Below are 68,826 nucleotides of genomic sequence, written 5' to 3' on the forward strand. Positions count from 1 at the left end.
GAACCTGGCTTTCCTGGCTAAGGGACCGGTAGCAAGAGGCTGGCCGGAGCACAGCTCACTGACGCCCTTGAGGGGCTCTGGGCAGCTGGGCTTCGGGTACAGGGGCCAGAACTCAAAGGGCCCTCAAGGCCTTGGGATTTGATCTGCTACTTGTGGGGAACCATTGAAGGGTTTTGAGCACGGGGCTATCACTTCTGATCAACGGCTTAGAAAAGACCACTCTGAAAAGACCAGGCACGGTGGCTCACGCCTGTAATCCCAGCACTTTGGGAGGCCAAGGCGGGTGGATCACCTGAGGTCAGGAGTTTGAGGCCAGCCTGGCCAACATAGCGAAACCTCGTCTCTACTAAAAATACAAAATTAGCCGGGCGTGGTGGCAGGCACCTGTAATCCCAGCTACTAGGGAGGGTGAGGCAGGAGAATCACTTGAACCCAGGAGGCAGAGTTTGCAGTGAGCCAAAATCATGCCACTGCTCTCCAGGCTGGGAGACAGAGCAAGACTCCATCTCAAAAACAAAACAAACACACAAAAAGACCATTCTGGCCCCAGCAGAGTGCAGTTGGTGAAGGGGAGAGCCCTGGGTGGCAGCTGGTGTTAATAATTAACACCAGGGAGCTGGGCCTGGACCAAGTCAGCCAGAGGGAAGGTTGAGAGGAGGAGAGAGCTGAGGCATGGGCAGGTTTTGGATGTGGGACGGGAAGTCAGGGAGGAGCTGTCCTGCACTAGTGGCAGCTACCTGGCCGGATTCTCTCCGGCAGACCTAGGACCTGACTCCAAGAGCCAGAGAAGCCCCTGAGAGTGTCCTCTCCAGCCCTTGGGAGGAAGCCATCACAGAAATGCCCCACACCCTGTCCACCCACCATACCTCGGTGCCCCTCCCAACAGCCAGGGAGCGGTGGTTAGAGGAGGAGCCAGGGCTCAGGAGGCAGGTGGCACCCAGGCCCCCACCCATGTCCCCCTGATCTTCCAGCCCTTGCCTGGCCCTCTCCTTCCCCATCACTTCATCGGTTCCAGGAGCTAAGATTTGACCTCTCCTCATTTTCCTCTCTCCTAGAGAGCCCTCCAGATTCCTGTGGTCTCTTTCCCAGCCTCATGCCAGAGGACAAAGAGTTCTCCTCATTGTGTGGGTGGAGAAACTGAGGCCCCAAGTAGGCCTGGCTGTGCCCCAGTGCACGAGAGTGTCTTTCCTGGAGGCCAGGAGAGGAAGTGGCGTCTCACCCCTGGGCCAGCACCCTCTCCCCTCTGGCCTTGATTGAGCACTGCGGAGAAGCCAGTTGCAAGTCCTTGCTGAGAGGGTGACAGGCCCAGGGCACAGGGGCTCCCAGAGCTTCCACGACTATGGTCAGAGGATGGATGGCAAAGCTAATTCTCCATCCAGATCAGCCCACACTCCTGCCAGCTCAGGGCCAACCTGTGTCCCCCCGCCTGCTGTGTCCCATGTTTTCTTGGTGACAAATGGCAGCTTCCCTTCCTAGAGTGCAGGAATTTTACTGGGGACACCAGCATGGTAAACTGAGGGGCCAGTTGGCATCTTGGCCTATATGGCTGCTTGGTGGGACTCACCGTCTCTACCCCGGATTGGGGTCCCCTGGACCACAGCTGAGGCCACCAGCTGGGACAAGGCCAAGCCCCCATTCCAGATGCTCCACAGCTTGCACCCAGGAGGCCCAGACCCAGGGCTGGCACCATCCTGTCCCCAGATGTCTGGGGCATCTTGGGGCAGGTTCCCAAGCATCCTCTGACTTGGAGTAACCTCCCACCACCAGTACCCACACAAACACACACAGCCAGGCCAGGCAGGTTTTGCACCAGGGGACCTTCTGCAGGTGTTTCCTCTCCATCAGGATGGGGCCCGCTGGATCCCTCCCATTGGTGTGGTGGAAACTAGAGCTGCATTGGCGGCTGAGCCCTTGTTCTCTGCTGTCCCCGCCACCTCTGAAATGGGATCTGCTATACTTAGGACACGTCTCAGTTGCTCTCGTGTAGCACTGAAACCAGACACTTTAATGTCTGTCCCTCAGCCAAACCAGGGGCCAAACAGGAGGGCAGAGGCCATATCCTGTGCATTACTGTCCCCAGCACTGTCCCTGGTATGTAATGGTGGCAATAATGACAACCTGCATCTCTAGGCATTTGTCAGGTAGACAGGGGTGCAGGCTCTGGAGCCAGGCCCTTATGTTCAAACTCCAGCTCTCCTGCCTACTAGCTGTGTGACCTCAGGCAAGTGCTTTAACCTATTTCCTCTTCTCAGTTGGGATTGTGATAGTACCAGCCTCACAGGATTATTGTGAGAATCAAATGAATGAATGCGTATGAAGCTCTTAGCCCAGTTCCGGGTCTAAGGTTCCAGGTGTCTGCACCCATCCTCCTCATGATTAATTATGTGTTTACTGTGAGCTCGGCACCAAGCCAAATGCTTTAAATAAGTTACTTAATCCAGACAACTCCATTTCCCAGAGAGGGAAACCCAAGGTTCAGAGAGGTTGAGTAACTTGCCCAAGGTCCCACCAGCTAGTTAGTTACCTTGAAGACCAGGCCCCAAGCCCAGGCAGGCCGAATTACGCTCCTAGCCCCTGCCCCGCCCAGGCGGCAGGTGTCTGTCTGGTGAGCAGCGCCAGGGGAATGAAAACAAACAACACAGGTTGGCCCGGGTCTTGGAAACTGCTCTAAAGAATCACTTGTGTTTTGTTTGAAGGCTCAACCACAGGAATTATCTCTTGGAGTCTCCGCATAGGTTCAGTGTTGCTGACCTCCAGCAGGTGAGAGTGTTCTGCGTCCCCCGCCCAGACCTCCAGAAAGACTTCGTTCCCGGAGAAGTCAGCAAGGAAGATGGGAGGGGGTGTCTGTAGTTTACTGAAGACAGCAGTCTGCAGCTTTTCTGCAGCTCTGGGTGGGTTGCCCTGCTGCCCTAGCTTCCTGGGCAGGGACGGATACCCCCAGCACCCTGGAATAAGCAAGCACTCCAGCAACCCCAGGATCACAGGAAGAGAGTTTGGAATATTCCTTTCCCCAGGGGGAGGGTTCAATGGAGTCGGGTCTCATCTATGAGTCCCATTAGCCCTGAGTGACCTCAGTGCCCACAGGCTGGACGCTGGCACTGCTCAGCCTGACTCAGGGAGGTTTTCTTTTCTTGCCCACGTGGAAACTAGGGGTAGAAGTTCTCCAGGCAGGGTGCCATGGCGCCTCAGTGCAGGTGCTTGGAAGGCCTGGGGCCTCAGTTTACCAGCCCCCCACAGATCGCAGACAGGGTGTATGAAGGATTCCTACTTGCCCTCCGCAGATTGCAGATGGGGTATATGAAGGATTCCTCAAGGCCCTGATCGAATTTGCCTCCCAGCATGTCTACCACTGCGACCTGTGCACCCAGCGCGGCTTCATCTGCCAGATCTGCCAGCACCACGACATCATCTTCCCCTTTGAGTTTGACACCACAGTCAGGTATGTGGCACACCCAGCCAGCCGTCTCCCAGCCCCACCCTTCCCCACACCCACAGCCTGGCCCAAGCACTCAGGGCAGCAGTCCTCGCTTTATGGGCAGGAGCATGTTGAACATCGGCTTTGTGCCGTGCCAAGGGACGGTGCAGTTGTTTGGGACAGCCCATGCCCTGGGCAGTCATGGCCAGCTCCGGTCCAGCTCAAGAGACAAGACAAGCTTTCCCAGGACTCCTCTGCCTCTGCAGAACCATCTGTCTTCCCAGAGGTGGCTGCCGGCTCTCTGAGTGGAGCCTGCTGAAGCCACAGTGTATGCATGGGTTGAAGAGGATTGTATGAGTTACTGCCCTGCACTGTTGGCATGAGACCAGGCACAAAGTGGGCACCTGCTGGGTGGTACCTGCCACTGCCACTGCATCTGTTGCTGAAATGATCACTCTTGTTCCCAGTTATTGCTCATTATCAGCAACCTCTCAATGGAAAAATTTGTCCAGACTTCCTGCAACCCATGTGGGAGTGGAAAACTGAACTGGGAACATTAGTTCTTTTTCTGTCGGTGTCCACTGGCCGGGATTCAGCCCTGAATGGGCCTGGGGCTGAGTTTTTAAAATTATACCATCTTGGCCGGGCGTGGTGGCTCATGCCTGTAATCCGAGCACTTTGGGAGGCCAAGGCAGGTGGATCCCTTGAGGTCAGGAGTTCGAGACCAGCCTGGCCAACATGGTGAAACCTCGTCTCCACTAAAAACACAAAAGTAAGCCAGGTGTGGTGGTGGACACCTGTAATCCCAGCTACTTGGGAGGCTGAGGCAGGGGAATCACTTGAATCTGGGAGGCAGAGGTTGCAGTGAGCCGATTTCATGCCACTGTACTCTAGCCTGGGCAACAGAGGGAGGCTCTGTCTTAAAAATAAGTAAATGTTTTTAAATACAATAAATCCTTAATGAATTTCAAGCAGGATTTATTAAAAACTGCAATAGTACAGAGAAAATCAGTGTGCATTGTGTGACATATCGGTAAGCACTGTTTCGAGAATCTCCTGTTCCGGAATGGAGAGGCACAGTGTGCGTGCATGGGTTACACAGTACGTCACAGCCGTATCGTGGGTTCTGGTCAAAAGTGCTGGCCAGCGTGGCCACAGGGCAATCTCCAGCCCAGCTGGCACCAGCAGGCGTGCTGCTCTCTCCCCAGGTGTGCCGAGTGCAAGACCGTCTTCCACCAGAGCCGCCAGGCTGTGGTGAAGAAGGGCTGCCCCCGCTGTGCCCGCCGGCGCAAGTACCAGGAACAGAATGTTTTCGCCTGATGCCCATCTGCTGACCCCGCTCTGAAGGCCGAGGGTGAGTGCAGCTCAGCCATCCCAGCTGGGTTTGCCATCAGCCCAGGATACTCACCGTATCACAGCGGTGTCCCCTTTTCAGGAAGACCCTCAATGTGACCAGAGCACCGGCCTCCCAGAGAAAGCCCAGGAAGTCCCTCTGATGTCCCCTGGCCCCCTCACCACCCCTCTGCTGCAGGAGGCGTGGCCACCACCAGATGCTCCCTGTCTCTGGGCAGACAGGGTCTTTTACTCACCAGGCCCTGGCTCACCAGCGTCCCGGCACCTCCGTTAGGGCTGCCCAAACACTGTGGAAAGGAGGCTTGGGAAGCATTTTCAATTCCACATTCCTGATTAAAATGTCTTGTTTTATAAGGTGGGTTTTTCCCATTCATATTTCAACAGAAAGTATGTTTTTATTCTTACCCTACGTGAGTCACCCATGAAATCCGGACATTCTCACCCCCAGCGGATGCACGGGAGTCATTCAGGCCTAGCCTAGAGGCAGTGGGTGGCTGGCGGGCAGGCCACTGCTGGGACAGGGCCCACCCGGTGCCTTTCCTTGCCTTCATTGCCAGTGCCAAACCCCCCTCAGCAGGGGAGGGCCAGTCCTGGTGACCCCACTTCGTCTGTCTCCTCTTTACTCCCCACTCTCGCCAGCTGAGCCCACCCCTTTCTCAGCGTCAGAGCCCCTAGCTCTTCTCTAGCCCGGGGCCTTGGCCCCATTAGGAGAAGGAGAAGCGACTGGAAAGCAGCACTGTCAGCACTTTGAGCCCTCCTCGGTTTAGGGAGGGTCACTGTCTTGCCCACCCCCGATCCTCACTCCTCTATAGACTGGGGCGCTGCTGCAGATGCTCCAGGCCCACCTTGGTGGGTGTCCGGGGTCACACTCTGCCTGACTGACCCCTGCCAGGGCACAGATAGGCAGGACCCCAGAGATGGCAGGCAGCCTGGCCCTGCACTATGGAGAAGTGACCCGGTCCTTCCCCCTAAGCTGTGCGGGGCTTGCAGGGGAGCTGCCCTGTGGATGCAGCCACGGCCTCACAAAGCCATGAATTCCCACAGCATCACTGAACTTGCCCAGCCAGGACACTGGAGACTGAAGAACTTCCCTGGAGCAGGACTGCCTTTGAAGGGGCCTTGGGGCTGGGGTGGGAGCCTGGAATTGTTTTCAAAGCGATGTTCAGACCCTCCAGGCTTTGGGGAAATGTGGGTTTGCTGGTCTCTCTGTCGCCATCCTCCACCTCTCCTGGACCCAGCAGGCTCTCAGTCCTAGCTGTCTTACCTGCGCTCAGCTTGGAGTCTGAGGCCTCAGGTGGAGATCCCCCTGTCACTGTCAGAGATGAGTCCACCCTCACCCCTCCCTGGGGGCGATCGGCTGCTGAGCCACCCACCCAGCCTTGGAGCTGGATGCCTGTGCAGCAGAACAGAAGCGGCAGTGGCAGGCAAGTGGAGGCTGTGCACAGCTTTTTCGGGTCATGGCACACACCCGTGCCCAGATGCCAATGCCTCCTAAGCCGGGAGCTGGGTTATGCACCTGCCATGGCCCACATTAACTCTCCATCACAAGCCTGGCCTCGTCAGAGCCCTCATTGCCCCATCCCTGAGTGGGCAGGAGACTGGCCTGGGGAGGGCTTGGGTCTGTGAGGATTCTTCCCGAAGGTGCCCTCGGAAACAGACTAATTCTCAGGGAAATCAGATTGCGGTAAAATGACATGGAAATAAACAACATTCAGATCTGAGATTTCCTGTCCTTGAAGTCCCCTTTCAGATTACAAGTTGGCATCCTCTGCCCATCTAGCTGCCGCAGCTTCCCCCAAGGACAGCAGATGATAGGCCCAGAGAAGATAAGAGAAACTGGGGAAGGGAGGCCCAGTGGAGGGCCACGGCACGTGACCTGGTTCTGCCCTGCCAATGGGTTCAGCCCTTCTCCATCCTCAGCAAAGTGCCTCTGAGGGCACTTGTTTCCCCTTCTCCCCAACTTTTTTTCTTTTTTTTTTTTTTCTACACACTGCTTTAAATGTGTCCCAGTGATTCTGGTATGTCCCAACTTTTTTGTTTGTTTTGAGATGGAGTTACTCTGTTGCCCAGGCTGGCGTGCAGTGACGTGATCTCAACTCACTGCAACCTCCACCTCCTGGGTTCAAGCAATTCTCTTGCCTCAGCCTCACGAGTAGCTGTGACTTCCCCTTCTCTTCTGCCTAAAGGAGGAGGGGTGGTTTGGAGATTTCAATCCAACCCCCAAGAGCTCATCACATAAGTGTCATAATAGCTGATATAGGTGGGCGCGGTGGCTCATGCCTGTAATCCCAGCATTTTGGGAGGCCAAGGCAGTCAGATCATTTGAGGTCAGGAGTTCAAGACCAGCCTGGCCAACATAGTGAAACCTCATCTGTACAAAAATACAAAAATTAGCTGGGCATGATGGCAGGGGCCTGTAATCCCAGCTACTCAGGAAGCTGAAGCAGGAGAATCACTTAAACCAGAGACGGAGGTTCCAGTGAGCCGAGATTGTGCCACTGCACTCCAGCCTGGGTGACAGAGCCAGACTCCGTCTCAAAAAAAAAAAATAGCTGCGCTGGGCATGTGGTAAACTCTGCTTAGTGGACCTCATTTAATTCTCCCAATAATCCAGTGAAGTGAGTGTTACTATTGATAGCTGCAGAGATAAGGCAGAACTCCCAAGGCCTACCAGCTGCCAAGCAGCAGAGTGGGGCATCATACCAGCCTGACCCCACCAAAGACCATGGCCACTGCCAGTGCTGCCTGGCTGTGCTGCAGGTGGGGAGGGACGTAAAAGGTAGGGAGGGAGAGAAGATTTCTTCAGTCACTATTTTCTAAGCATGTTGGGCACCAAAGACGGATGCTGAGCAAAGACCAATGCCGAATTCTGCTGTGTGCCTACCCTGGAGGGTCCCGAGGTGCCACCAAGCCTCAGACACACTGAGATTATCAGAGGAAGTGGGGACTCACAGGTGGCTACGCCTAGCAGGGGCAAAGATACAGAGGTAAGGGAGTTCCAGAACTAGCGTGGCCAGATTCAGCTTCCCACCCAACCCTGGGCCCCCAGGAGGTGGTATCAAGAGGGGCCATGGCCTGGGTTGCGGGCCCCTCTTCCTCCCAGAACACTAGCCTGAATCAGCCAGCTCCTGGCACACACAGCCAGGTCCACAGGCACACCTGTTCTTTGGGGCCCCTGAGGGCAAGGGGTCTGCTGGGGCTGGGGCTGGGGCTTGTGATGTCTGGAGTGAGTGCAGGGTCACATCAGGGCGAGGCAGCTTGTCCAGAGAGGCAGAAAATTCCCAAACAGAAGACCCCCAAGGCAGACGGCCCTGGGGCTAGCCTCCTGGCCTCTAGGAGGTGGTTCTGAGTTTACCCTGTGGACAGATTGGAGGCTGACCCTCCTTCTGAGGATCAAGAGGGAGTTGGGGATGGTGGGAGGGTAACCTGGCCAAGAGAAGCTGCTCGGGGGAGGCTCCCTCCATCCTCAGTCCCACCATCTGAGCCCCGCGTCCTCTTCCTCCCTGGAGACAGCCAGGTGTGGCCAAGGATCCCGGGAAGTGCAGAGGAGGGGGTGGCGTCTTCGCTCTTCAGGCGCTGGCCTGGCCCAGTGGGGACAGGAAGCTAGGACGCCGGGGATTGTCTCTCACAACTGCAGCCCAGACCCAGTCTGGGAGGAAGTCCTGCCAGGCGCTCTCCACCGGTGCCTTCCTGGTTATATTGCTGAATAGGAAACCGGGCAGCGCAGGAACCGCGCGGTGGAGTAGGGAGCGCTGGACACTGAGCCCACGCGCACCCACTGGGACAAGTGGAGGCGAGGGACGCCCCGAAGTGCCCGGGCAGGCAGTGGGCCGCCGAGCGGGGGTTGAGGTGGGAGGTGGGGTGGGTGTGGGGCAAGGGGCAGGATGGGGAGGAAAGTGTGCGGCAGGTGGCGGGTCCGCACCAAGGAGCTTCTCGCGCCTGCTCCTCTTGTCTCGGGCGGTGCTAGGGCGGTGCTAGGGCGGTGCTAGGGCGGTGCTAGGGCGGTGCTAGGGCGGTGCTAGGGCGGTGCTAGGGCGGTGCTAGGGCGGGAGCTGCGCAGGCCTCATCCCACGGGGAGGAGAAGGTAGCCGAAGGGCTGCCCTCCATCTGGAGGCGGGAGGGGAGCAGGCCCAGGCCCCCAGTGCCGACCTAGGCGTTGACGCCGCTGTAGCTTGCGTCGCCTGGGCGGTGGACGCAGGGGACCTCCTGGCGACGGGTGCGATCTCGTGCTCCAGAGATCCTCCCGGCCCCCACCAATCCCTCCCCTTCTCTGTGTTCCCCCAGGTTGGCGAAGGAGCTGTAACTAGGTCCCCTTCTTATCCAGTCCGAGACACTGCGCTCCGTTGGGCGTCTCTGCGCTGGGAATCCCGCGCAGAGTTTTTCCAGGCCCGGCCGGGCTACACCGGGAAAGGCCCCGGTGGGGGAGGTGGACTTGGAGCGGCGGGTCTGCAATCCGGTTGGAAGGGCTCGCAGTGGGTGATTCAGGATGCGAATAACCTCCCCGCGAACAGGAACGCCCACACGAGACAACCAGCCCCAACTCGGCATTCCCAGAGCCGCGCGCGGGAGGGACGCAGGGACTCCGGGACAGCAAATCCCCAGGGGAGAAGGGGAGAAGGGAAGGGGGGACACGGGGCAGGGGCAGCCCCACCTTTCTTGGGCTCCGCTAGCAACCAGCCAGCACCCCTTCAGACGCAGCCTTTCTGGCTCCCGGCCCCGGCCTTCTGCTCCGGGCCTCGTCCCAATGCCCAGCAAGGTCCCCAGCAGAGGCATTCAGGCTCCTCCTCGCCTCGCCCGGACACAGCTGCTTTGGGTATCGGTGACAGCACTCCTGAGCGTCCCTGTCCCTATTTGCTGCCATTGCCAGCTCCGATTCCGCGCAGCCTCTCCGGCCTGGCCCCTGGAAGCCCCGCCCAGGGCGATGGTAGGGGCCTAACCTGCCGGCTCCGCCCACCGGGCCCTGGGGCTCCCTGAGACCCGCCCAGCCGACGTGAGTGTGCTGTGGGGTCCAGGGAGAAGCGGCGCCGGGGGCAGCGTCCACCTTGGGGTTTGTTGGCTCAGGGCAGCTCGATGACCCCGCCTCCGGGGCCCAGTGTGCATAGTGACTCAGTGTACACCCTTTCCTCGTCAAGGAACCCTTGACAAAGTGGCTAAGGAGCCCTACGGGGGCCCCGGTTGGACCCTGCTTCTTCGGTCCCTCAGCCTCGGCCAGCGACGGTCTCCTGGCCCCTGGTCCGGGTCACCTTAGGAGGCAGGAGGAGGTGTGGTCAGTGTGGGAGTCTGGAGGGGCCATGCACTTCCGGAGAAGACCACCGACTCATGGCTTTGGTGGAGGGACGCAGGCAGATTTAGTTAGGCTCTCCCCCATCCCTGACACACCGGAGCCGGGGCGGGAGAGGGGCTTGTGACCACTCTGGAGAGCTCTGGGGGCCCCTGCTCTGGGACTCCGCACGGATAGTCACTATCTCAGAGCGCATTCTCCAGGGGCCACTCTCGTGGAGGCACTGTAGGGGTCCCAGGGCAGGTGGGCAGTCTTTCTTGGGGGTGGCGTGAGAGCCGGAGAGCAGGGGGCGGGGCGGGCCAGGCTAGGGGTCACGTCTGCGCTGAAGCAGCTGCGGAAGGAGAGAGAAACCGAGAGAACCGGTTCCCCCGCCTTGACAGCGGAGGCCCCCACACCAAGGCCCTCGGACTAAGCGGGGCAGGGACAGCCTCCAAATAGAGCTGTTCACCGGGGCGCCTGCAGAGCCCGCATCCCAACCCCGACCCAGGGGCCGGGGCGCAGGCTCGCGGAGGGAGGCGGTGCTACGATACCCTCTGCGGATTCTCTGCGGGCGGGAGGCGTCCAGGTGGGACAGGGCCCGGGGAACGGCAGGAAATGGGCTGCTTTTCCCACTTGACTGACGGGCAAACTAAGGCTCAGTCAACTATTAAGCAAGAGTGGTGTCGACCTTAGAGCAGGCAATCACCCCTCGTTTTAAAGCCAAGGTTTCCCTCGCAGTCGATTTGGACCAAGACTACCCACAATCTCCCCAACGCAGGACTAAAGCGAGGCTCAAATCTTAGAATCAGCCCCACGGAATGAAGGGGTTGTCCTAATTCCAGCACTGCGTGTAAGAATGGAAGCCTCAGATGTGATTTTATGCAAGTCCTCATTTTAGAAATGGGAAAACTGAGGCCCGAAGACGAATGGCAAGTGCAGCATCGGTACTCGAACCCATGCCTGTCCCTGAGTGCGGGGCTATTCGGGCTCGGTGGTCTTGACTTCCGCGGCCCTCCTCCTTGTTGCCTTTAGGAGAACGTCTACGAGGCCATCTAGGAGGTGCGCGGCCCGCCGCGGGAGGAGAGCATGAAGCAGGTACGACCCCGGGCGCGGAGGCGGGGAGGCTCACTGGGGACCGCGCCCGCAGGGAGCCTGGGCTCGAGGAGACCTGCTCCGCTCAGCGTTGGGCACGACGCCCACCTTTGTCCGAAGACTTCGGATAAGCTCCCTCTCCACAGCCGCGAAACAGTGCAGGTCCCCAGTCCCTCATCTGCAATTCCCAGGCTCCAAAGCTCCCTGGAAGCCCAAAAGATTTTTCGTAATCCAATTGGTGGCAAAATTGCGCTTGAACTGATGTGAGGCTGTTGATGGTCTTTATTTATCGCGCTTGTGTGAATATTCATATTTTGCTGCAGAAATGCAAATGAGCTCGATAGCCGGCTGCTGCCCCAAGCCCTGATGGGAGGTAATGTAACCTACAGCAGGTGGGTACCTCACGATAGCTTTCCAAGTCCCAGCTGTTCTATTTCCGAAGCGCATCTGGGCACGGAACGGGGGATTGCGGGCCTGCCGCCAGCTCAACAGCCTTGCCCGTCTCCCAGGAGCCTGGGATCAGATGAGAGGGTGGGTGTGAAAGTCTGGCATCTGCTTCCCTTTGAGGGTGCTTCCAGAATTTCAGTTCCTTTTTATTTTTCATTTTTTAAAGAACTCCTGATGGGGTTTGTTTCAGAAAGACGTCAGGTTAAGTAAGGTTGTTTTTTTTTTTTTTCCTCTTCAGAATCCAGTTGTGTTAATCTGGGAAATCGCAAATAGAGCACGTTTTGTAAACACTCTTACATCTCCAGAACACTCTGGGCGACCCTGACATTTTGAACTTTAGGAACTTTTCAGGGAGGGGCAGCCCAAGGGGAAAAAAGGATGCTCAGAACCGTTCTGCCATCTGCCATCTGCCACCGGCCGTGTGATGATCTAGAGGCAGTTCCCTTCCTCACTCAGGGTCTGGGTTTGTTCTTTAGCCCAAAGGGAGGAGGTGGACAGATGACCTCTGAAACTTGGGAGCCCCTAATTTCTTTCGCTGTGCCTGATGTCATTACCATGAACATTGATGCCCACCATGTGCCAGGACTGAGTCCGGGATGCCCAGACGAAGGAGACACGTAGGCCCGCTGCTGGGTCTTCCCTCCGCCCGTCTCGTTACAATGCAGAGCTCAGGTTTTGAGGCTGGGGAAAGGAGAATTGGATTCTGCTGGGTCACCTGCCAGCTGCGGACAGCCACTTACACGCGAGGACGCTCCCCCAGGCCCAGCGTCCTCTGGTGTAAGCACAACACCTAAGGATTAGGGTTGTGAGCCTTAAACGAGGTAAGGCTTCGAAGCGCTTGGCAGTAACAGAGGGTCCACCCAGACTCTCTAGGTCGTCCTGGTTTGGCTTCGCTGAATCTGCGCCGCCTTCTCTCCGGCTCCTGCAGCGGCAGCCCGCCGCCTTGCGGCCAGGATGGAGAACGGCACCCGACGGGCGGGGCTGGGGACCGCGGCTGGTTCCTGTTTCGTGCCGCCGCCAGCGGGTCAGGCAGCTTCTCTGGGATGGGTGGCTGGATGCCAGCCCTCTTCTCCCCCAGCGCCCCTCAGTTTCCTGCGCAGGCTCCCGGTGGCGCACTTCCCGGCCTCTCCACATTCTCTGTGCTGGTGACGGTGGGAGGGTGCCTGCCCGTCTGAGGGGAGCCCCTGGAGGTGGGGGAATGGCCTTGTTCTTTGAACCTCGAATCTGGCCCAGGGTCTGGCTCAGACAGAGTGCACAGAGTGTGTGCTGAAAAGGGCAGAGGTGTGGCAGTCCCTTACCTGTGAGCCAGGGCTCTGTAAGTCTGCCCAAGGGCCACCACCCCAGGCCCCAGGACCAAAGAGGAAGGAGACTGCCCAGGTCCTGACATCTCCTGAGAAGGCTGCCAGGGCGCCTGCCAGGTGGCCCCTCTGCCCATCCTTCTTCCAGCTCCTAGCAGGTTCCTAGTTGCAGTGGCATCTGGGGGGAGGGGCACAGGTGATGGGGGCAGGGGACTTACCCCGGGGGGGAGCTAGGACATTGGCCAGAGACAGGCAGCTCCCTGGCCCCCGCCTGTGGCCCTAATTCACTGTGTGACCTCCACAAGTCACCTTGCATCTCTGGTCCTGTTTCCTTCCCTGTGCAATGGGTGCAATAAAACCACATTCCCTGCACGGAGCTTTATTCAAGAGGCAGCTGTGGGTCTCCCTAGTGCTCCACCCCCAACAAAGTCCAGGGTAGGGAGTTGCTCGTGCCCTCCAAGGGAACCCCACCCCTGCTCTTAGTTGTCCCAGGTGGCATTTACTCACCATGACCCTCCAGGCCCATTCACTCGTGCATCAGGCATGAACTGGCTGGATACCTCCCAAGCCCTGGTGAGCCTTTGGATCTAGAGAGGACTGAGGCACAGCCACAGTCCTAGGGGACTCACCCACTTGGATAGGAGGCCAGCAAGAGAAGACATGGGGCCGGGGCTCAGAGTGGAGCATGGGGTTGAGAGTGGGTACCCACCCAGGCAGGGCCTCATGGGCGCTTGCCAAGAATGTGCGTGTTATCCTGCAGCTGCTATAAGGCTTTTAGCAGAGACAGGAGTGGGATTGAGAAAAAAATCCCTGTGGCCAGGGCTTCAAGAATGGCCAAATGTCTTGGTGGTCTCGTGGGCATGTGGTGGTAACAGAGGTTTGGGAGGTGGATGGACAGGGTCTGGGGGCCGAGGGAGGTAGGAGGGAAATCGGGTTGAGTTCTAGATTCGCGGCTGGCATTCATGGGCAGACAGTGGTGCTGCTTACTGAGGTGGGGATGACTTGGGGAGGAGCGGGGTGGAGAAAAGATGGGGCCACCTGGATTTAGGTGCCAGACAAAGGGAAGAGAAGCATGAGAGTGCTGGCTCAGAGGCCAAGAAGTGTCCAGAAGAAGGACGCACAGGAAGGTCATGTGAGAGAAAGGCCATATGACACTTATCCGAAGTGGCCACTAGAAGCTCAGCTGGTCAGGGGGGTGCTGAAGGCAGAGGGTAGTGGTCAAGAGAGAAGTGAGTGTGCAATTTGAGCGTGTGGACAACGGGCAGGAGAGAGACACAGTGTGCCCAGAGGGGTTGTAGGTCATGGATGGAAACGTGGTCCCCAGGTTCAGGTGGGTGGGCAGGAGATAGGGAGGCTGAAGATGGGGAGGAGGTCGTTGCTGAGAAGGGATCTCACAAGAAAGTGGGTGCAGAACAGAGGGGGCAGGATGTGGGGATGGCAGTGGCATGGGGGCACTGGGGAGTGTGTGGGGACGCCCGTCTGTCAGGCAGCAGCTCAGGGCTTAGGGCAGGCTACCGGGCAGGGCCAGGGACCCCCAGAACAGAGGAGCTCCTGCCATGGATGGTGTTTTACAGCCTTGTCACTCCCCATGCACTCTAGTCGCACATATTGAGCACTTGGTGTGGGCTGGTCACCGTGCTGGACACTGGGGACAAAGTGTGGTAAGACACGGTCCCAAGGGGCTAAGAATCCTGTGGGCTCTTGCTCAAAGGCTTGTACCCAGGGTTAAGCTCCCAGCAGCTTGGAAGGCAGGCATGGACACCTCCATTTGCCCTGAGTACAGAGGTTCAGGGAGGTTTAGTGACAGGATGAAGCTCACACAGCCAGGAAGTGGCTGTGTTCAGAACAGTTCCAGGCTCCCTGACCCAAAGCCCCACCCTGGCCACCAGGTTCAGTTTCAGCCTGGTGGCTTTTAGGGTTGGCCACCATGTTCCCCTCGGCAAGAACAGTACAAGCTGAAGGCAGGCATGTGCTCCTTCTTCTGAGCATCCTGTGTGCCCAGCCCTGCTGTGGAAGAGTTGATGTCCCAGGAGAGGGGCATCTCCTGTTCTCTTGCTGCCCAGGAGAGGGCAGAAGCAAACCCTTCTGAGAGGGGAGAGAGGGAGACGGAGAGGTAAGCAGGGATGACTCCTCCCCTCCCCCAAAGAGGCCACTCACGGAGCCCTGGGAAGCCAGTCCAAAGCCAGTGCAATAAAGGGGACTCTGAAACTCTTCCCGTGGCTGTGATCCTGACTCTGGGACTCTTCCCGTGGCTGTCGTCCTGACTCTGGGATTTCAGGGTGCGGTCACCATCCCCGCCCAGGGTGGGAAGGCCCAGGCAGGTGGAGCTGGCCTGGAGCCCGCCCCTGTTGCTGGAGCATTGGCCGCTGGGAGGGAAGTTCCAGCCAGGCCGCTGCAGGTTCTTATACAAGCAGCCCTGGAGGCGCCGCACCTGAGCTGGCAGCCCCGACTGGAAGGAGCCTGGGGCCTTCACTCCTCCTCCTCTGCTGGGAACTGTGAGTGAGCCCTTGCCCCTGGGGGACTAGAGGGCGGCCACAGCAGTTTCCCCACTGTCCCCTCCCTTTCCTGAATCCTAAAACCCACCTGGGGGCCCCTCCTCTCTGGATCCAGGCCCAGCACCCAGGCAGCCGGAGCCACTGTGATTGAGAGAAAGGAACTGGCCTTGGGACAGACCCACCTGTTCCCGTTCGGGGCCAGCTAGGTGGCCTTTGGCAAGGGGGGTTGGTAACAGCAGGAAGCTGAGGCCAAGTTGAGGGGACTCCAGCTAGCCCCTTGATCGCACTCCCTCCTCCAGCAACCCCCACCCCCACCCCCCAGCTGGGGCAGCTGCCCTGGGGTGGCTCTGCCGGTTTCTTTACACCTGACCCAGTTCCCTCCCAGTGGCTCACCTGCAGCCCCGGGCTGTCCCAGGAGCCCTCTGCCTAGGACCTGACATAGGAGACAGCAGCTTCTTGGGTCCCCCTCCCACCCTCACCCCACATTGCTGTCCCCCAGAGATCTCCCTGCCCACCACCCTCACCCCCCCCCCGGCTCCCCTGCAGGCCCCATGATCTCTTGGGGTCTTGCTGGAGCCTGTGCCTGGTTCTCACCTCTTAGTCCCTGGCTCCCTTCAGCCCCCAGGGGCCTGAGATGGGCCCCAGGACAAGCCCACCTGCCCCTCACTTCCTCCCAAGACTCAGCAGTTGGCCTCACTCTAGACTTAGACTATCTTTTGTAATGTTTATTTCAATGGTTTTGGGGAGCAGGTGGTGTTTGGTTACATGGATAAGTTCTTTAATGGCGATTTCTGAGATTTTGGTGCACCCGTCACCCGAGTGGTGTGCCCCATACCCAGGGTGCGTAGTCTTTTATCCCTCACACCCCTCCCACCCTTCCCCTCACTCCCAAGTCCCCAAAGTCCATTATATCATTCTTAGGCCTTTGCATCCTCATAGCTTAGTTCCTATTTTCTCTGCCCCTCTTAGAGCTGACTGTGTCCAGTACAGGGAGGGGTGGGCATCGTACTGAATGCCAGCCTGGATGGGTGGTCAGTGCCAGGCCCTGGGGAATGGGAAGGTCCGTGATCATGACCGGGGGGCAGCTGCTAACCAGGAATGTGGCCAGGGCTCCATGCCTGAATGATGAGATTCGGAGCTGGATCTGTGCTGGGGAGTGAGAGGTCAGCGGCTGCTGGTTCATATTGAAAGGGAAACAGGGCTGCCAGGACTAGGGCTCTGGGGCACAGGGCACAGGTGCTCTTGCTAAAATTTGGGAAACTGTGTTTCCAGATTGCAGAAGGATTCTAGTGTTGAGGGAACTTCCAGAGATGTTGCCTGGGCCTGCAGGATCTTTCTATCCAGCCCAGGCTCCTGCAGGTGCCCACCCTGCCTCCTTGCCTTCTCCTGGCTGGGGGTCCCCTGTGAGGCATGAAGGGAGGGGGACAGGGGCCCCTGTCCAGGCATCCATGTCTGTCTAGGGACTGGGCCAGAGAGAGGAAGCAGAGGTAGCAGAAGATCCTGCCTGCAGAATCCTCCCAGCCTCCCCCTTCCTTTCTCCTCCTTGGCCCAGTTAAACGTGTAAATTACTACTCCCTCCCTATAAAAATTGCTTAACTTCATTACAAATATTTGAATAATAGGAGGAAATCTCAATCGAATGACTGTTAGCATGTTGGTTTCTTCCCATTTATTCTGCCTTCTTATGAGTATGTCGGGCAGCTCCTGTAGAGACATCACAGAGTAATGACGATTGTGCCTTCTGCTTTTCTATTTACCGTATTCACCTAGTCAGTGAATGTCAGCTGCTGTACTGGTGACTAGGGAGCAATGAAAAATAAAGGATGGTTCCTGCCCTCAGGTAGCTTACTGTCCAGGAGAAATTGAATAGCAGATCCAGTTATGATATGGTATGGCATGGCAGTTATGGTATGGCAGATATGATATGATATGACGCGTCTGCAAAGAGCTGTTGGGGGCATGTTGGAGGAGCTGCCCTCCCAGAATCTTGTTGGCAAGAGGGAAATCCAGGAGTGCTTCCTGGAGGAGGAAGGTGTTGGCGGAGATGATTCAAAGGTTTCTACAGTTCCCTCTAGTGAAACCCTCTGGACCTGGTGCCTTTTTCAGTGGCAGATTTTTTTTCTCATCAGTGGTAATTAGTTTATTTAAGTTTCTATTCACCTTCTGGTTAATTTTGGCCATTTTATATTTTACTAGGAAAGCATTCATTTTCTCCAGGTGTGTAAACTCTCCACTTTTAAAATTTATTATGAATTTCTTTGTGACCAAGTAAATGATTTCTCTAAGTTTTTCATAGACATGTAAGAAAAATGCATATTTTCTTTTTTAATTTTAATTTTAATTTTATTTTTTTTGAGATGGAGTCTTACCCTGTCGCCCAGGCTGGAGTGCAGTGGCGTGGTCTCAGCTCACCGTAACCTCCACCTCCTGGGTTCAAGCAATTCTCTTGCCTCAGCCTATGAGTAGCTGGGATTATCAGTGTGTGCCACCACGCCTGGCTGATTTTTGTATTTTTAGTAGAGAGAGGATTTTGCCATGTTGGCCAGGTTGGTCTGGAACTCCTGACCTCAAGTGATCCACCCGCCTCAGCCTCCCAAAGTGCTGGGATTACAGGTGTGCGCCACCACGCCTGGCCGGAAAAATGCATATTTTCTATTTAAGGGATATAAGGTACTATCTGCATTAAATCAAGTTTATTGATTATATTATTCAAACTTTCATTTCCTTTGTATCCTTTGCTTGGGGGCAGGGGTCTTTTACTCTAATTCTGATAGAGATGTGTTATGTTAAACCTTCCACTCAAATGTTCTCTATAAAGCTTGTCTGGTGCTTTTCCTAGTTTTTGCTTTTTATATTTAACTACGGTGCTGTTGGGAGCACGCAGATTTAAAGTGTTCTGTCAGTACAAATTGTGCTTTTCTTTTTTTTTTTTTTTTTTTTTGAGATGGAATCTTGCTCTGTCGCCCAGGCTGGAGTGCAGTGGCCGGATCTCAGCTCACTGCAAGCTCCGCCTCCCGGGTTTACACCATTCTCCTGCCTCAGCCTCCCGAGTAGCTGGGACTACAGGCGCCCACCACCTGGCCCGGCTAGTTTTTTGTATTTTTTAGTAGAGACGGGGTTTCACCGTATTAGCCCGGGTGGTCTCGATCTCCTGACCTCGTGATCCGCCCGTCTCGGCCTCCCAAAGTGCTGGGATTACAGGCTTGAGCCACCGTGCCCGGCCCCACATTGTGCTTTTCTATCATTACACAGTGTCCCTCTTTATCCTATTATAGTGCTTAGCCTTAAATTTCGCCCTTCTATTGTTAATATGACCACTTCTTATTTTACTTTTTTTTTTTGCACTTGCTTAGCATTATTTTATTTTCTACCATTATCATTTTTTGAAACTACTAATTTCTTGCATATGTCACATCACTGTTTTGTTTTGTTTGAGACAGGGTCTGCCTCTGTTGCCCCGGCTGGAGTGAATGGTGTGATCATGGCTCCCTGCAGCCTCAACCTCCCTAGCTGAGGCAATTCTCCCGCCTCAGCACCCTGACAACCTGGGACCACAGGCCGGCATGACACCATGCCCAGCTAATTTTTTTTTTTTTTTTTTTTTTTGGTATTTTTTGTAGAGATGGAGTTTCTTCATGTTGCCCATCATCACTGTATTTTTGTTATTTTCATGGTTTTTTTGTTTGTATGCTTTTTGAGATGGAGTCTTCCTCTGTCACTCAGCCTGGTGTGCAGTGGTACAATCTCGGCTCACTGCAACCTCCACCTCCTAGGTTCAAGTGATTCTCCTGCCTCCACCTCCTGATTAACTGGGATTACAGGCACACGCCACCACATCCAGCTAATTTTTGTATTTTTAGTAGAGACAGTGTTTCGCCACATTGGTCAGGCTGGTTTCAAACTCCTGACCTCCAGTGATCCACCTGCCTCACCCTCCCAAAGTACTGGGATTACAGGTGTGAGCCACTGCGCCCAGCCTATCATGGTGTTTTTAAACCCAAGCTGACTCTTTGTCTTTTAGTGGGAGAATTCAATCTGTTCACATTTCGTTTAACAGTTGATCTACTGTACTTGATTTGATTACCTTTGCCTCATTTTACATTTATTGGTTTACCTTGCAGTTTTTTCCCTCTGATCTGGTTATTGATTTCCTTTTTCTTCCCCTGTTACACTTTCCATTTCATTATTGGCAGCTGTCCCTTCTCTGGGGTTCCTAATCAAACACATATTCTTTAGCACATTCCTTGATGGGGATTCTTTTCTCAGCACCCTCACAGCTCACAGAACCTGTCACTCTGTAGACTCTGGTTTTTTTTCCACTTAGGAACATCTATTTGTTGCTGGATTTGATTATTATTTGTTTGTTTATTGAGACAGGGTCTTATTCTGCTACCCAGGCTGGAGTGCTGTGGCACAATCACGGCTCACTGCAGCCTCCACCTCCTGGGTTCAAGTGATCCTCCAACCTCAGCCTCCTGAGAAGCTGGGAATCCAGGCGCACACCACCACGCCCAGCGAGCTTTTTTTGTACTTTTTGGAGAGACAAAGTTTCACCACGTTGCCCAGGCTGATCTTAAATTTCTGGGCTAAAGCGATCCACCTGCCTCAGCCTCCCAAAGTTCTGGGATTACAGGCGTGAGCCACTGCACCCGGCCTGTTGCTTGATTATTGTTTCTTTAACTTTTCTTTCCTTTGCATGTGAGGGCTCCTGACTGGGTCCCTCGCAGTTTATCTTTGGCCTTTTTATTTCAATCTTGGTGTACTTTTGGTCGCAGGTTTGATATTTCTTTTGACCTTCCAGGCTGCAAATTTGAATCTCAAGAGTGAATTTATTCCCCTTCAACTAATACAAGTACATATTTTAAGTTCTAAAAATCAGCCCTTTTTAATAACTCTGCTTGATTCGAGTCTCCTTAAGAGTTTGTGTTCACGTTATAATTGCATTCTCCAGCCCCTCTATTTTACCAATAACCTTGAATTTATTTTACTAGGTAACATATTTACAGATTTTTTTTTTTTTTTTTTTGAGACGGAGTCTCGCTCTGTCGCTCAGGCTGAAGTGCAGTGGCGTGATCTCGGCTCACTGCAAGCTCCGCCTCCCGGGTTTACGCCATTCTCCTGCCTCAGCCTCCCGAGTAGCTGGGACTACAGGCGCCCGCCATCTCGCCCGGCTAGTTTTTTTGTATTTTTTAATAGAGACGGGGTTTCACCGTGTAGGCCAGGATGGTCTCGATCTCCTGACCTCGTGATCCACCCGTCTCGGCCTCCCAAAGTGCTGGGATTACAGGCTTGAGCCACCACGCCCGGCCTACAGATTTTTTTTTAAAAAAGCAATATTTTAAAGTCTATAGTAAAAATCTCACATGTACCTTGTTTCCCTGCTCTGTTCTCCATCAACTCAAAAGCCACCCCTTTCATTCATTCTTTCTTCATTCTTCCAGAGTTTCTGAGTACAAACTAGTATAACTACCTATCTGATTACTTAATTTTCTCTCTCTCTCTCAAGCAAAGGTGGTACCTTGTACACACTGTCCTGTGTGTAAAACAAGATTAAAAAAAAAAAACCTTGTTTACTTTTTGTTTTATGTATTCCTTTGACAATGTATCTTAGAGATTGTACCTAGAGAGGTTATGTCTCTTTCCCTACAACTACAGATTATCCATTTTACCAGTCTCCTGTCCATGGGCACTTGGAATGTTTCCTATTTTTTGCTATTACGACAATACCATAATGAATACTCTTTTGTATACTCTTTTATATATGTACAGGTAGATGTTGGAAAAATTCCAACAGTGGGATTTTGGGGTCAAAAGGTAAATAATGGATATTTGATGGATATATCCCATGAGGCATATACCAATTTGCCCTGGCCAACACAAATGAGGGTATCTCTTCCCCACAGCCTTGCCAACTGACTGTTGTCAAACTTTTCTGCCAATCTGACCATAATATGTATTAACTTAAGGTACTTTAAATTTGCATTTTTCTTTCCAGTAAGAGTATCTTTTCATATATTTAAGGGCTGTTTGTCCCCCCCATCTTTTTTTTTTTTTTCTGTGAATAGTCTGTTTATATCCTTTGCCTGTTTGCGTATTGGGTTGTTAGGTTTTTTTCTTATTGAGTTCTAGTTGCTTTTTCTATACTAGGGAAACTGCCCTTTGTCTATTATTACATGAGTCATAATTCCCTCCGCCACCCTGAGCTTGTCTTTTGACTCTGCTAATAACATTATTTTGCCACGCAAGTGTTTTTTTTTTTTTTTTTTGAGACGGAGTCTCGCTCTGTCGCCCAGGCTGGAGTGCAGTGGCGCGATCTCAGCTCACTGCAAGCTCCGCCTCCCGGGTTCACGCCATTCTCCTGTCTCAGCCTCCCGAGTAACTGGGACTACAGGCGCCTGCCACATTGCCCGGCTAGTTTTTTTGTATTTTTTAGTAGATACGGGGTTTCGCCGTGTTAGCCAGGATGGTCTCGATCTCCTGACCTCATGATCCACCCGTCTCAGCCTCCCAAAGTGCTGGGATTACAGGCTTGAGCCACTGCGCCCAGCCGCAAGTTTTCTTAAAACACATTTATATGGTCAAATGTATCACTTGTTTATTTTATGGCTTTTATATTTTGAGTCTTTGTTACAAAGTCTTTTATATATATGTATATATACACGCACATATAACATATTGAAGTTTTTATATACACACAGCATATTATATATAAATTTTTATATATACATACAGCATATTGAAGTCTTTTATATATAAGACATATATATAAAATATATAGGCTTTTTAATATATATATACAGCATATTGGATTTTGTTTTCTTTTTCGATTATTTTTATGGCTTCATTTTAAAAAATTTAAATCTTTAATCCTTTGAGGGTTATTGTGGATGGACAGAGTGAGATGTGGACCCTCCCTTATTTATATACGTGTTTATTTATTTGTTTATCTCTGGATGGGCAGCCAGTTGTCCTGTGGCCTTTCACTGACAAGTTTGTCTTTCCCCATCACCTGTGATGGCATCTTTAGTGCGTCCTGGTCCCGGCTGTGCTGGGGTCTGGTGGCGGCGGCTGGTTTAGTGCGTCCTGGGTCCCGGCTGTGCTGGGGTCTGGTGATGGCGGCTGGTTTAGTGCGTCCTGGGTCCCGGCTGTGCTGGGGTCTGGTGGCGGCGGCCGGTTTAGTGCGTCCTGGGTCCCGGCTGTGCTGGGGTCTGGTGGCGGCGGCTGGTTTAGTGCGTCCTGGGTCCCGGCTGTGCTGGGGTCTGGTGGCGGCGGCTGGTTTAGTGCGTCCTGGGTCCCGGCTGTGCTGGGGTCTGGTGGCGGCGGCTGGTTTAGTGCGTCCTGGGTCCCGGCTGTGCTGGGGTCTGGTGGCGGCGGCTGGTTTAGTGCGTCCTGGGTCCCGGCTGTGCTGGGGTCTGGTGGCGGCAGCTGGTTTGGTGGTTCTGTCTGTTCCCCCTGCTGCGCTGTCACAGACTGAGTTTATATGTCTTTGCTCCCCAGAGCTGGGGTCGAGCTGCAGGAGTACCCCACTTGGTGGGGGGGGGGCCCTAGAGTGGAGAAGGGATGGTGGTCTCTGCCAGTGGGCCTTAGGCATGGGACATCTGTGATGTCAAAACACCAGCAGGAATTCTCCCTATCTCCTTGGTGCCCTGGCCTTACGGGTAGAGACTACCTGGCCCACCTGTTTGGACCCCTGAGCTCCTGGGCACAAGGATACAAGAACCACCCTGCCTTCTGCCTGGGGTCCCATGATGGGCCAGCCTGCCCCAGGGTTCCCCTGGGAGCCTCCACCTCAGACACAGCCTTTCACCTGTGCCAGCCAGGTCCCACCCACCCACTGCCCCAGCCTCTGCTTGACTTAGGCAGTAGCAGGTCGCAGTTGGGAGCAGAGGGGAACAGGGCATGTTGAAGTGGCCTTATTCCCAGAATGCCAGCTCCAGAGTTGTGTCTAAAAGCGAGAGGAACTACTTTGTCACACATCGGGAGCAGGGGAAGCTGAAGGGCAGTCTGTTTCCAGAGGAGAAATAATGAACAACTTTTTTTCTTTTCTTTTTTGAGACAGGGTCTCGCTCTGTCACCCAGGCTGGAGTGCAGTGGTGCGATCATGGCTCACTGCAGCCTCAACCTCCTGGGCTCAAGCAGTCCTCCCACTCCGTCCTCCCAAATAGCCGAGACCACACGCTTATATGGTAGCGACAGTGAGGATGGAGAATAGTAAAAAAGTTTGAGGGAATTTTTTTTTTTTTTTTACTTTTTATTATAAAAATGTCCAAATAGGCTGGGCCTGGTGGCTCATGTCTATAATCCTAGCACTTTGGGAGGCCGAAGCAGGAGGATTGCTCAAACTCAGGAGTTCAAGACCAGCCTGAAAAACAGTGAGACCTTGCCTCGATATTAAAAATAAGTAAATACATTTTAAATTTAAAACTAAATAAAAGAAAATGTCCAACATGAAGAAAAGTAAATATAATTTTTTTTTTTTTTTTGAGACAGATCTTGCTCTGTCACTCAGGCTAGAGGGCTGTGGCACAATCTCAGCTCACTGCAATCTCTACCTTCCAGGTTCAAGCGATTCTCATGTCTCAGCCTCCCGAGTAGCTGGAATTACAGGCACGTGCCACCACGCCTGGCTAATTTTTGTATTTTTAGTACAGACGGGGTTTCAGCATGTTGGCCAGGCTGGTCTCGAACTCCTGATCTCAAGTGATCCACCTACCTCTGCCTCCCAAGGTGCTGGGATTATAGGTGTGAGCCACCATGCCTGGACAAAAAGAATTTTTTTTTGTTTTTGTTTTTTTTGTTTTTTGAGACCAAGTCTTGCTCTGTTGCCCAGCCTGGAGTGCAATGGCACAATCTCGTCTTATTGCAAACTCTGCCTCCCGAGTTCAAGTGATACTCCCGCCTCAGCCTCCCAAGTAGCTGGGATTACATGCATATGCCACCAGGCCCTGCTAATTTTTCTATTTTTAATAGAGGAGGGGTTTTGCCATGTTGGCCAGGCTGGTCTCGAATGTCTGATATCAGGTGATCCGTCTGCCTCAGCCTCCCGAAGTGCTGGGATTACAGGCATAAGACACCACGCCCAGCCAAAAATAATTTTTTTTTTTTTTTTAGACAGAGTTTCACTTTTGTTGCCCAGGCTACAGTGCAATGGCTCAATCTCAGCTCACTGCAACCTCTACCTCCTGGGTTCAAGCGATTCTCCAGTCTCCTGAGTAGCTGGGATTACAAGTGTGGGCCACCATACCCGGCTAATTTTTTCGTATTTTTAGTAGAGACGGGGTTTATCCGTGTTGGTCAGGCTAGTCTCAAACTCCCGACCTCAGGTGATCCACCCACCTCGGCCTCCCAAAGTGTTGGGATTACAGGCGTGAGCCACCGCACCCGGCCAATAATATTTTTGAAAAGTGAATACGGGCTGGGCTCAGTGGCTCACGCCTAGAATCCCAGCACTTTGGGAGGCTGAGGCAGGCGGATCACAAGGTCGGGAGTTTGAGACCAGCCTGGCCAAGATTGTGAAACCCTGTCTCTACTAAAAATACAAAAAATTAGCTGGGCATGGTGGTGGGCGCCTGTAATCCCAGCTACTCAGGAGGCAGAGGCAGAGAATTGCTTGAACCCGGGAGGCAGAGGTTGCAGTGAGCCGAGATTGCGCCACTGCACTCTAGCCTGGGTGACAAAGCTAGACTCTGTCTCAAAAAATAAAAAATTAAAAAAAGAATACAATTACCTATTGCCTAGATTTAACAATAGCAAGGAGCCAGCATCTTGCTGGCTGCTCTACTAGAAAAAAAAAGAGAGAAAAGAGAAAAAACAATATTTGCCATGTTTATTTTTATTTATTTATTGCTGATGAATTATAAATTCTAGATATATTTCACCCCTGAAAACTTCAGCATGCATCTCTGAAAAGTGATGTCTTTCTCCATAAACACCCTATCATATCTGACAAAATTAACAATAATTCCTTAGTATCATCTATGACCTAAGCCATCGTCAGATTTCTGCCTTATCCTAAAACATCTGTCTCATAGCTGGTTTGTTTGGTTCAGGATCCCATCCAAGGCCATGCCTTGCATCTGGCTGTCTCTTCAATCTCCCTTGAAGAGCCCCGCCCTTTCCTTCTGCCTGGACACTGACTCATTGCCCTGCCTGCAAGGTGTCTGCTTCCGTGCAGCAGTGTTTCCGTCTTCCTCTAACCCTGGTGTTTGTTACCTGAGAACTGGTAGGCAGGTCTGCAAGGCTTAGGCTGGTGGGATCAATGGGGCTCAGTGTCAGATGAGGCAAAGCCAGCAGGAGGCAAGGATGATTCTACCTTGAGTGACAGAGGTAGATGTCACTCAGATGCTGAGATGGGGGAAGGAGGAGGGAGAGGACAAATTTGATTTGGGGCACACAGCTTTTGACATGTACAAAGGACGTCCAGATGGCAGTGGGATATGTGAGCCTGGAGACTTTGCTGCGAGTTGTTCCTCTACAGCCGGTGGGGCTGGGCTCTCCCAAGGCAGTGGAGTGAGAAGCCAGGTGAGACACCAAGCATGAGGCTGTGGCAGAGGAGGTGGAGCTTGGGGCCGAATTGCTGAGCAGTAGCAGAGGAAAAGAAGGAAAACCAGGACACCTGGCCCGAGGAAGCTCAAGAAGGAGAGGATTTTAAAGAGCAAACACTGGAGAGAAGTCAGGCCAGAGAAGGACCAGATCTGTCATCAAGGAAGTGGTGGAAGGCCAGCAGTGGGCTGGCTGTCTAAGTGAGGGGACAGAGAAGTTGGCTCAAACAGGAGGAAGGAAAAAGGAATTGGTTGTTAAAGGGGGATGCAGAACTGGGTCCAGGGTACGAACTTTTTTTTTTTGAGATGAACTCTCTCTCTGTCACCCAGGCTGGAGAGCAACGGTGTGATCTCTACTCACTGCAACCTCTGGGGTTCAAGTGGGTCTCCTGCTTCAGCCTCCCAAGCAGCTGGGACTACAGGCGCCCGCCACCACACCTGGCTATTTTGTGTGTATGTGTGTATTTTTAGTAGAGATGGGGTTTCACCACGTTGGCCAGGCTGGTCTTGAACTTCTGACCTCAAGCGATCCACCTGCCTCAGCCTCCCAAAGTGCTGGGATTACAGGCGTGAGCCACTGTGTCCGGCCAACATTTTCTTTTTAAGATGGAGAGACCAACTGGGTGCAGTGGCTCATTCCTGTAATCCCAGCACTTTGGGAGGCTGAGGTGGGAGGATTTCTTGAGCCCAAGGATCTCAAGCATTTCTTGAGATCAAGACCAGCCTAGGCAACATAGTGAGACCCTGTCTCTAAAAAAAAAAAAGCTGGGCATGGTGGTGTGGGCCAGTACTGCCAGCTACTTGGGAGGCTGAAGCAGGATTGCTTGAGTCCAAGAAGTCAAAGCTGCAGTGAACCATGATCATGCCACTGCCCTCCAGCCTGGGTGACAGAGGAAGACGCTGTCTAAAAAAAAAAAAAAAAAAAGGTGAGGCCTTGAGTTTGTTGAAATGAGAAAGGGACAAAGGTAGTCAGAAGGGAAGGGTTGGAGATTTGAGGTGAGGCCACTTCCGAGCAAGTGGGAGGCTATGGGGTCCTTCAGGCCTGGGCTGGGGACATTGGCTTGGATGGCAGGGCCCTGTGCCTTCCACTGGGGGAGGGGGAAGGAATGGTGGGTGCAAACACAGATACGTTTGAGGGGGTGGGCAGAAGGTGACCACTCCTTGGTCTCATTTTCCCACCTCCCTAGCCTGGCTCATCCCTACAGGCTTTGCTGACTGGGAGGTTCCCTCATGGGCCATTTCTTTTTCTTTTTTTTGTTTTTTTGAGACGGAGTCTCGCTGTGTCACCCAGGCTGGAGTGCAGTGGTGCGATCCTGGGTCACTGCAACCTCTGCCTCCCAGGTTCAAGCAATTCTCCTGCCTCAGCCTCCTGAGTAGCTGGAATTACAGGTGCATGCCACCATGCCCAGCTAATTTTTGTATTTTTAGTAGAGACGGGGTTTCACTATGTTGACCAGGCTGGTCTGAAACTTCTCACCTCAAGTGATCCTCCTGCCTCAGCCTTCCAAAGTGCTGGGATTACAGGCCTGAGCCACCACGCCAGGCCCCTCATGGACCATTTCTGATCCCTCCTAGCCCCAGCGGCCCTGCTGGGTCTCTGCCAGCCTTACTTAGAGCACAGGCGGTATGAGCCCTGAGGAAGCCCCACCCCAGCTCCCACCCTGCCTTGGAGGAGCAGGCCAGGCAGGCAGCCCCATGAGTTCACCCAGAGGCTGGGGACAGAGTCCACAGCTGAGGGCACCCAATCGAAACCCGAAGCCAGAAAAGCAGAAGTGCAGGCCTGCTTTCCCCCAATCCCCATGGGTGTGGAAACCCAGGGCCCGCTCGGCTCTTTCACAGAAGCAGCCCTGTGACACGGTAGGGTTTGACAGCTCTGTTCTACAGATGAAGAAGCTGAGGCCAGAAATTCAAGCGGCTGCTTGTCGGGAAGCTGAAGTAGAGTCCTAGACAAGAGCCCGAGTCTCTGGACTCCAGCTTCACTCTTTTTCCCTTTGAATCAATGGAAGCTTCTGCCCCAAGCCCAAGAAAAGGGTCTCACCTAAAACTGTTAGGTTTGGAATCTCCCCACACATCCATGCAGTAAGATTACACTGAGCCAGCTGGGCTGCTCCTGTCTGTAATCCCAGCACTTTGGGAGACCAAGGCGGCAGATCACTTGAGGTCAGGAGTTTGAGACCAGCCTGGCCAACATGATGAAACCCCGTATCTACTAAAAGTACAAAACTTAGCTGGGCATGGTGACAGGCACCTGTAATCCCAGCTACTCAGGAAGCTGAGGCAGGAGAATCACTTGAGCCTGGGAGGCAGAGATTGCAGTGAGCTGAGATCGAGCCACTGCACCCCAGCCTGGGTGACAGAGTAAGACTCCATATTATAAAAAAAAAAAAAAAAAAAAAAAAAGATTATACTGAGCCGTGGTGCCTCACCTGGGAGGCACAGTCAAATCACCCAAGGAGGCTTCAAATTAAACACTTTCCCCAGGTCCCAGCCCAAACCACTTCCATCAGAATCTCAGAGGGCTGGGCTAGGCACGGCTCCCCAAAGCCTACTGAGGCCTGAGGCCCAGGACCCTGTGGGGTCACCCCCAGCTCCCCTGATCCTGTCCCTGGACATGTAGCTCTGGGTCAGGACGGGATGGTTAAGGGGAGACCCAGTTTCTGTCCTGGAGAACATGTGTTCGGGGGAGGGACCTGTCATGTGGACATGGCTGAGCTCCTTGAGGCAAAGATCACCATTCTTTCCGGCTCCCCCTCCACCTGGCCTGGGTGGCACAGAGCACACTCACTGAGTCAACAAAGGACATCATGTCCCCTCAGCAGCCCCTGAGTCAGTTCCTGGACCAAGTCCTGGTTTGGAGGTGTTCATTTTGCCTCCAGCCCCAGAGGACTGTATCTTCCTAGTGCACCTGCTCCTGTCCCAGCACTTCCTATGAGGGTTTGGGAGGGAAGAGTGAGGTCACAGCAGGGAGAGGAGGGGTATTGTGCAGCTGGTTTGTTTTAGAACCTCTCCTGATCCTCCCCCTTGTGCCTCTCAGAGGCATGAGGGTGTGGTGGAGGGAGGCGGACCCCACTGGGGAGCCACTGTGGTCATCACCTCCTCTCGCTGGGGGAAGGGAAGCCCAGACAGGGCCTGAGGGCCAACTTCTGTGGCCAAGAGCAGGCAGGAACTGTGTGAGTTTGTTCAGTCCCTATAGTTTGGGGCTGGAGCTCCCTGGGAGACCTCCATCGTGGGGGCCCAGCTTCCTACTGGGGAAGAGAAGCAGGTGAGATGCCAGGTGAGTTGCTGGCTGCCCATTCTGCAGTCCCAGCTCTGACACTGACACTCCTGGCCCTGGCCACAGGAAGTCCCTGCCCCCCATTCTACCTGCAGGGCAGTGCTGAGGGCCTGAGTTCCACACCTGTCCTCCTCTCTCCCCTCCCCACCCAGCTCCTCCCTGGTGGCTCAGAGTTTCTGGCCTCTCTAGAATTTACAGAGGCTCTTCCTGTCTCTGGGACCTGGTTGCATATCCCTTGGTGACCTGTCATATGCATGCACACATGTGTGTGGTATGTGTGTGTATGTGTGTGTGAGTCCGCATCCCTAGCCTCAGGGTGGGGACAGAGAGATGGGTCAGGTGTGTGATAAGCATGAGGCCTCCAACCTTCTGTGATTCCTGCTGTCCTCTGCCCTGGTAGGGAGGAGGGGATTAGTCTACCCCTGGGGTCTGGGCTTCTGAGTCAGGCACAGGGAATGGGACACTGGTACGAGAGCTTTTGTGGGCAGAACAGGGCATGGGGCCCAGTCTTGCTCCTAGTGTGATCTCTCCAAGTGTCTCATGCCCCACATTCACACTTTGCCTGGCTCTGCTTGGGGTCCTTGTCCCCAGCCCACAATGGGTACAGGAGAGGAGGGGCTGAGGGACACGGCAGGGGAGAAAAACAGAGCCAGGGTGGGGGCCGGAGGAGGAAGAATGGGCCTAGAGTGGGAGGGCGGGGGTCAGAGCCTGACCTGGAAGGGAGGTAGCCTTCAGCAGGGGTGGGCTGGTGGGCTTAGTGCTGCCTGACCCTTAAGCCTGGAGAGGAAGCACTTCTAAGGGAGGAGGGAAGACAAGATGGGCCTATGGGCTCAGAGGAGGGGCTGCAACTTCTCACTCAGGGCATGTGGCTGGGGTCTAACACCGCACACAAGGGGGTGAAGGGAAGAGAGGCCAGGGAGAAGATCTAGTCTTCCTCCTGGAAGAAGCTGGTGCCTGGCCCTCTTCTCTGGGTCCTTAGAGAAGAGGGGACAGGCATGGGCATACTTGTACATGTATGTGGACACGCAAGTGGGAGTGGGCCCATGTGGGCATGCAGGCAGGGGAGGGCACGTGCATCTTGGTGACTGAGTCTGGAGGAGACAGACCCAGGTGGTCAGGCGGGCAGATAGTGGTATGGTCAGAATTCTTCCTGTCCTCCTCGGAGCTGGCACAGTCCAGACGCCAGCTCCCTGTGATATCACATCTGCCCAGACCCCTTCCTCTTTGGGAACCCTTCCCCTCCCCCCACACACTTCCTCTTTCCCATTACGCCCTCCCTGGGCCTAGAGGGAGTGGACAACCACTCATTGTCCTGTTTCCGCCCCAGGAGCCACTCCAGGCCAGCTCAGGCCCCCAGCACTCAGCACCCCCTCTGCCCGCCCTGTCTGTGCAGTGCGCCCCTCCCCCACAGGCTCAGCTGTGATTCTCTGTGCAGTTTGTGCTGTGCCTGGGTCTGGCTGTGATCTTCCCCTGTGCAGCCCACACCATGGCTATGTCTGGGCCTGGGATGCGGCTCACTGGTCATTAGAGCACTGAGTGGGGCAGCCAGCGGTGTTTCTAGAAGCATAAAAATACCCCCAACCTAAGGCCCCTCCACCCGACCCGCCCCAACACAAGCAACACTTCCGCAGCCCTGACAGGAAATGGGCTGGAGTCTCAGCCTCCCGCCATCTCGAGGCAACTTCTTGTTTCCCTGTTGCCCTGTGCCAGCACTGGGGTAGTGCCCCCTGGGCTCCACCCCCAAAACCTTCCCAGGGCTCTGTCCCGTCAGCTCGGAGGGGCCAGGATGGTGGACATGATCGCCAAAGTGACTAGGAGGCAGAGTCGAGCCTTGCGGGCACAGGTAGGGGACGCTGGGGTCAAGGGGTGCCCCGTGGACCTCTACCCCAAGCCCTGTTAGGAGTTGCGCGAGCTGGGGCTCAGAGCAGGGAGCCTCTTGGAAGTTGGGGCTCATACTTCCTTTTCTCTTTCCTTCTTAGAGGCCCTGCCCATCCAAGAGGTGGTCAGCTTGGGGCAAGAGTGGCAGGACTGCCACCTGCTTGTGGACAGGGGAGGGAACTGGAGACAAGGGGTGAACCACTGTAAGGAAGTGCCGGGGGCTGGGCAGCCTGGAGCTTGACAGCCAGGTCCCTCTTGGCTCCTCCTCTGGCCTGGGGTGGGAAGGCCACTTCTTGTCTCTAGGATGCGGCCCAAGAGCCTTTGGCTCTGTGGTCAGGCCCCTGTTTATGAGCTGCATCTGGGTCTTGCTGGACCTCCACGCACGGGAGCAAGGAGGAGGGTAGGAGCGGCAGGCGCTGCTGTAACTCCTTGAAGGCCAGAGGATGTGGAGGGCGTGACTGCATCTGGTTCCAGGAGCTGGTCAGAACCTAGCTGAGGCTCTGCCAGGAGAGGAGGCATCTCTAGCTCAGCACTGCGCGGGGTCTGCAGAGAGTTCTAGAGTTTGAAGGGGCCTGAAGGATGCTGCAGTTCAATGCCCACCACAGGGCTGTGGCTTCCCTAATAGGGAGTAGACTCTGCTCAGTCACCTCCAGCAAGGGTCCCCTGCTACCTCCAGAAGCATCCTGTGTCTCTGGCAGCCCCAGGCCTCAGAATGCTTCCTTCAGAGGAACGCTGCTCTGCCCCTGCAGCGTGATACCATGTCCTCTCTTCCTGGTGACAGCCCTGTCATGCTGGGGACCTAAACGTCTACCTCCCAAATCTCCTCTGTACCTGCTGGGGATGTTCCTTTGTGTGAAGACCCCATCAGCCTCACTGGCCTGGGACTCCTTGGGGACTCAGCCACAGCCAACAGCCTGCCAAGTAGAAACTCCTGCTCCAAAGAGCCTGCTCCTTATCGGCTCATCCACCCCTGGTGGGGCCTTTCAACCCCTGCCCCAGTGGGTTCAGCTAGGAGGATGGCAGGTGTGTCTGGTTCCTCTGCCTTCCTCTCCCCGCTGCTTCCATCCTGCCCTCCCCAGGAATCTCCTGGTTTCTGTGGCTCCAACCTTCCTCCTCAGAAAACTCAACTCACTCCAGGCTCTCCTGCCATGTCAGGCGTGTTTGTTGCTGAAACTTGGCATGGGTTAGACTTGTGTACTCAAGCAGTAAGTGTTTGTGGCAGACCTGCTGTGTGCTTCAGGGCATTGGCCCAGCTGCTGGGCGGCAAATGGAATCAGCTACATTATCCTTAGTCTTGCTCTCAAGAAAATCCTGCCTTTTGGGGCAGAGGAGGTGGGCAGATGGCTGGACAACTGGCTGCCCACCAAGGCAGAACGCCATTGGGCCCCACCAGAGCAGTGAGCAGAGTGCCAGCAGGTTTGGCCTCTCCCTGGAGAGGCTTGTCAGCTGAGCACCGTGAGACAGCAGGATTTGGGTAGGCAGAGAACCAGAGAAGGGAATTCCAGGCTGAGGGAACAGCTGGAGCAAAGTCATGGAGGTGGGAGGATGCCTTTTCTGTTGGGGGCCAGTGAGAGTCCTGTTGTGGTTGGACTACAGGATGCCACATCAGGGCTGTGGTGGGGGTAGAGAAAGGAGAAGTGGGGTGGAGGGTCCCCTCTCAGCCACACAGGAGCCTAGAGGAAGGGGAGAGGAGCGAAAAACTGATGGGCTGGGATCCGCAGCTCTCTCTGACCCCTGGGCACCTGGGGACCAGTACCCTGTAACATCCTCTTCTTTGACAGTGTTTTCCTTTCTTGCTTAGCAGTGATCAGCACTGACATGCTGTCCATTTACTCATCACCCCTGCCATTTACACACAGGTGCACTTAAGTGCCAGCTCTGCCGGGGAGCTTCACTGCTGTATTCCCCGTGCTTCGAACTGCCTGGCACAGAGCAGGCGAATCTTTGTTGGGTGAACGAATGTTCTTCTTTTCCTTATTCTTTTTTTTTTTTTTTTTTTTTTTGAGGCGGAGTCTCGCTCTGTCGCCCGGACTGGAGTGCAGTGGCCAGATCTCAGCTCACTGCAAGCTCCGCCTCCTGGGTTTCCGCCATTCTCCTGCCTCAGCCTCCCAAGTAGCTGGGACTACAGGCGCCCGCCACCTCGCCCGGCTAGTTTTTGTATTTTTAGTAGAGACGGGGTTTCACCGTATTAGCCAGGATGGTCTCGATCTCCTGACCTCGTGATCCGCCCGTCTCGGCCTCCCAAAGTGCTGGGATTACAGGCTTGAGCCACCGCGCCCGGCCCTTTTCCTTATTCTTTTTGTTGTTTTGGCTTGGTTTGCTTTGCTTTTTTAGCATCAATTTGGTGAAAAATGAATTTTTTTTTCTTTTTGGCGTCTGCCTAAGGCTCAGGGAGAGGCCACCTTGAACAGGTGCTTCCTCTTTCGAGGAGTTTACAGCTTAGTGACGGTGTCACAGTCAGCAGAGGAACTTCTGTGATTTTTTGAAAGTTTTGTAGTACAAAATTTTGAGGCTGCAGGAAAGTTCAAAGAAAACAAAACAAAAATAAACCCCTATAATCACAGTGCTCAGAGGGGACCTCTGTTAGCATTTTGGAAAGTTTCTGAAAAAAAAAATTGAAATGTGGAAATCCGCTTTCCCCTGAAGTTTTGTGTATGCTTAGAAAATAGTAATCGGCCGGGTGTGGTGGCTCATGCCTGTAATCCCAGCACTTTGGGAGGCCGAGGTGGGTGGATCACCTGAGGTCAAGAGTTCAAGACCAGCCTGGCCAACAGGGCAAAACCCCATCTCTACTAAAAATACAAAAATTAGCCAGGTGTGGCGGCGCATGCCTGTAATCCCAGCTACTTGGGAGGCTGAGGCACGAGAATCGCTTGAATGTGGGAAGCGGAGGTTGCAGTGAGCCGAGATCACACCACTCCACTCCAGTCTGGACGACAGAGAGAGACTTTGTCTCAAAAAAAAAAAAAGAAAATAGTAGTAATACCATGCTGCTGCCTGGGGTTCGAGAATGTAGTCGCCTGTCCCTCTGTGGAGCTGAGGGTGCTGGGCTGAATGTCGGGGCATGGCGATGGCGGGAATCTTGGGAAAAGGCTGGAACCTGGCACCTGAGCTGAGTCCTGACGAAGGAATTGGAGTCAGCCAGGCATAAAAAGGGGTGGAGATGGGCCTGGGCAGGCTGCAAATGAGCCTAGGCCTGGAGGAAACACAGCAGGGAAGGTGGGGACCTCTAGCAACTGGTGCTACTGGAGCTTAAAGTTCAAGGCAAGGGGCAAGGAGTGGCAGGAAATAATAGTGGAAGCACAGGCCGGTGAGGGGACTGTCTCTTGTGCCTGGTTAAGGGCTTAGACTTTGCCCTGCAGCCCGCGGGGAGCTCTGAGGTGTGAGTCAGGAGAGCCTCTGTTCTGGGAGGCTTAAACATGGCTAGGTTTATGTTCTATGTGATTGAACTCCCAGCTGCCCTCACTCTCCTTTGGGGTGTTGGAATATGATTCACCTCTCTTTGCCCCTCCATTCTCCAGCCCATCTGGCTGTCCTCTCTCCCTCTCTTGTCTGGAATTGGTTCTGACACCTGCAAACTTCACCTTGAAAAGTTCAGTCCCCAAATCCAGACACGGTACTGAGTCCAGTCCCAGAGCTTTCTGGGCTGGGAGGGAGGTGGGGTGGGAACTCTTAATGGGGCTTTAAGAAAACAGCTTGAACCCGGGAGGCGGCTGTTATAGTGGGCCAAGATTGCACCACCACACTCCAGCCTGGGCGACAGAGCAAGACCCCATCTCAAAAAAACAAAAAAAAGAATGCAGCAGGGCCCTGAATGGGCACCACAAACAGGGGCATGCCCCAGGCCACTTCTCAGTTCCTGCCCAACCTCTGACTTGCCTCTGTGAGCACACAGTTGTGAGAATTGGGTTATCAATGTTTTATTATTATTGATAAATAAAATTAATGTAATTGACCCAGCCATCTGGGGCACTGAATACTTCACAAAGCACTTTCAAGAGCATTTCCTCATTCACTCTTCACTACAATTTCCGGAGTGGGCAGAGCAGACATTTTACACCCAGGAAACTGAGGCAGAGAGGTAGTGTGACTTTTCAAAGGTCGCCCAAGGGGCTAAAGCTCAGGGAGAGGCCACTTCAAACAGGCGCCTCCCCTTTCAAGGAGTTTACATATTAGTGATGTTGTCACAGTCAACAGAAGAACTGTGATTTTTAAAAAGCTTCGTTGTACAAAATTTTGAGGCTGCAGAAAAGTTTAAAGAAAATAAAACAAAAACAAACCCCTATAATCGCACTGCCCAGAGGGGACCTCTGTTAGCATTTTGGAAGGTTTCTGAAAACACAAAATTCCTCCTTTTTCCTCCCACAGGTGGACGACCCCCCGGAGCCCGTGTACGCGAACATAGAGAGGCAGCCCCGGGCCACTTCGCCAAGCGCCACTGTGGTCCCCCTCCCCAGCCCAGTGTGGGAGACGCACACGGACGCGGGCACCGGGCGCCCCTACTACTACAATCCAGACACGGGAGTTACCACCTGGGAGTCGCCCTTTGAGGCTGCCGAGGGTGCCGCCAGCCCAGCCACCTCCCCTGCCTCGGTGGACAGCCACGTGAGCCTCGAGACCGAGTGGGGCCAGTACTGGGATGAGGAGAGCCGCAGAGTGTTCTTCTACAACCCGCTGACGGGCGAGACGGCCTGGGAGGACGAGGCCGAGAACGAGCCCGAGGAGGAGTTCGAGATGCAGCCGGGCCTGAGCCCTGGCAGCCCCGGGGACCCGCGGGTGAGAGGCAGGGCCAGAGTGGGCGGGTCTACCTCTGAGCTCCTCTGATCCTGCCTCCTGCTCCCAGAGGCCCAGGGACACACGGGTGAGGGGTGGTGATGGGTGGGCAGGGCTACCTCTGAGAGCCTTTGACTCCTTCTCCTGCTCCCACAGACCCAGGGACCCCTCGGTGAAGGGCGTGGCTGGAGTGGGCGGGGCTACCTCTAAGCACTTCTGACCCCGCCTCCTGTTTTATAGACGCTGGGATCACAGGGTTGGGGCAGGGCTGGAGTGGGCGGGGCTACCTCTGAGTGCCTCTGACGCCTTCTGCTCCCACAGCCCCAGGGACCAGAGGGTGAGGGGCGGGGCCAGGGTGGGCGGAGCTACCTCTGAGTATCTCTGACTCTACCTCCTGCTCCCACAGCTCCAGGGACCAGAGGGCAAAGGGGTGGGCCTGGTCCAAAACGGCAGGGCTAGCGGGCAGTACTGGCCATCAGAGCCTCTGACTCTACCTTCTGTTCCCCGCAGCCCCCCACCCCTGAGACGGACTACCCCGAGTCACTGACCAGTTACCCCGAGGAGGACTATTCTCCCGTGGGCTCCTTCGGTGAGCCCGGCCCCACCTCTCCCTTGACCACACCCCCCGGCTGGTCTTGTCATGTCAGCCAGGACAAGCAGATGCTCTACACCAACCACTTCACCCAGGAGCAGGTAGGCGAAGCGGGCAGATGGACCCGGCCAGCCTCGGAGTCCTCCCCACAGCCTTCCTCACTAATAGGTCGCCTGAGTGCTCTAAATTGTAGCTCCCACACAGAGCCTAAACCCGTCAAACGCATCACCTGCACCTGCCCCTCCAGACTCCCTGGTGCTGTCTTGGAACCTGGTTGGAGGGCACCTTTTCCTCCCTTCTCATGAGCGGGGCGGGAGGCCCTGACCGTTCCTCTCTCCACAGTGGGTGAGGCTGGAGGACCCTCACGGGAAGCCATACTTCTACAATCCAGAGGACTCCTCCGTTCGATGGGAGCTGCCCCAGGTAACAACCTGGGGAAAGGGGGGTGCTGGGGAGAGAGGAAGAGATCACATACGACTGTGTCTTTCTCCCCAGGTCCCTGTCCCTGCCCCTCGAAGCATCCATAAATCCAACCAGGATGATGACACCCCAGCCCAGGCCAGCCCTCCAGAGGAGAAGGTAGGGAAGGAGCCATTGAGGTCCTGGCAGGACCACCACAGTAGCATTGGGGGGCTTCTGGAGGTCTGGGAGGAGGGACTGGGCGGGACATATCTGTCTTCCCCATAGGTCCCTGCAGAGCTGCATGAGGTTGGGAGCTGGGAGGAAGTGTGTCCTGCCACAGCTGCTGTGAGGGTAGGCATCACCCCCTACCCCCAACCAGGTGGTGGGGCTGGCGAGGAGGGTTCAGTGGGGCCATGGGCTCAGACCATAGAGAGTGACAGCTGAGCAGGTGACCAGCCTCTACTCCCCATAGCTCACCCCTTAACTACCCACTCTTGCACCTTCTCTCTCTTTTCTCTCTTAGACCAAGACGTTGGACAAGGCAGGGGTGCTCCATCGCACCAAGACGGCAGAAAAGGGAAAGCGGCTCCGGTGAGAGCCCATCTACACCCAGGCCGGGGCAGGGTGGGCCTTGGTGATGATGTTCACTGAGCACTTCCTATACGCCAGGCTCTTGTTAATCCTCACAACAACTTTGTGAGTGGTCCTCTGTGGACGTGAGACACTGAGAGATAAAGTGACTTGCTCAAGGTCCTTTGGCTGCTAGGTGTTAGAGTCGGGATTCTAAACCTCATAGTGGGGTGCCCTAGCCTGTGTTCCTAAGCTCTGACTTGTTCCTGGGGTAGGAGGGGCCCTCAACCCAGGACCAAATCTAAGTTCTGCCACCCCTACTTCCCCACCCCCACCTAGGAAGAAGCACTGGAGTGCCTCCTGGACTGTGCTGGAGGGTGGTGTCCTGACATTCTTCAAGGACTCAAAGACCTCAGCTGCAGGCGGCCTGGTAAGGCCAGGCCCTCAGGGCAGGGACCACCCCATCTGCTTTTATTTATTTATTTATTTATTTATTTATTTATTTTTGAGACAGAGTCTCGCTATGTCGCCCAGGCTGGAGTGCAGTGGTGTAATCTCGACTCACTGCAACTTCTGCCTCCAGAGTTCTCCTGCCTCAGCCTCTTGAGTAGCTAGGACTACAGGCATGTGCCACCATGCCTGGCTAATTTTTGTGTTTTTAGTAGAGATGGGGTTTCACTATGTTAGCCAGTCTGGTCTTGGTCTCTTGACCTCAGGTGATCCGCCCACCTCGGCATCCCAAAGTGCTGGGATTACAGACGTGAGCCACTGTGCCCAGCCCCCATCTGCTCTATCTAATCTGGCTTGGAGATGACGATGTCTGAGAGAGTGGTCCATGAGTGTCAGAGGAGCTGGGCCTTGGCAGGAAGGGGGTGATGCTGGCAGCTTCACTCCAAGACAAGTAGTTTTAGCCCGCTGAAGATGGGGAACAGATGGTGGCCAGCTCCAGCCTGGAGGGCAGGGAGGCTGGGGGCAGGCATACCTGCTTGCAGGGATGCAGATTGCGCTCCTTTCCTGTCCTCCCCTGGATGGGTGGACAGCAGTGGACAGGCCAGCCAGCAGGCTCTGTGGTTAAGAAGCATCAGGGTCTGGGTTCAGGAACCCTTGGGGCTCTTTTCCCCAGAGTTGTTTCCTGGCCATGCCATAGACCCCATCCTATTCCTAGGGTCAGAGTGCCACAGCAGACACATCTGAGCTGAGGGCTCCCTGTCACCTTCCTCCCTCTCCCACAGAGGCAGCCTTCCAAGTTTTCCACCCCCGAGTACACAGTGGAGCTGAGGGGGGCCACTCTCTCCTGGGCCCCCAAAGACAAATCCAGTAGGAAGAATGTGCTGGAGGTAAGTAGCTGGGGTGGGGAGAAGGAGGGAAGGAGCTTAGTGATGCCTGTCAGCCCTCTGACAACTGTTGACCTGGAAATGACCTGGGGGTTTTTGACCCTTAATTCCCTATGAGCCAACATTGAGTGCAGCTTTTGGCTGTATTAATAGAGGTAGGAATCCAGAGCCAGAGAGGTGATATTGGTGCAGTTGTTGGCAGTGCTCTGGGATCCTTACTGTAGGCAAGCCCCAAGAAGGAGGACCTGGGAGGAATTGGGGCTACCAATTCTCGGGGCTCAAGGCCAATGCTGCCCCCCAACCCCAGGGGACCTGTCCTGTGTTTCTAACATCACAGATTCTGCAGTTCCCTCTCCAGGAGTTGAGTTAATAATAATCCTTGCCCTGGAGGGTGGTGAGGAGTAGGACCTCTGGGAGAGGCAATTCTCCTGCCTAGAATGGCAGCCCTCATCCCAGCCTGAGAGAGACAGGAGGCTCCGTGTCCTTGGCTGCTTACTGTGACAGGCCTGGTTGGAAGACCTCTTTCTCCCCAGGTCCCCTTCCCTGCCCCATTTCTGACTGGACTGCATCCCCAGTAAGTAAACCAGGGCAGTGGAGAAGACTACCATGCTACCCCCTCAGGAAGGGAGAGAAGACCCAGGAAGGGTACTCCCAGTGCCACACCCTTCACTGTCCACATGTTGTCTTGTTTGTAAACTACTCTTACCCTGACCTCAGTCCCTAGAAGGTTTGAGGCAGTTCACAACAGAAACACATGTGGTGAACTGGCAAATTTACTGAAAAGCCAGGACCACAGAAAACAAGTAAGAGATGGGACTCAAGATGGAGAGGAATTAGGGGGAGATGATGTACTAAGGTGGTGGTTACTGAAGAATATTTAGCTCTGACTTTGCTGCTAGGTGAGGTGAAAAGAGAAGGGCTATCAGGTGCATGTCTCTTTGTTGTTGAAAAAATAATAAAACCCACCTAGATGTTGAGGGAATCAAAGGTTTTTCCTAAGCCTTCACTCTTAAATTTCTTGTGTGTAGCTCCATGAACATGGGATCTAGAAGCATGCGGCAGGTACCCTGCAAAACAGCTCCAGGGAGGTTTAATTCAAGATCTGGGGCTGCTTCAGGTAGCATCATTATGATAAGGCCAAGAGTGTGACCTCATGTCTGAGCTCAGAAAAAGCAATTCTGCAAGGAACCTGAGTGCGTCGTTTCATGATTATTCACCAAGCTCCATTCAGTTCTAGAGCCAGGATATCTACAAAGCAAAGTTGGAAAACTGGTTTCATCTCATGAGCTACTCTGATGAGTAGGTCTGGAGTCTTGTGGGGTTTTGTTTTTGTTTTTATTTTTTGTTTTTGTTTTTAGAGACGAGGTCTTGCTCTGTTGCCCAGCCTGAAGTGCAGTGGCACGATCATAGCTCACTAAAGCCACAAGCCCCTGGGCTCAAGTGATCCTCCCACCCAAGGCTTCCAAGTAACTAGGACTACAGGTGCATTCCATCACATCTGGCTAATTTTAGTCTTTATAGAGATGGGGTCTCACTATGTGGCCAGGCAGGTCTCAAACTTATGGCCTCAAAGTGATCCTCCAGCCTCAGCCTCCCAAAGGGTTGAGATTACAGGTGTGAGCCGTGGTGCCCAGCCTGGAGCCTTCCTTTTTTTTTTTTTTTTTTGAGATAGGGTCTTGCTCTGTCACCCAGGCTGGAGTGCAGTGGCACCATCTCGGCTCACTGCAAGCTCCGCCTCCCGAGCTCATGCCATTCTCCTGCCTCAGCTTCCCAAGTATCTGGGACTACAGGCGCCCACCACCATGCCCAGCTAATTTTTTATATTTTTAGTAGAGATGGGGTTTCACCGTGTTAGCCAGGATGGTCTCGATCTCCTGACCTCGTAATCCACCCGCCTCAGCTTACCAAAGTGCTGGGATTACAGGCATGAACCACTGCACCCAGCCGCCTGGAACCTTCTTGAGAAGAATTCTGAAGCCTTCTCTGGGCTTGGCAGGGTAGAGTTCTGTGATCAACTAACAATATCTGCCATGGTGTTCAATTGAGGAGTGACATCACCATTATTATTATTATTATTATTATTATTATTATTATTATTATTTGAGACAGAGTCTCACTCTGTTGCCCAGGCTGGAGTGCAGTGGCGCAATCTTGGCTCACTGCAACCTCTGCCTCTTGGGTTCAGGTGATTCTCCTGCCTCAGCCTCCCGAGTAGCTGGGACTACAGGCACCTGCCACCACACCCATCTAATTTTTTTGTATTTAGTAAAGACAGGGTTTCACCATGTTGGCCAGGATGGTCTCAAACTACTGGCCTCAGGTAATCTACCCACCTTGGCTTCCCAAAGTGTTGGGATTACAGCCATGAGCCACCATGCCCGGTCTGAGACATCACCTTTGCTAGGCATGTTTCTCCCCTTACTTTGAGGGCTAGGGATATCCTTCAAACAGTTCTCGATGAAGGTCTTCACTGATGGGCTTTTGATGAAAGTTAAAGAATAGGGCTTTCTGAGTTGTCTTTGCTGGCAAGGACTGGAAGGCAGGTGCTGCTCAGGCCAGTGGGAAGGTGGGCAGGCCTGAGTGGAAATCACGAGCCCCTGCCTCCTGGTTGACTGCTGGCCATCCTCCCTCCGTGCAGGGTGGCCTGTAGGCAGCTCCAGGGTTTTCCTCAAGAGACAGCCCCAAATTTTATATCATTCAGGATGGATAGCTTTGTTGGACCTAGGAAATTTTCAGAGCAGGTCTTCCTAGTCACCCCAAAGTCAGAGAAAACTTCAGCAACAGTCCCCTGAAAGCTGCTAGCATTTGCCTGTGCAGTCAGCAGGATAAATATTTTGTTAATTTGTTTGTTCTTAGAGATAGGGTCTTACTGTGTTGCCCAGGCTGGAGTGCAGTGGCCTGATCGTAGCTCACTGCAGCTTCCAACTCCTGGGCTCAAGTGATGCTGCCGCTTCAGCCTCTTGAGTAGCTGGAAGTATAGGTGCACACCAGCAAGCCTGGCTAATTTTTAAATTTTTTTCTAGACATAGAGTCTCACTATATCGCCTAGGCTTGAACTCCTGGTCTCAGGGACTCCTCCCACCTTGCCCTTCCAAAGCACTAGGATTATGGGCATGGCTAGGGGTGAATATTTTGTGAAATACATTGCTATGTAATGATACAGCTTTGCCTTCTATATGAAACTTGCAAATGTGAACTGATTATGTTTTGAGAGAGCTGCCAAAAATCATGGCTATTGTTTTAGAAGTGTTGTCAAGCCATTCTCTGAGGTAATCTTGAGCAGGGCTCTTGTCTGCTTTGATTAGAGTGAGGCTGTGTTATCTGCCTCTTGAAGGTTTTCTATCCTTTGCAGGGGAGGGCTAGGGGATGCGATATGCCATTTTCTTTTCTTTTCTTTCTTTTTTTTGAGACAGAGTCTTGTTCTGTCGCCCTGGCTGGAGTGCAGTGGCGCAATCTCGGCTCACTGCAACCTCTGCCTCCCAGGTTCAAGCGATTCTCCTGCCTCAGCCTCCTGAGTAGCTGGGACTACAGGCGCCCGCCACCAGGCCCAGCTAATTTTTTGTATTTTTGGTAGAGGCAGGGTTTCACCGTGTTAGCCAGGATGGTCTCGATCTCCTGACCTCATGATCCGCCCGCCTCAGCCTCCCAAAGTACTGGGATTACAGGCATGAGCCACCGTGCCCAGCCTCTTTTTATTTTAAAAAGCAGTTTAAAGAGTCTTCAAGTATAAGTTTTAAAGGACAGCCAAAGACAGTCCACTCTAATTCTAGAAGTTGTGTCCTGGGGTCAGACAGTTTCTCTTGTCTCTGACTCTCACTGAATCGAAAGGGCAGGGTTGGTGTGAGCTGTTGCAGCTAAACATTCACATTAACCTGGAACACTGGGTCCTCAGAGCCAGAGGCTGATGAGGGATCCATCTAAGCTGCCATCCAACTCAGAGAGGGCTTTGAGCATCAGTCCTGCGGTGGCAAGTTTCCATCTGGTGTTTTGTTTAATTTATTCTTCATGATGAAGTGGGCTAACAGAAGATGTGCTGCCCACGCTGAAGTGTGGGAAGTGGTGGGAACTCCTGGCTGCAGAAGGTGGGACAACGTTTCTGAGTCCTCAGTGTGTGTATGGGGAGGGGCAAGGGGAGACCTTGCTTTCTCTGGGATCAGCCATGATCTGCTTTCAAATCCTCGCTCCCTATTTTCACTGTTGCTTCTAATAGACAGGGGTCTCAACATAGGAAGTTTCTGGGGTTTTTTTGTTTGTTTGTTTGTTTGTTTGTTTTTGAGATGGAGTCTTGCTCTGTCGCCCGGGCTGAAGTGCAGTGGCATGATCTCAGCTCACTGCAACCTCTGCCTCCCAGGTTCAAGCAATTCTTCTGCCTCAGCCTCCCAAGTAGCTGGAATTACAGGAGCCCACCATCATGCCCGGCTAATTTTTGTATTTTTAGTAAAGATGGGGTTTCACCATGTTGGCCAGGCTGGTTTTGAACTCCAGACCTCAGGTGATCAGCCTGCCTCGGCCTCCCAAAGTGCTGGGATTACAGGTGTGAGCCACCGTGCCTGGCCTCACATAGGAATTTTCTTTCACCTAGTTTGCAGGCCAGTGCTCTGCATGAGGCCTGCCACGTTCTGTGGTTTGCAGGGAGGCAGGATGGGGGGAGGGAAAGTGTACCAGACAATTGAGCCATGCAGCTCTGTGCTCATCACTCACTAGCTGTGTGCCCATGAAGAAGCAGCTAAAACTTGCTGAGCCTCAGTTTGCTCATCTGTAACACAGAGATTCTGTCACCCACTGCTTTAAGCGAGGCAGAAGATCCAACACTTGGCCTGGGGTGAGGCCCTTGCTCCATTAAGCTCTGAGTGCCTACCCCCAGGGCAGACCCAGGGTACCAGAGATGACCCAGTGACTTGTGTCCCTCCAGCTGCGGAGCCGAGATGGCTCGGAGTACCTGATTCAGCATGACTCGGAGGCTATCATCAGCACCTGGCATAAGGCCATTGCTCAGGGCATCCAGGAGCTGGTAAGCAGAGCCCAGAGCCTCTAGGGGTGGTGGGGAGGTGGTGGCCATTATGAGTGGGGGCCCCTGCTCAGGCTCAGGGAGCTCTAAGGTACCAGTGGGTAATGTAAATGCAGTCCCCCACTAATGGCTGGGATGGCAGGGTAGGCTCTGAAGAAACTGCCTTCTGTAAGTCTGTGAATCCAGCCCTGGGGCTGGCGCTGCAGGAAGACTCTCCAGGTGATGGTAGGGGCACATTCTAAAGGAATTTCCCACTTCACCGGAAGCAGAAGGCCAAATACATACTCTGCAAGCCAACCAACGGCAGGCTGAAACTAGCAGATAAAATGTTAAAGGATTGATTTTAATAGTCGACCATTTTTTTAAGGCTCAAAATACCAATTGCATAAGTAGAGCTAGGACAGGGGCTTTCTGACAACTACTGACCTGGAAATGACCTAGGGCTTTCTGACCCTTAATTCCCTATGAGCCAACATTGAGTGCAGCTTTTGGCTGTATTAATAGAGGTAGGAATCCAGAGCCAGAGAGGTGATATTGGTACAGTTGTTGGCAGAGCTCCAGCCACAGCTGGAGGTGTAGGCTCAGAACTGGGAGCCACGTATTGAGGAATGCTGACCTAGTTAGAGAAACTGAGGAAAACAGAGGAAGAAGGCTCCAGGTGGGTAGGGGTTGCCAGGATAGGAAGGGGTGTGGGAGAACAGGATGACTGTCTCTGCACCTTAAGGGCTCCACGCAGCCAAGGGAGGTGAATGTTCTCAGGCTCACTGGTGGAGATAAGGAGAGTTAACCTGGTTAAGGGAAGAGAGGACTCTTCGCTGAGGGTCTCCAGGCCATGACTGTTGGGAGTGCATTTCGGGTCCCTTGCCCCATCCTGGAAGGACCCGCAGCTGGCTCAAGGCCCCACCTTTCTGAGGCTATGGGAATCCAGTCCGCAGAGCTGCCCCCAGAGGAGGAGAGCGAGAGCAGCAGAGTGGACTTCGGGGCGAGTGAGCGCCTGGGAAGCTGGCAGGAGAAAGAGGAGGACGCGCGGCCGAATGCAGGTGTGCGCAAGGCAGGATGGGCTGGGGGCTCCCAGGAGACCTCTCCTGGGGAATGATGATTGCTGGGGCCTGCCTGGCCTGCCCCGGCGCTGCTTCCTGACTCAGTCCTGCCTTCCCCCGCGGCAGCCGCGCCCGCCCTGGGCCCCGGGGGCCTGGAGAGCGACTTGAGCAAGGTCCGGTACAAGCTCCGCAAGTTCCTCCAGAGGCGGCCCACACTGCAGTCGCTGCGGGAGAAGGGCTACATCAAAGGTACCCGAGGCCTGCAGGGGGCAGGGACCCGGGGACCGGGACGGGGCGCAAGCTGGACGGGAACTGACGAGCCTCTCCCCTAGACCAGGTGTTCGGCTGCGCGCTGGCCGCGCTGTGTGAGCGCGAGAGGAGCCGGGTGCCACGCTTTGTGCAGCAGTGCATCCGCGCCGTCGAGGCCCGCGGTACGTGCGCTGTGGGGGCGAGGGAGGCAGGCATTGGGGTGCCCGCCGGTCTCCTGCCAGGACTGCAGGCTGAAGACCCCTGGATGGAAGCAGGGTCCAGGGGGGAAAGTACGGGAGGCGCCGGAGGAATCATAGCAGGGACCCGTAGCCCCACCCTACCTCCACCCCCGAACCTGGGATCAGCTCCTCTCTCTGCCCCAGGGCTGGACATCGACGGGCTGTACCGCATCAGTGGAAACCTGGCCACCATCCAGAAGCTGCGCTATAAGGTGGACCATGGTGAGGCCTGTCCCCACCCCCTGTCCCAGAGCCTGAAGGCGCGAGGGGTACTGACCTCCCTTCCATCCTCCTCCCTTCCTCTGGCACAGATGAGCGCCTTGACCTGGACGACGGGCGCTGGGAGGACGTCCACGTTATCACCGGCGCCCTGAAGCTCTTCTTTCGGGAGCTGCCCGAGCCCCTCTTCCCCTTCTCGCACTTCCGCCAGTTCATTGCAGCCATCAGTGAGCACCTGGGGCGGGTGGGGCGGATGGGGTAAGGGGCGTGGCGGGCCACCCCTTTAGCAGGCTCCCCTCGCCCAGCCGACACCCCCTACCTCCAGTTCCGACTCCCTCCCTCTAAACCTTCCTTCACCCAGAGTTGCAGGACCAGGACCAGCGCAGCCGCTGTGTACGCGACCTGGTGCGCTCGCTGCCCGCTCCCAACCATGACACTGTGCGGATGCTCTTCCAGCACCTCTGCCGGTGAGCCAGAAGTGCCGCGCGGGAAGGGGGAGGCAGGTCCCGGCTGGAGCCCCCCGCGCCTCCCCGCAGTTCGGAGCCCTGATCCCACCCACCCCTGCCGCAGGGTGATCGAGCACGGCGAGCAGAACCGCATGTCGGTGCAGAGCGTGGCCATTGTGTTCGGGCCCACGCTGCTGCGGCCCGAAGTGGAAGAGACCAGCATGCCCATGACCATGGTGTTCCAGAACCAGGTGGTGGAGCTCATCCTGCAGCAGTGTGCGGACATCTTCCCGCCGCACTGACTGCGGGCCTGCGACTGGGGCGGCGGCCGAGGGCCCGCCACACAAGCTGGGCGGCGGAGGCCACGCGGCCCGGCCTTCTCTCTGGGACCTTCCGCCAGCGCACAGCCGCAGGCAGGTGTGACTTCTGCACCCTCGGTTTTGAGGGTACGGTGACCCCTAGTGGGCAGTTTGCAAAATGTGATTCCTTCCCCCAACTCCTCATCACCCCTGCCACCCCTCTCCCCTCCCCCCTCCCCCCCACCCGTCACGTCCTATTTGGGGGTTAATTAGGTTTTTTTCTCTATTGCATCGCTCCTACTGTGCGTGCGCGATAGTGTGTGTGGAGGTGACAGTTGGAATTTCTGGAATGGTGGATGCTGGGGGAAGGAGTTTGGTGGGGGGCTTCCTGGCTGCTTCTGGCCCTCACCTCGTGGAGGCCTTCACAGAGACCCTGTGGACCCTGTGCCGGCACGGTTCAGTCATGAAGCAGCTGTAACCACTTCTCTACTGTGGAAATAGGACTGACCCAGTGTGGGCGGCTGAAGCTGTCCTCCTCAGGCCTCAGGGATGACCTCCTGCCTGAGCCTCTCGTAGACTGGCTGTGCGCCAGTTTCATCTGCTTTTCTGTTGGGGATACCGGGCCTCTGCTGTCCCCGACCCACTGGTATTCTGTGCTAGGCTTCTTCCTATTCACCAAGTGCGCACCTTGCATCTGCCACTCATGGCATGCACCAGTTCCACACACAATCCCATTTTACAGACGAGGATGCTGAGGCCTGCAGCCGCAATGTGACTTGCTCAAGGTCCAGTGAGTGACGTCACTCCCCAGAAAAGGCTCCTCCCACAGCAGAGCACCGCCTGCGTAGGGGGAAATCAGTCCTTTCAGCTACCACCCTCCAACCTTTGGGCCTATGTGAAAGGAAAGGAACTAAACTGGGTGTTTTCTGTCTGGACCTGGGGAGGCCCCTGAAGGCAAAGAGGGAAACTGCCCCAGCTGTTCTGTCCTAGAGGAGGGGGACATAGCCCTAGCAGGAGCTCCCAGCCCCTTTTGGCAGTCTGACACACAAGTATGCCCATCTGGGGCCCGCTTTGCCATGAAGAGCTGGGCAGGCCTGCAGGGTGTGGGGAAGGAGGACACAACCTCAAGAAAGGAAGCATGAATCCCAGGGAACAGCGGGTCCCTTCCCTCCTCAGACACAAGCCACCTCAGCTTGTGGCTCTTGGCCCCCAGCCCCTCCCACCCACCTGTTCATTTATTCAACAGACAATGACAGCTCATATTTATTGGACATTAGCACCATGCCAAGCATTTAGCTTGGATTATCCCATTTGTTTCTCACAGCCGGTATTTATTGTCCACTCTTCTGTGCCAAGTGCTGTGCTCTGGACAGGGGCACTGCACGGGCTGCCTGCCCTGGTGGAGCTTGTGGTCTGACGGGTGAGGCTGACCCAAGCCCACCTCACTGCCAGCAGGGCCAGGGCAAGAGTACACATGGGGGCCTCATACCATATGTCTAAATATTTAAAAGATATCAATCAAGCTAACAACTGTTAAATAAAATATGTTCTATTCTCCTACTTTGACAAATGTGTCTTGATAATGACCTGGAAGGCCAGGTTCTAATTTAAACGTCTTTGACTTTTCCAAGTTCCATGCCCAAATGTGGTTGTAGGAGAAGGCCAGGCTCTGGGCTCAGCCTTCCCTCTCATCTTCCCACCTATAGAGCCCTCCTCCCCCAAGCAGAGGCTCCCGGGCTCATACGTGGACATTGTAGTCTGTGTGTGCAAACTGCCTATAACCCCTGTAGCCAGCTGCCACTTGGCTACCCCACTGGTGACTTAGTCCACCCTTGAGGGGATGGGCTTGGAGCTATTTGGGGAGGGCATGCTGGGGCCCCATGTATCAGAAGCATGTTCTAAAGGGAGGGTCCAGGCTTCAAGAGGGCCCCCCAGATTCCTCATCCTGTGGGGAGGGCCACAGGCACAGGAGCCCTTGTGCAGAGGACCCATGGCAGGGACCCCTCTCATTTGAGTCCAAGGGTGAAACTAGACAGACAGTAAGTAGCTAATCACTTGGTTACCACATTTGTGCAAGAGCTAGCAGAAGTGTAGGGTGCTCAGAAGGAGTGTCATGGGGTGTGAATGTTGCCCAGGGACCTGAGATGCTTAGGCAGAAGCCACGTTTGAGAGAAGCAGTCAATAATGAAGAGGAGTCAAGCAGGCAAGGGGTTAAGGGAAGGGTGCTAGTCAGTAGGAGTGGCATGTGCAAAGGCTCTGGGGCAGGAAAGCTTGTGGGGAGAACAAAATCTGAGAGAAGACCATTGAAACTGGAGCCCAGAAAACCAGGGAGCATGGGTACAAGGTGAAGCTGGAAAGCTGTAAGGGACAGAGCATGTGGGACCTTATGGCCAAGGATATTGGGTCCCCAAGACAAGGAGCCGAAAGGCAGGGAGGTCTTGGAAAGTGTCCGCTCCCCACCTCCTTCGCCACCCCAGGCTTCTGACCTTGCCAAGGCCTCAGTGAGCAAATAATGTAGCAGCAGGCAGAGAAGTCCTAGAATTATCACATTTTTGTCATGAAGGGGAGCTTCAGAAATCACCAATGAGGAAACTTCTAGAGAGAACATCATAAGTCACCTGCAGTCACATGGCAGGTTGGTGGCAGAACCTGGCCCAGAGCTTCATTTGCACAGTCTAGGGACCGACTGTGCCCCTCACCAGAAGTCCAAGGCTCAGTCGTACATCCCTAGCCCTGAGCACATGCATGGTGAGCACTGTAGGTGTGCATCGAATAAGTTTGGAGTGAACTGGATTGTTCTGAAATACAAAGAATATAGAAGTGGTGTCTTCCTTCTTAAAGCTACGTCTGGTTGGGGAGAGCTATAAAAAGGAGCAACAGTGGCACAGCTGATAAGGGCTGCCACAGGGATCTCTCCCCAAGCCCACTGCCTCTCAGCAGATGCCTTTAAGTCCTCCTGCAGCCTACAGTCTGCCCCTGAAGCTACTCTCAGAAAGGCCACGGTGCCCACTTGGTTGCTAAGTCGGGGGACATGCCCAGTCCTGTGCAAGTAAACACGTGGGCTGCCTGCTGTCCTCCTTGAGACACACTGTTCCTTTGCCTGTAGCAACATGGGGTTTCATTTTTCTTTTCTTTTCTTTTCTTTTTTTTTTTGTTTGAGACAAGGTCTTACTCTGTTGCCCAGGCTGGAGTGCAGTGGTGTGATCATAGCTCACTGCAGCCTCAACCTCCCAAGCTCAAACCATCTTCTTGCCTCAGCCTCTCAAGCAGCTGGAACCACAGGCACACACCATCATGCCTGACTAATTTTTGACTTTTTGTAGAGATGGGATCTCACTGTGTTACCCAGGTTGGTCTCAAACTCCTGGCCTCCAGTGATCCTTCTGCCTCAGCCTTCCAGAGCACCAAGATTACAGTATGAGCCACTGTGCCTGGCTTACATGAGTCTTCTCTACCACTCCAACCCTCCCTTTTCAGCTCCCTATGTCCTCTGCTTGCCCTGTAAATAGTGATGCCCCCACCCCCAGATTGTGCCCTTGGCCCGCTGCTCTCTCCCTTCCACAATCCCTCATCCATTCCACCCTGCAGACTCAGCCACCAAGCCTGCACCCATGTCACCCAAATCTCTAACACCAGCTTGGAGTGCTCTCTCACGAGTCCCATGTGCAAAATCTACCTGCTCAGGAGACACTTCCATGTGGATGGCTGCCAGACACTCAAAGTGCAACCCATCTGCAACAAAGCTCAACCAACCCCTGCTCCCTGTCTCTGAGCATGACACCTCCAGTCCCCAGAGTCCCAATCTTCTACTCCTAAATATATCCCATTCTCCATCAGTCTCCCTCATCTGGGTGATCACAGCAGCCTCTGAGTGGGTGCCTCTCCTCCCCATTTAATCCTCCACTCAGCAGCCACCCCTCCCACCTATGCACACCAGCTGTGCCCATGCCTGCTGCCCCAGGACACTCCAGGCTGCTTCTTGCCTCGACACCTTTGGGTCAACAGTCTTCCTGTCTCCTTCCCTTTCCCCTGGCCAGTTCCGCCTCCTCCTCCTCCAAGCCTCAGCTCACACCTACTCCCCACACCCTCCTCAGATCTCACCCGTATATCTCGTCACACTTAGCTCACTGCATACGATCATGCTTCCGTGGCCAGGTCTCCCCACTGGGCTGTGGGCTGGCAGAAGTGTGAAAGGTTCATCCAGATCGTAGCCTGCATCATTACCTCATTCCTTTTTATTGTATTTATTTATTTATTTATTTTTCAGACAGAGTCCCACTCTGTCACCCAGGCTAGAGTGCAGTGGTGCAATCTTGGTTCACTGCAACCTCCTCCTCCCAGGCTCAAGCAATCTTTCCATCTCAGCCTCCCAAGTAGCTGGGACTATAGGCGTGTACCACCACACCTGGCTAACTTTTATATTGTTAATAGAGTCAAGGTCTTACCATGTTGCCCAGGCGGGTCCCATACTGCTGAGCTCAAACAATCCTCCGGCCTCCGCCTCTCAAAGTGCTGAGATTAGAGGCGTGAGCCACCACACCTGGCCCTCATTCTTTTTTATTGTTAAATAATATTCCATTGTATGGATATATCACATTTTTGTTTATCCATGTGTCAATTGATGGACGTTTGGGTTGTTTCCACTTTTCTTTTTTTTTTCTGAGCCAGAGTCTCACTCTGTCGCCCAGGCTGGAGGGCAGTGGCATGATCTCGGCTCACTGCAACCTCCGTCTACCGAGTTCAAGCAATTCTCTGCCTCGGCCTCCCGAGTAGCTGGGATTAGAGGTGCCCACCACCACGCCCGACTAATTATTATTTTTTTTTTTTTGTATTTTTAATATTGACGGGGTTTCACTATCTTGGCCAGGCTGGTCTTGAACTCCTGACTTTGTGATCCACCTGCCTTGGCCTCCCAAAGTGCTGGGATTACAGACGTGAGCCACTGCGCCCAGCCGGGTTGTTTCCACTTTTTGGCTAATATGAATAATGCTGCCATGAACACTCACGTACAAGTTTTTCTGTGGACATATCATTTCAGTCAGCTAGGGCTACCATAACAAAATACCATAGACTGGGTGGCTAAAACAACAGAGATTTATTTCTCACAGTTTTGGAGGCTGGACGTTTGAGTAAGGTGCCAGTACAGTCAGGTTCTGATGAGGGCTCTCTTCCTGGCTTGCAGACAGCCGCCTTCTCACTGTGTCCTCATGTGGCACAAAGAGCGTAAGCTCCAGTCACTTCCATTTATTACAAGGACACTAATCTCAACTTTATGGTCTCACGTGAACCTAATCACCTCCCAAAGGCCTCATCTCGATACCATCACATTGAGGGTTAGGGTTTCAACACATTAATGGGGTGGGAGGCACAAACACTCAGTCTATGACTCATGTTTTAATTCTCCTGTGGAATTTCCAGGAGTTTGCTGGATTAAAAGGTAGCTCTACCTTTAACCTTTTGAGGAACCATCAAATTATTTTCTATAGTTGCACAATCTCCCACCAGTTGTGTTTGAGGGTTCTGCTCCCTCTCGCCTTCTGCAACAGTTGCTTCGGATCTTCATTTCCTCCAACCCCTGGCCCTCTCAGCCTTCCCTCTCTTATGAGGTGACCCACCTCCACCTCACGGAATAGTGGACACACTTAGCATCCCACCACAGAGCTCAGCCCTCCCTCACCACAGCCTCCCTGGCCTCCTTTCCTCGGTACCTCAGAGCAGATATTTCTCCAGGGTACAGCTCACCTGTTTTTTCAGAAAATATCCACAATCGCTGGCCCGTCTTCTTGCTATTTAGCTGCTGTCTCAGGGTGAATGTCCCAGGAAACAGAGACGTTGGCAGGGGGCTTGCTGGGTCTGATCTTGTGACCAATGCCTGAGGGGCGGAGCCAGCAGGAGCAGCTGAGAGAGAAGCTGAGCTGGGGTGCAGGCCCATTGAAGGCCTCAGCCACCCCATGGGGAGCCCTGGAGCTGGGACAGCCTCAGCCTTGTACCCCATTATGGCCAGGGGGCCAGGCCACTGGATGTGAGCTGCCTTGTAAGGTGGGAGAAGCGAGGGCATGGATTTGGGCAGAGCAGCTGTCTTCAGCCCAGGGCACATCCTGGAGAGACGCTCAGATGAGCACTATTGGCCACTGACCCTCCCTGCCCTTTGGGAAATCCTTGCTCAGTCCTGGAGGAGGGCATCTGAGAGGCATCCATGGTATCCACTACATCAACTGGTCCCTTCCCCTTGCCACGGGAACGTGCTAAAGTGCCTCTCTCTGAAACGGCCCCCAACCCCACATCTCTCTGCAGCTGCCACCATCCTCCTCCTCCTCCCCTTTGCAGCCAAACTTCTCAGAAGTCATCTACACTCACGGTATCAATCTGCTTCTCTTGTTCGCACCTCAACCCCACTCCCCACACATCAGACCACTTTTTTTCCCCTAAACTCACGGATTTCCCATTGATAGCTGCTGGATATTTGGGGGTCTGTGTATTAATTGCCTTTTTGGGGGCACCCTATTCCTGCTGACCACCCCATCCCTGGAAATGTTCCCTTTCTCTTGGCTTGCACATTCCCCCTCGTTTTCCTCCCATCTCTGGCCATGCATCTCATTCTCTGCTGCACAGCCAGTACAGGCAGAGTCCTTGGGGCCCACCCCTCCCTGGATGAAACCGTCTACACCCACAGCATCAGCGACTCGCTGATCCATAGTATCAGGCCTGACTGCTCTAAGCTCCCAATCCTGGTGTCCTCTGACAACCTGACATCTGCTCTGGGACGATCCCCAGCCCAAGACTGGATTTGTGATTTTCCCCAAACCTTGTACTCCTCCAGGGTCTTACCTGTCCCAGGCAAAGCTCCATCATCCCCTGAGTCAGATGAGCCAGGAACCTGGGAATGTGGCCTACTCCCTCCATCTCATCTCTCTCTCCCACCTCCATACCCGATCTGTGTCTTGTCAGTCCTTCCTTTCTTATCCACCCCTTTCCATCACTAGGGCCCCTTCCTGGTCTAAGGGGCTAATATCTCCCACCTGGACCCAGCAGCTCCCAGCCCCCTTCCCCATCCCTCGTCCTCATTGCCCCCACCGCATCCAGCCTCATTTCAAAACACATGCCTGATTATATTATCACCCTGCATGAAAACCTTTCCACTCATCTAAGGAAAAGACCAAGCTTCAGCATGGCCTGCCTGGGGCTTGAACCTGCCCACCCCTCAGCCTTCTCTCGTGAACCAGTGTGAGACAGTGGCTCAGCGGGTGGGCTCTGGAGTCAGGCTACCTGGATTCAAATGTGAGCTCCACATTGCCCCTGCCAGATGGTTTTGGATTATTGACTCATTCCTTTGTGCCCATTTTTTCTTCTGGAGAATGGGGATGCAATAGCAGCACCAACCTCATAGGTGGTTTTGAAGATGCCACGAGATGATACAAGGCTCTGAGAACACAGTCTGGCTGCAGTAAACACTTGCTGGGTCCTGTGCCTACATGCTGTTTAGTTTACAGACTGCAGCTACACTGGCCTCCCATTGATTTCACAAATGTTTCACACTCCCCTCTGCCCCAGGACCTTTGCATGTGCTGTGCTCGCTTTGTAGTTCTCTTCTCCCTTTGCTTAGTCATCTTTTAGCACTGTGCTCAGGTAACTTCCTCGGGCAGCTCTTTCCAATGCCCAGCTAGGTCAGTGTTCTTGGTTACACACCATCAAAGACCCATATATGCTGGGCGCGGTGGCTCACACCTGTAATCCCAGCACTTTGGGAGGCCGAGGCAGGCGGATCACAAGGTCAGGAGATCGAGACCATGGTGAAACCCCGTCTCTACTAAAAACACAAAAAAATTAACCGGGCGTGGTGGTGGGCACCTGTAGTCCCAGCTACTCAGGAGGCTGAGGTAGGAGAATGGTGTGAACCCAGGAGGCGGAGCTTGCAGTGAGCCGAGATTGCGCCACTGCACTGCAGCCTGGGCGACAGAGCGAGACTCTGTCTCAAAAAAAAAAAAAGACACCATATGCTTCTCTTATCTAAATTTGTCATTTTGCACTCATATATCATGATTATTTATTGCTGTCTGAACCTCCCCGCCATGATACTACAAGCCCAGGACAGTGGGGACTCTGTCGTTGCTCACCATTGCATGCACAGTGCCTGGCACTTAAAAGGTGTTTAAGAGGCCAGGAGCAGTGGCTTACGCCTGTAATTCCAGCACTTTGGGAGGCAGAGGCAGGCAGATCATGAGGTCAGGAGATCGAGACCATCCTGGCTAACACGGTGAAACCCCGTCTCTACTAAAAATACAAAAAATTAGCCGGGCGTGGTGGCGGGCGCTTGTAGTCCCAGCTACTCAGGAGGCTGAGGCAGGAGAATGGTGTGAACCTGGGAGGCAGAGCTTGCAGTGAGCCGAGATCACGCCACTGCACTCCAGCCTGGGTGGCAGAGCGAGACTCCATCAAAAAAAAAAAAAAAAAAAAAAGGTGTTTAAGAGATACTGTCATTAACAAGCTGATACGTGAAAAGGAAGATAGCTGGAATTCAGTCCCCAGCTCTGCTATTTCCTATCAAGTGATCTTGGGCAAGGGGTCCACTTCAGTGTGCTCATCTATAAAGTTAGGACACTCACGCCTACCTCAGACACTTCTCACCATTATAAAATGACATGAGCAACACGCATGGCCCAGCACCTGGTGGCGGAACATTTGCACCTGGAACACTTGCAAAGTCTTGGTCGTCTTTGCTCCTCAGGCCCAAGGATAGTCCTGTGTCCGGGCGTGAGACAGCCTCTGCGGTGGGACCAGACGTGGAAGGGCTGTAGAGGACCCCTGGGGTGCAGCCAGATCGCCTGGTGGACAGTAGGGCACACTGAGCCAGTGACTCGTTGGTTTCCAGAGCACTGGAGCTGTCCTTTTTCAAGTTTTCAGTCCAGCAGTGTTGTAGGGAAAGGTACTTTTGTCTGGTTTGGGCAAGAGCATCAGGAGCAGGAGACTGTCCCCTCAGGCCAGTACAGGAGGGGACCCACTGGTATCAACAAGAGAGGCCCTGCCAGGTAGAACAGGAGCCATGAGTGAGGTATAGCCCCCTGTGCCCTCCAAGAGTCCTGTGTCCTCCAAGAGTGGATATTCTTGTTTTGTTGCCAGTCTCAGAGCAGGGCTAGGTATATTAAGGGAGATGGCAAATGTCATTCCAGAAGAAAGGGCCAGCCCATGAAGGGCTCCTGTGCCCTGCTGGGAGAATGAACTTCATCTTTTATGGCCCCCTGGATGCCACTAGTTGATGACCAGGTGGACAATATAGCCAGGGATGCTTTTCCCTTTTTATTTTATTTTAATTTAATTTTTTTTTTTTTTTTGAGACGGAGTCTCGCTCTCTTGCCCAGGCTGGAGTGCAGTGGCCAGATCTCAGCTCACTGCAAGCTCCGCCTCCCGGGTTTACGCCATTCTCCTGCCTCAGCCCCCCAGTAGCTGGGACTACAGGCACCAGCCACCTTGCCCGGCTAGCTTTTTGTATTTTTTAGTAGAGACGGGGTTTCACCGTGTTAGCCAGGATGGTCTCGAACTCCTGACCTCGTGATCTGCCCGTCTCGGCCTCCCAAAGTGCTGGGATTACAGGCTTGAGCCACCGCACCTGGCTTCCCTTTTTATAAACTTTTTATTTTGAAAGAATTATTGACTCACAAGAAGTTACATAAATAGTACAGTGAGGTCTGGTGCAGCCAGCACCTGACTTCCCCTGGTGGTGCCGTCTTACATAACCATGGTGCCTTATCAAAACCAGGAAAGCGATGTAACTAACTATAGACCTTGTTTGATTTCACCATTCTTTGCATGCACTCATTTTTGTTTATCTTTGTGTATAGTTCCATGACATTTTATTACAAGCATAGATTCGTATAGCCAGCACTGCAGCAACCAAGATACAGAATGTTCCATCATCTCAAAAGAAACTCCTTATGCTTCCCCTTTCCACTGACATCCTCCCGCTCCTTCCCTAATCCCTGGCAACCTTGTCTTTATCCATGTCTATAATTTGCTTCTTTTGAGAACGTTAATGGATGGAAATATACAGTAGGCAACCTTGCAAGGCTGACTTTTTGCACGCAGCATAATGCCCTTAGGATCCATTCAAGTCATTGCTGGGTATCAATAGTTCATTACTTGTTACTCCTGAGTAGTATCCTACAAATATGCTTTTAAACAGATTTTCCCAGCTGTGGCTGAAGGAGGGAGTGAGGGGACCAATTAGGAAGCTGTTGGTGTTCAAGTAAATATCACAAGACTGCCATCCTAGCCCAGCTCCCACACCACCTCTCTGCAGCCTGGAATTGGCCCTAGATGTGTTCAGGCTGGACCTCGCTTCAGACAGGGTTGAAGCAGAAGAGGGAATGGGAGTCTTGAAGCTGAGCTGCCAGTAGGGAGCGCCAGAGGCCTTTTGCCTAAGGGGTGATTCCGAGGCGGGAACAGCAGGGAGTGTTAGAGGGAGCCTTTGGGCTGCTATGCACGGGGCCAAGAGAATCCTGACGTCTTGGCCCTCTCTTAGCCCCAGCCCCCATGTTTCCAGCCAATCCTGAGCTTCGAGGCTGGGGGATGAGGCTGATGACATATAGTCGAGGAGGTGAAGGTGAGGTGAGGCTTGGACCAGGAAGAAGCGGTCTGAGGTCAGGCAGAGGGAGGTCCCTGTGGGCCTGGGGTTCCCCGTCAGAGGGCGGATCTGGGCTCAGGCCACCTGGCCGGACATTGGCACCTCTGCCTCGCCCATCCTTCCCATCCTCAGCATCCAAAGATTCTCCCAAGAGAATCCTTCTCCCAAGACAAGTCTCCCCAGACCCTGGAGCATGTGCTAGTCCCTCTTTGCTCTATACCCCTCCTGGGCTCTATACCCGGCTCTTGCCTCCCTCAAGATGCCTTTCCAGATGCCCCACTGCCCCCCACTCAGTGCCTTACCCAGCATGGTCTGGGCTGCGTGGATCCCGCTCTTGTGCAGGGCACAGAGTGGGCGCTTACTGAGCTCTGTCACCTGCTAACTGCTGGGGATCCAGGAAGAAGTGCCCTGACCCCAGTATCCCAGGGGCCTTGGCATTCAGCCGCCTCTGATTCCTGTCTGCTTGGTGGAACATTCCTGAGCGGCAGGCAGTCTCCTCAAAACCCGCACGGGTCTCCCATGCCTTTCAGAGCTCAGCTCGCTCTCCTTGTGCGATCTTTGCGCCATCCTCGGCTCCTTTTCCTCTGGCTGACGCTGCTCTCACCCCTATGCCCAGCCTTCCGGGATGCCTCCGCTGTCTGTGCAAGCCCTGTGGGTCTCGCCGCCACGCCCTTGTCCCTATTCTCTGCCTCCTGCCCCACCACCGCGAAGCCTTCCCCAAGGCCTTGCACATGTCAGGCTTAAAAAAAATGTGAGCCCCCATCCTCGGTGCCCCCACAATGCGTGGGCGTGTGGACTTTGTAACAGAATCTCCCTAATGTGGCCTGGTCTCGTCACTGGCACACAACACACCTGTCACCTCCAGAGGCTTCTCATTCATTTCTGATCACCCAGAGCCTGGCACACATAAGGGGTCAAGTGAAGTTAGAGTGAATAAATGAATGAATGTGCCAGTTGGCATATCTTTGAACTCTCCTCCTGTGACCGGCTGCCCTTCTGATTGCTCCTTGGTGGTTTTCCTTGTGGGCACTCCTTCCCCTGCGGCCTGTAAACGCTGGCAGACCGCCATCCCCTCTGCTCAGTTCACTCTGCCCCCTCCCTAGGCAAGCTCACCCACCCAACCAGCTATAACTGCTGCCCTTCTGCTGCCAGACCCCAAATCCACTCCACAGCCCGGAGCCCTGAGCCCCAGGCATACCTCCCACCACTTCCTCTTTATTTGCTTGTCTTTATCTGTCCTTCCCCCTGTCTGTCTTTCCCACAAACGTCAAGCTCCATTAGAGCATGAATTTTGTCTGTCTGGTGTACGGCTGCACCCCTGGTGCCAGCATATGCTCGATAAATATGAATGAATGAATGAATGAATGAATGAATGAATCTCCCTCTGGGGTCCTGTAAACACTTCCAATTCAACGTATCCCAGATTGATTTTGTCATCTCCTCTCTCCCCACAATTTCCTTCTCCTGTCTTTGCTACCTCTCTCCTCCCGGTCCCCCCATTTAGAAATTCCAGTGTTGGCTGGGCATGGTGGCTCATGCCTATAATCCCAGCACTTTGGGAGGCCAAGGCAGGCAGATCACAAGGTCAGGAGATCGAGACCATCCTGGCTAACACGATGAAACCCTGTCTCTACTAAAAATACAAAAAATTAGCCAGGACTGGTGGCAGGCGCCTGTAGTCCCAGCTACTTGGGAGGCTGAGGCAGGAGAATGATGTTAACCCGGTAGGTGGAGCTTGCAGTGAGCGGAGATTGCCCCACTGCACTCTAGCCTGGGCGACAGAGTGAGACTCCATCTCAAAAAAATAATTTTAAAAATCCCAGTGTCACTTAACACATCAACCCATCCAACCAGTCACTGCTTTTCCAGATTCTACCTCCAGTCTTTCCCACCCCACCCCACCCCAGCCCCTGGCTCACTCCTGACTTAGACCCTCCCCATTTGCCACCTGGATCTCCTCAACTGCTCCTCCCTTGGGCTCCCCTCCTCCACCTTTGCTTCTGTGCTCATTGCCACTTGATTTCTCTAGAACACCACTCTTATTATGTCAACCCCAGCTTAACAACCTCATTGCATCCACATCCCATCCGGTTGTGTTTCCCTAAGTGGAGGACTCACAAAGTGAGTGGCACATGGCATGATTCTAGGAGGTTCAAGGACCTCCATACCATGTACCAAAGGTGCACTGCAGTGATCTTTAGTAGTTGCAAGATGAGGAACTTGTTTCTTCTCTAACTCTGTCCAGCCTTTTGAGTACACCAAGGAGAGTCTCCCTATTATCCTTCACATCTGTTTTTCTCTTGCTAATCTCTCATTTTTGCAGGGATCAGGATCCCCGCCACAGCCACCAGCAGCAAGATATCAAGCTAGAATGGAAAGATAACGTCTTAATTTTATTTATTTTACAGTTACCTACTATATGTGACATGTGATATTGGGTCTTTAGTTATGGTAGTAATGTTCCATAAAAATAAATTTATTTGGGAGACAATATGCAAATTGCATATCTATCAAAGAAATAACATCTGGAATATGTCAAGAACTCTTGGCGAGGTGCAGTGGCTCAGCATTTTGGGAGGCTGAAGCTGACGGATCACTTGAGGCCAAGAGTTCGAGACTAGGCTGGCCAACATGGCAAAACCTGTCCCTACTAAAGATGCAAAAATTAGCTGGGCATGGTGATTCATGCCTGTAATTCCAGCTACTCAGGAGGCTGAGGCACAAGAATTGCTTGAGCCCAGGAGGCGAAGGTTGCAGTGAGCCAAGACTGCGCCACTATACTTCAGCCTGGGCGACAGAGTGAAACCCTGTATCAAAAAACAAAACAAAACAAAACAAGACAAAAAAAATACAAACAAACAATAAAAATCTCTTATCAATTTAAAAAATCAATAGAAATAAAAATGGGCCCAAAACTTAACAAAAGAGGATATGTGAGTGGCCAATAAACATGAAAAGTGATCAATTTCATTAGTCATCAGAGATATGCAAAACCACAGCATGATATCACTACACACCCACAAGGCTAAAGTGAAAAAGACAGTATCAAATGTTGGCAGGGGTGTGGAACAATCGGAAGTCTGATTTACTTCTAGTGAAGATATAAACTGTAACAACTACTTTGGAAACTGGTCATATCTACTGAAGCTAAACATATTTACACTACCCTATAACCCAGGAATTCAATGCCTAGGTATAATTCCAGCAGAAATGAGTACATGGCATTTACCAAAGTCATGCACAAGCATGTTCATAGCAGCTTTATTCATCACAGCCCAAAATGAAAACTAACCTGTATGTTCATCAGCAGAATGGGTAACATGTGGTGTATTCACATAACAGAATACTGTATAAAGTGAAAATGAATTAAGCCACACAAATGTTGAGCAAAAGAAGCCAGGCACAAAAAAGAACAGTTGTTATGGTTCCATTTATATAAAATTCAAAAGCAGGCAAAATTAATCTATGCCTCCCAAAGCGCTGGGATTACAGGCGTGAGCCACCACAACCAGCACTTTATTTTAAACTTTTATAAGTCATCAACAGGTGCAGGGGGAAGAGAGGGGCATCTTGTTCTGATATGATTTTGTGTGTGACTGAGTCCACAGTTCCCTCTGTGGTTTGATAAATTGAGTCATATTCCTTTATAGGTGAGGAGGCTGATGCTCAGAGAGGCTGGGTAACTTGCCTAGAGCCCACAGCCAGTGGCACAGCTCAGATTCAAGGTCAAGTTTGTCAGCTTCACAAATCTGTGCTCTTTTTTTTAAACTCACAGGAAAGTGGTTACCCTGTGGAGTTGTTCCTGGGAGGGGGCTGCTGAAGACTCATAATATTGTTTTTGACCTGGGTGAAAAATTACTGTGTTCTTATACAAATGAAAAGTGATTGATTTGTGTACTCTTTCATATATACATTATGCATCAAGAAAAAATTACTTAAATTTTTTTGAGACAGAGTCTTGCTGTCCAGGCTGAAGTGCAGTGGTGCTATCACAGCTCATTGCAACCTTGACCTCCTGAGTTCAGGCAATCCTTGACCTCCTGAGCTCAGGTGATCCTCCTGGCCCAGCCTCCTATATAGCTGGCACCAGACGCGCACATCACCATACCCGGCAAATTATGTGATTCTGTGTAGAGACGGGAGTCTCACTTCGTTGCCCAGGCTGGTCTTGAACTCCTGGCCTCAAGTGGTCCCCCCGCCTCAGCCTCCCAAATTTCTGGGTTTGCCACGGTGGTAAGCCACCATGACCAACCAAAATTAGTTAAATATAAGGGTTTTTGTTTGTTTGTTTTTTGTTTTTTAACATGAAACATTTAAAGACAAACATTAAGAAAATGAGGCCGGGTGCGGTGGCTCACGCCTGTAATCCCAGCACTCTGGGAGGCCAAGGCAGGCGGATCACCTGAGGTCAGGAGTTCAAGACCAGGCTGCCCAACATGGTGAAACCCTGTCTCTACTAAAAATACAAAAAAAAAAAAAAAAAAAAAAAAATAGCCGGGGTGGTGGCAGATGCCTATAATCCCAGCTATTTGGGAGGCTGAGGCAGAAGAATCGCTTGAACCAGCGAGGTGGAGGTCGCAGTGAGCCGAGATTGCACCACTGCACTCCAGCCTGGAGCAACAAGAATGAAACTCTGTCTCAAAACAAAAAAGAAAGAAAAAGAAAGAAAAGAAAGAAAGAAAGGAAGAAAGAAAGAAAGGAAGGAAGGAAGAAAGGAAGAAAGGAAGAAAGAAGGAAAGAAACAAAGAAAGAAAATGACAGTTCTAGGCTCTGACAGCTTTAACTTGAAGGTATAGTGCAAATGGCAGGTATCTGGGGGAACTTTGCCTTGGATCAAGTCCAAATTGCCATGTCTGGCTTATGAGGTCCTGCATCATGTTACAAAGGCAGTTCTGCATGGTAGTTAAGAGCATAGATTTGGGAAAGGGGAGCTTAGAAAAAAGAGCACATATTTGTGAAGCTGACAAACTTGACTTCGAATCTGAGCTGTGCCACTGGCTGTGGGCTCTAGGCAAGTTACCTAGCCTCTCTGAGCATCAGCCTCCTCACCTATAAATCCCCTTAGAGGATGATGAGCTTGCTCAGTGGGATGAAGAGGCCCAGCACTAAACACACTGGGTGAGTGGGATAACTGCAGCCACACGCAGCTGCCTGCTGCTCCCTGAACCAGCCCTGCTATTTCACACAGACCTCTTTGCACCCCCAGGTGTTTGCACATGCCGTTCCTCTGGAATGCCTTTCCACCGGCAATCACACTGCTCATCCTTCCATGCCTAGCTCAAACACCTCCTCCCATGTGATGCCAGCCCGAGGTGGGGGCTGCCTCACCCTCTCTGCACCATTCCACCCATGACATGTGCACGTCCGATGCTAATTATATCCTATTTGGGCTATTTATATGGTTTGCCATTCCTGTAGCAGTTGGCACCATATTCGGCTCCTAGGAGGAGGCTTTCAGTACCTACTTACTAGCCAAATGAAAGAACGGACAACTCTTTAAATGATTCTAATTTCCCTGCAGCTTCCTGGCAGGGAGGGCCTGGTTCCTTTTGCGTGCTCATAAGAACATCAGACGTGCAGCCCTGTGTTAGGGACCTTATCCATCTTACGGAGAACTGGCACCACGAGATGTGTTGTGGGTGAGTGGTTATCACCATGACGTCAGCCTCAAAGGTTAGGGATGTCCCCAAGTCATCCCAGTTCCCTTTAGCACCGTACATGGATAGGTCACCCCCCATAATAGCACCTCCAACTTCTACTTCACTGCAGAAGGGTAACAGGTTCCCTAAGCCAGGCACTTGCTGCATAAGAAAGGGATGCTTATTTTTTTATTGTTTTATTTTTTGAGATGGAGTCTTGTTCTGTCACCCCGGCTGGAGTTCAGTGGTACCATCTCGGCTCACTGAAACCTCCGCTTTCCGGGTTCAAGACATTCTCCTGGCTCAGCCTCCTGAATACTTGGGACTATAGGTGCGCATCACCACACCCAGCAATTTTTGTATTTTTAGTAGAGACGGGGTTTCGCCATATTGGCCAGGCTGGTCTCGAACTCCTGACCTCAAATGATTCTCCCACCTTGGCCTCCGAAAGCACTGGGATTACAGGTGTGAGTCACCACACCCAGCGCTTTATTTTAAACTTTTATAAGTCATCAGCAGGTGCAGGGGGAAGAGAGGGGCATCTTGTTCTGATATGACTTTGTGTGTGACTGAGTCTACAGTTCCCTTCGTGGTTTGGTAAATTGAGTCATATTCCTTTAACAAGAAAATTGCCATAGAACCCCTTTGAAACCTGTGCTGCCCTCCAAGATCTGGCAAGACAGTGAGCATCTCACTTCACCCCACTCCCCTGCACTCCTTGCTCTCCCCAAATATGCAGGCACTTACAGAGCACCTGGCTGTGACTATGCCCGTCCCTCAGCCCCACCTTTTCCACAGTTGGAACTCAACCCACAGGTACAGTTACCACCAAGTGCTGGCCTTGTGCTGATCAGAATAAGTTGGAAACAGCAAGAACCCTGGTCTTCTTATCTCCCATGCGGAGTCAAATACAGATGGAAATTCACAGTACAGGATGGTGCGTGTCGTTGGGGAGGGGCATGGGACCTGAGGGAGACCAGAGATTTGGGGACGGGGTAGGGAAGGCTTCCTGGAGGAGGTTGACATTTTGATTTCGGTGAGTTTGCTCTGTCCCACCAGAATGTGAGCTCCATGAGGGCAGGGCCCTCCACCTTGTCCTCAGCTGTTTCCCCAATTATGAATGCTCGGGACCATGGTGAGCATACAGGAGATGTTTAATCAACAACTGCAAAGGAATCAGGCAATTGCTGAGCTAGCTTGGGAGGGCTCTGTGAAAGCTGGCCCTTCTGAAGGCATTCTAGGAGGGTGGTCTTTAGTGAGCAGAGGCCTGGCACGGAGAACCAGCAGTATGTGTGAGGGGGATGGGATGCAGTTGGAGTAGACAGAGGCTGGAGTGCCCGGCAGGCAGGGCAGGGCCGGGCAGTGAGAGCCCTTGCCCTCCCTCACCCCCTTCCTATTCTGAGACCCCACTGCCCCTAGCTCTTTGTGTACACTTCCTACACACCCTAAATCCTGCCTCATGTGACACAAGTTCATTTATCAGCACTTATTGAGCACCTATTTTGTGCCAGGTGTGGTGCCAGGGCAAAAAAACCTACCATGTGCAGCATGAGGCAGTTTCCAGAGTGATTTCCCATCCAGTACCAGCATCCCTAGAGAAAGGGGTCCATCCATCCACACATCCCTTTACTCATGCAATCAATGACAGGCAGGGAACACAGCAGGTACAAAGGTCCTGGGTGGGACAGTGCTCAGGCACTGGAGGAGGAGAGGAAGATGGTCGGTGTCTGGAGAACGGGAATGTTTGATGGGGGTGAAGTGGGAAGTGGAAGGTTTGAGGTAGGAGCCAGCAGCCAGACTGGGGAAGGCTTGTAGACATCTGGATTAATTCTGCAGTGAGATGCAAATCCACGGAAAGCGTCTGCAGAGGTGAGGGATGCATTCTGGTTGACATTTTAACAAGACCATGGGGCCAAGCTAGAGTTAGAGGACGTGGAAAGGCTGGCATTAGCTTAGGGTCTATGCAGGAGGTAAAACTGTGGAACCAACTGCGGAAGCCATTGTTTCTCTTCCACACCTCTTTCTTCCCATCATTTCAGAAAATGGTACCACTAGAACCCTATTGCCCCAGCCAGAAATTTCTAATTTTTGCATCCTTTCTCTCTTTCACCTCTTACATTCGATCAGCTCTGTCAGTGTCCATCAAGAAAGTGGAAGAGTTGCCAGGCAGTGCCATGCATGCATTTCAGGTTAATGTGTACCATCAGGAAGCCTGGCTATGGGATGGGCTCAGCAACTTTGGCTTCCCTGGTGCAGCTGGGGGAAAAGTGCACAGCTGGCTTTGCCACAGTGAGGTTCTGTCAGCTGAAGATGACCAGGGGAGCAGGAAACAACTGCTGGGGCTGTTGCAAGACAATAATCAACATGGTAGACATGGACCCCCCCAAGGCGGGAAAGGAGGGAAAGAAGGGGGGATGGCCGGAGAGAAAGTAGAACTTTAGAAGGAGCCTGCCCCAGAGAAAGTGAGCTGGAAGGATAAGAGGTGTGGTCAGGGTAAAAATTCAGGGATGGTGCTGCGAGAAAAGAGGACAAGGTCTAGGGTGTGACCGTGGGAGCAGACAGCTGGGTGCAGTGGAGAAAGTAATGTTTGGAGGTGAGGAGGTCAGGATGCAGACGAGGCACCGTGTGGATGTTAGAGTCATTTTGAATGAGGCTGGGTGGACCATAGGCAGTGAGCCAGGAGCTAAAGGTGCCCCAGTGAGGGGGACTGGCTGGGAGGTGGTAAGCACCAGCACTGGCAGGGGCATGGGTGGTTGGTGTGTTCAGAGGAACCAAGGGGTTGGGTGAGGTGGCTTACATCTGTAATCCAGGCACCTTGAGAGGTGGAGGTGGAAGGATCACTTGAGGCAGAAGTTCAAGACCAGTCTTGGCTACATAGTAAGACCCCCATCTCTACACACAGTTTAAAAATTAGCTGTAGGCTGGGCGTGGTGGCTCCCGCCTGTAATCCAAACACTTTGGGAGGCTGAGGCAGGCGGATCACGAGGTCAGGAGATCGGGACCATCTTGGCTAACACGATGAAACCCTGTCTATACTAAGAATACAAAAATTAGCCAGGCGTGGTGGCAGGTGCCTGTAGTCCCAGCTACTCAGGAGGCTGAGGCAGGAGAATCACTTGAATCCGGGAGGTTGAAGTTGCAATGAGCCGAGATCGCACCATTGCATGCCCACCTGGGCGACACAGCGAGACTCCATCTCAAAAAAAAAAAAAAAAAAAAAAATTAGGTGAGTATAATGGCATGTGCCTGTATTCTTAGCTATGCAGGAGGCTGAGGTAGGAGGATTGCTTGAGCCCAGGAGTTCAAGGCTGCAGTGAGCTTTGATCACCCCCACTGCACTCCAGCCTGGGTGGCAGAGCAAGACACTGCCTCTTAAAAAAAAAAAAAAAAAAAAAAAAAAAGCAGCAGCAGCCAAGGGTTGAAGGAAGAAGGGTTTGGAATTGGCCTACCTCCACGTCCTGGCAATGAGGTGCTTCCTCTGAACAGTGCTGCTGGAACGCTTCCCCCCAGGGCCAGGAGTGGGAGGTGGGGGTAAGAGAAGGATGTGGAGATGGTGGGTTGTAGGTGGCAGACAACACTGGAGGGAGGGAGGGTCCAAAGGAGGGTGAAAAGTTAACTAGCTGTTAGCACAGGCTAGCTTTTCTAGGACGTCCTTGAACTCCCAAACTGCTCAAATTGAGTTTTGCCCAGGTCTTTCCAGGCCAACAACACTAGTCTCCCCCAGTTCACTCCCTTCCTTCACACTCCGGGGCAGACCCAGGTGTAAACAGCTGAAAGGCACAGCGGGCAGGCCCCATCCCTTCAGCCCTGTTCCTTTGTAGACAATCTCTGCAGGCATCAGAGAGGCGCCACCTAACGGCACAGAAACTGCTCTTCGACCATCAGGAGGGTTGGGGGAACCTGGGGCTCTGTATTAACCACCAGGACTCCCTCATTCTCTGCTCTGTTTGAAGAGAAAGCAGGTGCCTCCCAGAGGGCCACCGCTACCTCGTCTGTGTGTGCAGGTGGGGCCTGTTTAACGTCAGCATTTCCTTTGTCTTGATAGGCTCGGTATGAGATTCCTACCTTCTGGGCAGGACATGGGAAGACATTGGCCCGTAAGCCACTGTCTTGGCTCTTGCTCTTGCTCTCCTCTCCCCTCCCTTCCCCTCCACTCCCGTCCCCTCCCCTCCCCTCACCTTCCCTCTTTTCTTTCTTTCTTCCTTCTTATCAGGTCATCTCAGGGGACTCTCCGAACAACTCATTGTCCATTCTCCAGCGCTGGGCAGAGTGGGGATAGACCCTGGGATAAAGGGGATGAGGCCTAGTCCTGAAACTCCAGGATTTCAACAAGTGATCAGTGGACCAGAGTGGAACTGGGGTACAAACCGGGAGGGAGTATGGGATCTCCAAGGAAGCTCACAGGTTGGGTGTCTTCATGGAGTCTGGGCCAGGGGCAACAGGAAGCCAGGATTTGTCTTTCCAGATGGAGGGACTCGCCTAGTGGCCCTGTGACAACTGAGAAACCCAGCACTCCCAGTAATCCCCATCTGAGCATTAGCAACATATTAGGTCACCCTTTCCAGTGACCTCACCACACCCCTGATGGGTAGGCAGTGCCACAGCTTCCATTTCACAGAGGAGAGAGCAGTGCCCAGTCTATGGCCAGTTTTGGCCCCACAGTAATGGGCATGTTATTCATCCATTCACTTATGCATTCAGGGAATGTTTATTAAGCACTGTTGTAGGCATTGAGGATGCAGCAGATTACAATGCAAAGAAACCTCCCTGCCTTCATGGAGATCACACTCTACTGGGAAGAGAGCTAAATAGTAAAAAGAGCCAACGTGGTTTAAAATCACAGACCACCAGGTGCAGTGGCTCACGCCTGTAATCCCAGCACTTTGGGGGACTGAGGCAAGAGGATCGCTCGAGTTCAGAAGTTCAAGACCGGCCTGGGTAACATAGTGAGACACCCCCCAATCTCTACAAAAAAAAAATTTAAAAATTAACTGGATATGGTCACACACACCTGTAGTCCCAGCTCCTCCGGAGGCTGAGGTAGGAGGATCCCTTGAGCCCAGGAGTTCCAGGCTACAGTGAGCTGTGATCCTGCCACTGCACTCTAGCCTGGGTAACAGAACAAGACCCTGTCTCAAAATAAATACAAATAGGCTGGGCACAGTGGTTCACCCCTATAACCCCAGCACTTTGGGAGGCCAGGTTGGTCAGATCACTTGAGGTCAGGAGTTCAAGACCAGCCTGGCCAACATAGCAAAACCCCGTCTCTCAAAAAGTACAAAAATTAGCCAGGACTCCACATGCTGCCAGGCTGCAGGGAAAGAGAGGAGAGGGTCTCTGTTAAGGCACTGGTTGTGTGGATGGGGATGGAATAGAGAGGAGGCATGGTGGTACACACCTGTAATCCCAGCTTCTCAGGAGGCAGAGGCAGGAGAACTCCTTGAACCCAGGAGGCAGGGGTTGCAGTGAGCTGAGATTGTACCACTGCACTCCAGCCTGGGCAACAGAGCAAGACTGTCTCAAAAAACAAAGACAAAAACAACAACAAAAAGAAAAATCAACCCATAAATAATCTAAATAAATAAATAAATGTTTTCCTAAAGTGAAAATATCCAAAGATACTGATTAAAATATAAATACAACTCCCATGTAACTGCCAAACCCACAAAATAAATAAGATGACTCCACAAATGCTGACCGCCCTGAGGGAGTCTGAGGGCTTATAAAAAGCAAAGGGTTTGGGATTGAAGAGCCAGATAGACCCAGGAGAAAAGGTCTTGTGCCGGCCTTGAGGTAAAAAGACACAGGCCAGGCGCGGTGGCTCAAGCCTGTAATCCCAGCACTTTGGGAGGCCGAGACGGGTGGATCACGAGGTCAGGAGATCGAGACCATCCTGGCTAACCTGGTGAAACCCCGTCTCTACTGAAAACTACAAAAAACTAGCCGGGCGAGGTGGCGGCGCCTGTAGTCCCAGCTACCCGGGAGGCTGAGGCAGGAGAATGGCGTGAACCCAGGAGGCGGAGCTTGCAGTGAGCTGAGATCCAGCCACAGCACTCCAGCCTGGGTAACAGAGCGAGACTTCGTCTCAAAAAAAAAAAAAAAAAAAGACACAGACCTCAGTTCTTTTATATTTTTATAATTATTATTTTTTTGAGACAAAGTCTCACTCTATTACCCAGGCTGGAGTGGAATGGTGTGATCTTGGCTCACTGCCAACCTCTGCCTCCCAGGTTCAAGTGATTCTCCTACCTCAGCCTCCCGAGTAGCTGGGATTACGGGCACATGCTACCATACCCAGCTGGGTTTTGTATTTTTAGTTGAGATGGGGTTTCGACATGTTGGCCA

General features: G+C 53.3%; 3 protein-coding genes across 11 annotated transcripts in view; all 3 read left to right on the forward strand.

Moving 5' to 3' along the window:
• LOC117066850 (putative pleckstrin homology domain-containing family M member 1P) overlaps positions 1-6,489 on the forward strand; it is a 12,724-nt gene extending 6,235 nt beyond the window's left edge. Inside the window, exons 2-5 of one of the 3 annotated variants that reach the window (XM_033182651.1) lie at positions 2,697-2,760; positions 3,282-3,439; positions 4,624-4,769; positions 4,851-6,489. In XM_033182651.1, coding sequence (XP_033038542.1) covers positions 2,697-2,760; positions 3,282-3,439; positions 4,624-4,735 — 334 coding nt within the window. In that variant the 3' untranslated portion in view covers positions 4,736-4,769; positions 4,851-6,489. Of the gene's footprint in view, positions 1-2,696; positions 2,761-3,281; positions 4,153-4,623; positions 4,770-4,850 lie in introns of those variants that run through there. The other 2 variants (XM_033182652.1, XM_033182650.1) reach the window with 2 other exon arrangements.
• Positions 6,490-7,610: 1,121 nt separating this feature from the next.
• LOC117066577 (collagen alpha-1(I) chain-like) lies at positions 7,611-10,999 on the forward strand. Its single transcript, XM_033181951.1, has 3 exons — positions 7,611-7,668; positions 8,253-8,617; positions 9,053-10,999. Exons 1-3 carry the CDS (start codon positions 7,611-7,613, stop codon positions 9,740-9,742), a joined length of 1,113 nt encoding a protein of 370 aa, XP_033037842.1. The 3' UTR covers positions 9,743-10,999.
• A 58-nt stretch (positions 11,000-11,057) lies between these two features.
• Positions 11,058-47,790, forward strand: ARHGAP27 (Rho GTPase activating protein 27). Of its 7 annotated transcripts, XM_033182659.1 has the most exons (18): positions 30,864-31,018; positions 31,835-32,076; positions 35,422-35,829; positions 36,337-36,519; positions 36,761-36,841; positions 36,914-36,997; positions 37,106-37,171; positions 37,344-37,411; positions 37,730-37,820; positions 38,623-38,727; positions 43,637-43,735; positions 44,661-44,772; positions 44,899-45,021; positions 45,105-45,203; positions 45,405-45,482; positions 45,572-45,706; positions 45,841-45,946; positions 46,050-47,790. In XM_033182659.1, exons 2-18 carry the CDS (start codon positions 31,894-31,896, stop codon positions 46,225-46,227), a joined length of 2,199 nt encoding a protein of 732 aa, XP_033038550.1. In that variant the 5' UTR covers positions 30,864-31,018; positions 31,835-31,893; the 3' UTR covers positions 46,228-47,790. The 7 variants fall into 7 exon arrangements, with proteins under 7 accessions (XP_033038548.1, XP_033038549.1, XP_033038547.1 ...); XM_033182653.1 differs by having other exon boundaries at positions 30,861-31,018; positions 45,105-45,482; XM_033182660.1 differs by lacking the exon at positions 37,106-37,171.
• The last annotated feature ends 21,036 nt before the right edge of the window (positions 47,791-68,826 follow it).

This window comes from Trachypithecus francoisi, unplaced genomic scaffold (assembly GCF_009764315.1).
Source record: "Trachypithecus francoisi isolate TF-2019V2 unplaced genomic scaffold, Tfra_2.0 Lachesis_group20, whole genome shotgun sequence".
Classification (NCBI taxonomy): Eukaryota; Metazoa; Chordata; class Mammalia; order Primates; family Cercopithecidae; genus Trachypithecus; species Trachypithecus francoisi.

Coding starts and splice junctions, on each gene's coding strand:
- LOC117066577 (XM_033181951.1), top strand. CDS start 7,611: ATGCTGAGCAAAGACCAATGCCGAATTCTGCTGTGTGCCTACCCTGGA. Junction 7,669..8,252: donor CTACCCTGGAGGGTCCCGAG/GTGCCACCAAGC, acceptor CCACCATCTGAG/CCCCGCGTCCTCTTCCTCCC. Junction 8,618..9,052: donor GCCGCCGAGCGGGGGTTGAG/GTGGGAGGTGGG, acceptor GTGTTCCCCCAG/GTTGGCGAAGGAGCTGTAAC.
- ARHGAP27 (XM_033182653.1), top strand. CDS start 31,894: ATGTTCCTTTGTGTGAAGACCCCATCAGCCTCACTGGCCTGGGACTCC. Junction 37,821..38,622: donor CCTCAGCTGCAGGCGGCCTG/GTAAGGCCAGGC, acceptor CCTCTCCCACAG/AGGCAGCCTTCCAAGTTTTC. Junction 44,773..44,898: donor GGACGCGCGGCCGAATGCAG/GTGTGCGCAAGG, acceptor CCCCCGCGGCAG/CCGCGCCCGCCCTGGGCCCC.